Source organism: Oncorhynchus gorbuscha, linkage group LG04, assembly GCF_021184085.1.
Source record: "Oncorhynchus gorbuscha isolate QuinsamMale2020 ecotype Even-year linkage group LG04, OgorEven_v1.0, whole genome shotgun sequence".
Lineage (NCBI taxonomy): Eukaryota > Metazoa > Chordata > Actinopteri > Salmoniformes > Salmonidae > Oncorhynchus > Oncorhynchus gorbuscha.
The window spans coordinates 86,001,511-86,073,599 of NC_060176.1; the positions used below are offsets into that span (position 1 = coordinate 86,001,511).

The window sequence follows — 72,089 nt, forward strand, 5'->3', positions numbered from 1 at the left end:
AGAACAATGGGAGCGAGATCACACAGTCATCTGGGACAGACATGCCTTCTCTCTTGAGTAGCCCGAACAATGGAGTAGGGTTCAATGATCTGGGGGGAGCGAGATCACACAGTCATCTGGGACAGACATGCCTTCTCTCTTGAGTAGCCCGAACAATGGAGTAGGGTTCAATGATAGGGGAGCGAGATCACACAGTCATCTGGGACAGACATGCCTTCTCTCTTGAGTAGCCCGAACAATGGAGTAGGGTTCAATGATAGGGGAGCGAGATCACACAGTCATCTGGGACAGACATGCCTTCTCTCTTGAGTAGCCCGAACAATGGAGTAGGGTTCAATGATAGGGGAGCGAGATCACACAGTCATCTGGGACAGACATGCCTTCTCTCTTGAGTAGCCCGAACAATGGAGTAGGGTTCAATGATAGGGAGCGAGATCACACAGTCATCTGGGACAGACATGCCTTCTCTCTTGAGTAGCCCGAACAATGGAGTAGGGTTCAATGATAGGGGAGCGAGATCACACAGTCATCTGGGACAGACATGCCTTCTCTCTTGAGTAGCCCGAACAATGGAGTAGGGTTCAATGATAGGGGAGCGAGATCACACAGTCATCTGGGACAGACATGCCTTCTCTCTTGAGTAGCCCGAACAATGGAGTAGGGTTCAATGATAGGGGAGCGAGATCACACAGTCATCTGGGACAGACATGCCTTCTCTCTTGAGTAGCCCGAACAATGGAGTAGGGTTCAATGATAGGGGAGCGAGATCACACAGTCATCTGGGACAGACATGCCTTCTCTCTTGAGTAGCCCGAACAATGGAGTAGGGTTCAATGATAGGGGAGCGAGATCACACAGTCATCTGGGACAGACATGCCTTCTCTCTTGAGTAGCCCGAACAATGGAGTAGGGTTCAATGATAGGGGAGCGAGATCACACAGTCATCTGGGACAGACATGCCTTCTCTCTTGAGTAGCCCGAACAATGGAGTAGGGTTCAATGATAGGGGAGCGAGATCACACAGTCATCTGGGACAGACATGCCTTCTCTCTTGAGTAGCCCGAACAATGGAGTAGGGTTCAATGATAGGGGAGCGAGATCACACAGTCATCTGGGACAGACATGCCTTCTCTCTTGAGTAGCCCGAACAATGGAGTAGGGTTCAATGATAGGGGAGCGAGATCACACAGTCATCTGGGACAGACATGCCTTCTCTCTTGAGTAGCCCGAACAATGGAGTAGGGTTCAATGATAGGGGAGCGAGATCACACAGTCATCTGGGACAGACATGCCTTCTCTCTTGAGTAGCCCGAACAATGGAGTAGGGTTCAATGATAGGGGAGCGAGATCACACAGTCATCTGGGACAGACATGCCTTCTCTCTTGAGTAGCCCGAACAATGGAGTAGGGTTCAATGATAGGGGAGCGAGATCACACAGTCATCTGGGACAGACATGCCTTCTCTCTTGAGTAGCCCGAACAATGGAGTAGGGTTCAATGATAGGGGAGCGAGATCACACAGTCATCTGGGACAGACATGCCTTCTCTCTTGAGTAGCCCGAACAATGGAGTAGGGTTCAATGATAGGGGAGCGAGATCACACAGTCATCTGGGACAGACATGCCTTCTCTCTTGAGTAGCCCGAACAATGGAGTAGGGTTCAATGATAGGGGAGCGAGATCACACAGTCATCTGGGACAGACATGCCTTCTCTCTTGAGTAGCCCGAACAATGGAGTAGGGTTCAATGATAGGGGAGCGAGATCACACAGTCATCTGGGACAGACATGCCTTCTCTCTTGAGTAGCCCGAACAATGGAGTAGGGTTCAATGATAGGGGAGCGAGATCACACAGTCATCTGGGACAGACATGCCTTCTCTCTTGAGTAGCCCGAACAATGGAGTAGGGTTCAATGATAGGGGAGCGAGATCACACAGTCATCTGGGACAGACATGCCTTCTCTCTTGAGTAGCCCGAACAATGGAGTAGGGTTCAATGAGTCATCTGGGGGGAGCGAGATCACACAGTCATCTGGGACAGACATGCCTTCTCTCTTGAGTAGCCCGAACAATGGAGTAGGGTTCAATGATAGGGGAGCGAGATCACACAGTCATCTGGGACAGACATGCCTTCTCTCTTGAGTAGCCCGAACAATGGAGTAGGGTTCAATGATAGGGGAGCGAGATCACACAGTCATCTGGGACAGACATGCCTTCTCTCTTGAGTAGCCCGAACAATGGAGTAGGGTTCAATGATAGGGGAGCGAGATCACACAGTCATCTGGGACAGACATGCCTTCTCTCTTGAGTAGCCCGAACAATGGAGTAGGGTTCAATGATAGGGGAGCGAGATCACACAGTCATCTGGGACAGACATGCCTTCTCTCTTGAGTAGCCCGAACAATGGAGTAGGGTTCAATGATAGGGGAGCGAGATCACACAGTCATCTGGGACAGACATGCCTTCTCTCTTGAGTAGCCCGAACAATGGAGTAGGGTTCAATGATAGGGGAGCGAGATCACACAGTCATCTGGGACAGACATGCCTCTTGAGTAGCCCGAACAATGGAGTAGGGTTCAATGATAGGGGAGCGAGATCACACAGTCATCTGGGACAGACATGCCTTCTCTCTTGAGTAGCCCGAACAATGGAGTAGGGTTCAATGATAGGGGAGCGAGATCACACAGTCATCTGGGACAGACATGCCTTCTCTCTTGAGTAGCCCGAACAATGGAGTAGGGTTCAATGATAGGGGAGCGAGATCACACAGTCATCTGGGACAGACATGCCTTCTCTCTTGAGTAGCCCGAACAATGGAGTAGGGTTCAATGATAGGGAGCGAGATCACACAGTCATCTGGGACAGACATGCCTTCTCTCTTGAGTAGCCCGAACAATGGAGTAGGGTTCAATGATAGGGGAGCGAGATCACACAGTCATCTGGGACAGACATGCCTTCTCTCTTGAGTAGCCCGAACAATGGAGTAGGGTTCAATGATAGGGGAGCGAGATCACACAGTCATCTGGGACAGACATGCCTTCTCTCTTGAGTAGCCCGAACAATGGAGTAGGGTTCAATGATAGGGGAGCGAGATCACACAGTCATCTGGGACAGACATGCCTTCTCTCTTGAGTAGCCCGAACAATGGAGTAGGGTTCAATGATAGGGGAGCGAGATCACACAGTCATCTGGGACAGACATGCCTTCTCTCTTGAGTAGCCCGAACAATGGAGTAGGGTTCAATGATAGGGGAGCGAGATCACACAGTCATCTGGGACAGACATGCCTTCTCTCTTGAGTAGCCCGAACAATGGAGTAGGGTTCAATGATAGGGGAGCGAGATCACACAGTCATCTGGGACAGACATGCCTTCTCTCTTGAGTAGCCCGAACAATGGAGTAGGGTTCAATGATAGGGGAGCGAGATCACACAGTCATCTGGGACAGACATGCCTTCTCTCTTGAGTAGCCCGAACAATGGAGTAGGGTTCAATGATAGGGGAGCGAGATCACACAGTCATCTGGGACAGACATGCCTTCTCTCTTGAGTAGCCCGAACAATGGAGTAGGGTTCAATGATAGGGAGCGAGATCACACAGTCATCTGGGACAGACATGCCTTCTCTCTTGAGTAGCCCGAACAATGGAGTAGGGTTCAATGAGGGGAGCGAGATCACACAGTCATCTGGGACAGACATGCCTTCTCTCTTGAGTAGCCCGAACAATGGAGTAGGGTTCAATGATAGGGGAGCGAGATCACACAGTCATCTGGGACAGACATGCCTTCTCTCTTGAGTAGATCCCGAACAATGGAGTAGGGTTCAATGATAGGGGAGCGAGATCACACAGTCATCTGGGACAGACATGCCTTCTCTCTTGAGTAGCCCGAACAATGGAGTAGGGTTCAATGATAGGGGAGCGAGATCACACAGTCATCTGGGACAGACATGCCTTCTCTCTTGAGTAGCCCGAACAATGGAGTAGGGTTCAATGATAGGGGAGCGAGATCACACAGTCATCTGGGACAGACATGCCTTCTCTCTTGAGTAGCCCGAACAATGGAGTAGGGTTCAATGATAGGGGAGCGAGATCACACAGTCATCTGGGACAGACATGCCTTCTCTCTTGAGTAGCCCGAACAATGGAGTAGGGTTCAATGATAGGGGAGCGAGATCACACAGTCATCTGGGACAGACATGCCTTCTCTCTTGAGTAGCCCGAACAATGGAGTAGGGTTCAATGATAGGGGAGCGAGATCACACAGTCATCTGGGACAGACATGCCTTCTCTCTTGAGTAGCCCGAACAATGGAGTAGGGTTCAATGATAGGGGAGCGAGATCACACAGTCATCTGGGACAGACATGCCTTCTCTCTTGAGTAGCCCGAACAATGGAGTAGGGTTCAATGATAGGGAGCGAGATCACACAGTCATCTGGGACAGACATGCCTTCTCTCTTGAGTAGCCCGAACAATGGAGTAGGGTTCAATGATAGGGGAGCGAGATCACACAGTCATCTGGGACAGACATGCCTTCTCTCTTGAGTAGCCCGAACAATGGAGTAGGGTTCAATGATAGGGGAGCGAGATCACACAGTCATCTGGGACAGACATGCCTTCTCTCTTGAGTAGCCCGAACAATGGAGTAGGGTTCAATGATAGGGGAGCGAGATCACACAGTCATCTGGGACAGACATGCCTTCTCTCTTGAGTAGCCCGAACAATGGAGTAGGGTTCAATGATAGGGGAGCGAGATCACACAGTCATCTGGGACAGACATGCCTTCTCTCTTGAGTAGCCCGAACAATGGAGTAGGGTTCAATGATAGGGGAGCGAGATCACACAGTCATCTGGGACAGACATGCCTTCTCTCTTGAGTAGCCCGAACAATGGAGTAGGGTTCAATGATAGGGGAGCGAGATCACACAGTCATCTGGGACAGACATGCCTTCTCTCTTGAGTAGCCCGAACAATGGAGTAGGGTTCAATGATAGGGGAGCGAGATCACACAGTCATCTGGGACAGACATGCCTTCTCTCTTGAGTAGCCCGAACAATGGAGTAGGGTTCAATGATAGGGGAGCGAGATCACACAGTCATCTGGGACAGACATGCCTTCTCTCTTGAGTAGCCCGAACAATGGAGTAGGGTTCAATGATAGGGGAGCGAGATCACACAGTCATCTGGGACAGACATGCCTTCTCTCTTGAGTAGCCCGAACAATGGAGTAGGGTTCAATGATAGGGGAGCGAGATCACACAGTCATCTGGGACAGACATGCCTTCTCTCTTGAGTAGCCCGAACAATGGAGTAGGGTTCAATGATAGGGGAGCGAGATCACACAGTCATCTGGGACAGACATGCCTTCTCTCTTGAGTAGCCCGAACAATGGAGTAGGGTTCAATGATAGGGGAGCGAGATCACACAGTCATCTGGGACAGACATGCCTTCTCTCTTGAGTAGCCCGAACAATGGAGTAGGGTTCAATGATAGGGGAGCGAGATCACACAGTCATCTGGGACAGACATGCCTTCTCTCTTGAGTAGCCCGATGCCTTCTCTCTTGAGTAGCCCGAACAATGGAGTAGGGTTCAATGATAGGGGAGCGAGATCACACAGTCATCTGGGACAGACATGCCTTCTCTCTTGAGTAGCCCGAACAATGGAGTAGGGTTCAATGATAGGGGAGCGAGATCACACAGTCATCTGGGACAGACATGCCTTCTCTCTTGAGTAGCCCGAACAATGGAGTAGGGTTCAATGATAGGGGAGCGAGATCACACAGTCATCTGGGACAGACATGCCTTCTCTCTTGAGTAGCCCGAACAATGGAGTAGGGTTCAATGATAGGGAGCGAGATCACACAGTCATCTGGGACAGACATGCCTTCTCTCTTGAGTAGCCCGAACAATGGAGTAGGGTTCAATGATAGGGGAGCGAGATCACACAGTCATCTGGGACAGACATGCCTTCTCTCTTGAGTAGCCCGAACAATGGAGTAGGGTTCAATGATAGGGGAGCGAGATCACACAGTCATCTGGGACAGACATGCCTTCTCTCTTGAGTAGCCCATCTGGGACAGACATGCCTTCTCTCTTGAGCCCGAACAGAACAATGGAGTAGGGTTCAATGATAGGGGAGCGAGATCACACAGTCATCTGGGACAGACATGCCTTCTCTCTTGAGTAGCCCGAACAATGGAGTAGGGTTCAATGATAGGGGAGCGAGATCACACAGTCATCTGGGACAGACATGCCTTCTCTCTTGAGTAGCCCGAACAATGGAGTAGGGTTCAATGATAGGGGAGCGAGATCACACAGTCATCTGGGACAGACATGCCTTCTCTCTTGAGTAGCCCGAACAATGGAGTAGGGTTCAATGATAGGGGAGCGAGATCACACAGTCATCTGGGACAGACATGCCTTCTCTCTTGAGTAGCCCGAACAATGGAGTAGGGTTCAATGATAGGGGAGCGAGATCACACAGTCATCTGGGACAGACATGCCTTCTCTCTTGAGTAGCCCGAACAATGGAGTAGGGTTCAATGATAGGGGAGCGAGATCACACAGTCATCTGGGACAGACATGCCTTCTCTCTTGAGTAGCCCGAACAATGGAGTAGGGTTCAATGATAGGGGAGCGAGATCACACAGTCATCTGGGACAGACATGCCTTCTCTCTTGAGTAGCCTTCTCTCGAACAATGGAGTAGGGTTCAATGATAGGGGAGCGAGATCACACAGTCATCTGGGACAGACATGCCTTCTCTCTTGAGTAGCCCGAACAATGGAGTAGGGTTCAATGATAGGGGAGCGAGATCACACAGTCATCTGGGACAGACATGCCTTCTCTCTTGAGTAGCCCGAACAATGGAGTAGGGTTCAATGATAGGGGAGCGAGATCACACAGTCATCTGGGACAGACATGCCTTCTCTCTTGAGTAGCCCGAACAATGGAGTAGGGTTCAATGATAGGGGAGCGAGATCACACAGTCATCTGGGACAGACATGCCTTCTCTCTTGAGTAGCCCGAACAATGGAGTAGGGTTCAATGATAGGGGAGCGAGATCACACAGTCATCTGGGACAGACATGCCTTCTCTCTTGAGTAGCCCGAACAATGGAGTAGGGTTCAATGATAGGGGAGCGAGATCACACAGTCATCTGGGACAGACATGCCTTCTCTCTTGAGTAGCCCGAACAATGGAGTAGGGTTCAATGATAGGGGAGCGAGATCACACAGTCATCTGGGACAGACATGCCTTCTCTCTTGAGTAGCCCGAACAATGGAGTAGGGTTCAATGATAGGGGAGCGAGATCACACAGTCATCTGGGACAGACATGCCTTCTCTCTTGAGTAGCCCGAACAATGGAGTAGGGTTCAATGATAGGGGAGCGAGATCACACAGTCATCTGGGACAGACATGCCTTCTCTCTTGAGTAGCCCGAACAATGGAGTAGGGTTCAATGATAGGGGAGCGAGATCACACAGTCATCTGGGACAGACATGCCTTCTCTCTTGAGTAGCCCGAACAATGGAGTAGGGTTCAATGATAGGGGAGCGAGATCACACAGTCATCTGGGACAGACATGCCTTCTCTCTTGAGAACAATGGAGTAGGGTTCAATGATAGGGGAGCGAGATCACACAGTCATCTGGGACAGACATGCCTTCTCTCTTGAGTAGCCCGAACAATGGAGTAGGGTTCAATGATAGGGGAGCGAGATCACACAGTCATCTGGGACAGACATGCCTTCTCTCTTGAGTAGAACAATGGAGTAGGGTTCAATGATAGGGGAGCGAGATCACACAGTCATCTGGGACAGACATGCCTTCTCTCTTGAGTAGCCCGAACAATGGAGTAGGGTTCAATGATAGGGAGCGAGATCACACAGTCATCTGGGACAGACATGCCTTCTCTCTTGAGTAGCCCGAACAATGGAGTAGGGTTCAATGATAGGGAGCGAGATCACACAGTCATCTGGGACAGACATGCCTTCTCTCTTGAGTAGCCTGAACAATGGAGTAGGGTTCAATGATAGGGGAGCGAGATCACACAGTCATCTGGGACAGACATGCCTTCTCTCTTGAGTAGCCCGAACAATGGAGTAGGGTTCAATGATAGGGGAGCGAGATCACACAGTCATCTGGGACAGACATGCCTTCTCTCTTGAGTAGCCCGAACAATGGAGTAGGGTTCAATGACAGGGGAGCGAGATCACACAGTCATCTGGGACAGACATGCCTTCTCTCTTGAGTAGAGAACAATGGAGTAGGGTTCAATGATAGGGGAGCGAGATCACACAGTCATCTGGGACAGACATGCCTTCTCTCTTGAGTAGCCCGAACAATGGAGTAGGGTTCAATGATAGGGGAGCGAGATCACACAGTCATCTGGGACAGACATGCCTTCTCTCTTGAGAACAATGGAGTAGGGTTCAATGATAGGGGAGCGAGATCACACAGTCATCTGGGACAGACATGCCTTCTCTCTTGAGTAGCCCGAACAATGGAGTAGGGTTCAATGATAGGGGAGCGAGATCACACAGTCATCTGGGACAGACATGCCTTCTCTCTTGAGTAGCCCGAACAATGGAGTAGGGTTCAATGATAGGGGAGCGAGATCACACAGTCATCTGGGACAGACATGCCTTCTCTCTTGAGTAGCCCGAACAATGGAGTAGGGTTCAATGATAGGGAGCGAGATCACACAGTCATCTGGGACAGACATGCCTTCTCTCTTGAGTAGCCCGAACAATGGAGTAGGGTTCAATGATAGGGGAGCGAGATCACACAGTCATCTGGGACAGACATGCCTTCTCTCTTGAGTAGCCCGAACAATGGAGTAGGGTTCAATGATAGGGGAGCGAGATCACACAGTCATCTGGGACAGACATGCCTTCTCTCTTGAGAACAATGGAGTAGGGTTCAATGATAGGGGAGCGAGATCACACAGTCATCTGGGACAGACATGCCTTCTCTCTTGAGAGAACAATGGAGTAGGGTTCAATGATAGGGAGCGAGATCACACAGTCATCTGGGACAGACATGCCTTCTCTCTTGAGAACAATGGAGTAGGGTTCAATGATAGGGAGCGAGATCACACAGTCATCTGGGACAGACATGCCTTCTCTCTTGAGTAGCCCGAACAATGGAGTAGGGTTCAATGATAGGGGAGCGAGATCACACAGTCATCTGGGACAGACATGCCTTCTCTCTTGAGTAGCCCGAACAATGGAGTAGGGTTCAATGATAGGGGAGCGAGATCACACAGTCATCTGGGACAGACATGCCTTCTCTCTTGAGTAGCCCGAACAATGGAGTAGGGTTCAATGATAGGGGAGCGAGATCACACAGTCATCTGGGACAGACATGCCTTCTCTCTTGAGTAGCCCGAACAATGGAGTAGGGTTCAATGACAGGGGAGCGAGATCACACAGTCATCTGGGACAGACATGCCTTCTCTCTTGAGTAGCCCGAACAATGGAGTAGGGTTCAATGATAGGGAGCGAGATCACACAGTCATCTGGGACAGACATGCCTTCTCTCTTGAGTAGCCCGAACAATGGAGTAGGGTTCAATGATAGGGGAGCGAGATCACACAGTCATCTGGGACAGACATGCCTTCTCTCTTGAGTAGAACAATGGAGTAGGGTTCAATGATAGGGGAGCGAGATCACACAGTCATCTGGGACAGACATGCCTTCTCTCTTGAGAACAATGGAGTAGGGTTCAATGATAGGGGAGCGAGATCACACAGTCATCTGGGACAGACATGCCTTCTCTCTTGAGTAGCCCGAACAATGGAGTAGGGTTCAATGATAGGGGAGCGAGATCACACAGTCATCTGGGACAGACATGCCTTCTCTCTTGAGTAGCCCGAACAATGGAGTAGGGTTCAATGATAGGGGAGCGAGATCACACAGTCATCTGGGACAGACATGCCTTCTCTCTTGAGTAGCCCGAACAATGGAGTAGGGTTCAATGAGGGTTATGGGGAGCGAGATCACACAGTCATCTGGGACAGACATGCCTTCTCTCTTGAGTAGCCCGAACAATGGAGTAGGGTTCAATGACAGGGAGCGAGATCACACAGTCATCTGGGACAGACATGCCTTCTCTCTTGAGTAGCCCGAACAATGGAGTAGGGTTCAATGATAGGGGAGCGAGATCACACAGTCATCTGGGACAGACATGCCTTCTCTCTTGAGTAGCCCGAACAATGGAGTAGGGTTCAATGATAGGGGGAGCGAGATCACACAGTCATCTGGGACAGACATGCCTTCTCTCTTGAGTAGCCCGAACAATGGAGTAGGGTTCAATGACAGGGGAGCGAGATCACACAGTCATCTGGGACAGACATGCCTTCTCTCTTGAGAACAATGGAGTAGGGTTCAATGATAGGGAGCGAGATCACACAGTCATCTGGGACAGACATGCCTTCTCTCTTGAGTAGCCCGAACAATGGAGTAGGGTTCAATGATAGGGGAGCGAGATCACACAGTCATCTGGGACAGACATGCCTTCTCTCTTGAGAACAATGGAGTAGGGTTCAATGATAGGGGAGCGAGATCACACAGTCATCTGGGACAGACATGCCTTCTCTCTTGAGTAGCCCGAACAATGGAGTAGGGTTCAATGATAGGGAGCGAGATCACACAGTCATCTGGGACAGACATGCCTTCTCTCTTGAGTAGCCCGAACAATGGAGTAGGGTTCAATGATAGGGGAGCGAGATCACACAGTCATCTGGGACAGACATGCCTTCTCTCTTGAGTAGCCCGAACAATGGAGTAGGGTTCAATGATAGGGGAGCGAGATCACACAGTCATCTGGGACAGACATGCCTTCTCTCTTGAGTAGCCCGAACAATGGAGTAGGGTTCAATGACAGGGGAGCGAGATCACACAGTCATCTGGGACAGACATGCCTTCTCTCTTGAGTAGCCCGAACAATGGAGTAGGGTTCAATGATAGGGGAGCGAGATCACACAGTCATCTGGGACAGACATGCCTTCTCTCTTGAGAACAATGGAGTAGGGTTCAATGATAGGGGAGCGAGATCACACAGTCATCTGGGACAGACATGCCTGGGACAGACATGCCTTCTTGAGAACAATGGAGTAGGGTTCAATGATAGGGGAGCGAGATCACACAGTCATCTGGGACAGACATGCCTTCTCTCTTGAGAACAATGGAGTAGGGTTCAATGATAGGGGAGCGAGATCACACAGTCATCTGGGACAGACATGCCTTCTCTCTTGAGTAGCCCGAACAATGGAGTAGGGTTCAATGATAGGGGAGCGAGATCACACAGTCATCTGGGACAGACATGCCTTCTCTCTTGAGTAGCCCGAACAATGGAGTAGGGTTCAATGATAGGGGAGCGAGATCACACAGTCATCTGGGACAGACATGCCTTCTCTCTTGAGTAGCCCGAACAATGGAGTAGGGTTCAATGATAGGGGAGCGAGATCACACAGTCATCTGGGACAGACATGCCTTCTCTCTTGAGTAGCCCGAACAATGGAGTAGGGTTCAATGACAGGGGAGCGAGATCACACAGTCATCTGGGACAGACATGCCTTCTCTCTTGAGTAGCCCGAACAATGGAGTAGGGTTCAATGATAGGGGAGCGAGATCACACAGTCATCTGGGACAGACATGCCTTCTCTCTTGAGTAGCCCGAACAATGGAGTAGGGTTCAATGACAGGGGAGCGAGATCACACAGTCATCTGGGACAGACATGCCTTCTCTCTTGAGAACAATGGAGTAGGGTTCAATGATAGGGGAGCGAGATCACACAGTCATCTGGGACAGACATGCCTTCTCTCTTGAGAACAATGGAGTAGGGTTCAATGATAGGGGAGCGAGATCACACAGTCATCTGGGACAGACATGCCTTCTCTCTTGAGTAGCCCGAACAATGGAGTAGGGTTCAATGATAGGGGAGCGAGATCACACAGTCATCTGGGACAGACATGCCTTCTCTCTTGAGTAGCCCGAACAATGGAGTAGGGTTCAATGATAGGGGAGCGAGATCACACAGTCATCTGGGACAGACATGCCTTCTCTCTTGAGTAGCCCGAACAATGGATAGGGTTCAATGATAGGGGAGCGAGATCACACAGTCATCTGGGACAGACATGCCTTCTCTCTTGAGTAGCCCGAACAATGGAGTAGGGTTCAATGACAGGGGAGCGAGATCACACAGTCATCTGGGACAGACATGTCTTCTCTCTTGAGTAGCCCGAACAATGGAGTAGGGTTCAATGATAGGGGAGCGAGATCACACAGTCATCTGGGACAGACATGCCTTCTCTCTTGAGTAGCCCGAACAATGGAGTAGGGTTCAATGACAGGGGAGCGAGATCACACAGTCATCTGGGACAGACATGCCTTCTCTCTTGAGTAGCCCGAACAATGGAGTAGGGTTCAATGATAGGGAGCGAGATCACACAGTCATCTGGGACAGACATGCCTTCTCTCTTGAGAACAATGGAGTAGGGTTCAATGATAGGGGAGCGAGATCACACAGTCATCTGGGACAGACATGCCTTCTCTCTTGAGAACAATGGAGTAGGGTTCAATGATAGGGAGCGAGATCACACAGTCATCTGGGACAGACATGCCTTCTCTCTTGAGAACAATGGAGTAGGGTTCAATGATAGGGAGCGAGATCACACAGTCATCTGGGACAGACATGCCTTCTCTCTTGAGTAGCCCGAACAATGGAGTAGGGTTCAATGATAGGGGAGCGAGATCACACAGTCATCTGGGACAGACATGCCTTCTCTCTTGAGTAGCCCGAACAATGGAGTAGGGTTCAATGATAGGGGAGCGAGATCACACAGTCATCTGGGACAGACATGCCTTCTCTCTTGAGAACAATGGAGTAGGGTTCAATGATAGGGGAGCGAGATCACACAGTCATCTGGGACAGACATGCCTTCTCTCTTGAGAACAATGGAGTAGGGTTCAATGATAGGGAGCGAGATCACACAGTCATCTGGGACAGACATGCCTTCTCTCTTGAGAACAATGGAGTAGGGTTCAATGATAGGGGAGCGAGATCACACAGTCATCTGGGACAGACATGCCTTCTCTCTTGAGAACAATGGAGTAGGGTTCAATGATAGGGGAGCGAGATCACACAGTCATCTGGGACAGACATGCCTTCTCTCTTGAGAACAATGGAGTAGGGTTCAATGATAGGGGAGCGAGATCACACAGTCATCTGGGACAGACATGCCTTCTCTCTTGAGTAGCCCGAACAATGGAGTAGGGTTCAATGATAGGGGAGCGAGATCACACAGTCATCTGGGACAGACATGCCTTCTCTCTTGAGTAGCCCGAACAATGGAGTAGGGTTCAATGACAGGGGAGCGAGATCACACAGTCATCTGGGACAGACATGTCTTCTCTCTTGAGTAGCCCGAACAATGGAGTAGGGTTCAATGATAGGGGAGCGAGATCACACAGTCATCTGGGACAGACATGCCTTCTCTCTTGAGTAGCCCGAACAATGGAGTAGGGTTCAATGATAGGGGAGCGAGATCACACAGTCATCTGGGACAGACATGCCTTCTCTCTTGAGAACAATGGAGTAGGGTTCAATGATAGGGGAGCGAGATCACACAGTCATCTGGGACAGACATGCCTTCTCTCTTGAGAACAATGGAGTAGGGTTCAATGATAGGGGAGCGAGATCACACAGTCATCTGGGACAGACATGCCTTCTCTCTTGAGAACAATGGAGTAGGGTTCAATGATAGGGGAGCGAGATCACACAGTCATCTGGGACAGACATGCCTTCTCTCTTGAGTAGAACAATGGAGTAGGGTTCAATGATAGGGGAGCGAGATCACACAGTCATCTGGGACAGACATGCCTTCTCTCTTGAGAACAATGGAGTAGGGTTCAATGATAGGGAGCGAGATCACACAGTCATCTGGGACAGACATGTCTTCTCTCTTGAGAACAATGGAGTAGGGTTCAATGATAGGGGAGCGAGATCACACAGTCATCTGGGACAGACATGTCTTCTCTCTTGAGAACAATGAGTAGGGTTCAATGATAGGGAGAACAATGGAGTAGGGTTCAATGATAGGGGAGCGAGATCACACAGTCATCTGGGACAGACATGTCTTCTCTCTTGAGAACAATGGAGTAGGGTTCAATGATAGGGGAGCGAGATCACACAGTCATCTGGGACAGACATGCCTTCTCTCTTGAGAACAATGGAGTAGGGTTCAATGATAGGGGAGCGAGATCACACAGTCATCTGGGACAGACATGCCTTCTCTCTTGAGAACAATGGAGTAGGGTTCAATGATAGGGGAGCGAGATCACACAGTCATCTGGGACAGACATGCCTTCTCTCTTGAGAACAATGGAGTAGGGTTCAATGATAGGGAGCGAGATCACACAGTCATCTGGGACAGACATGTCTTCTCTCTTGAGAACAATGGAGTAGGGTTCAATGATAGGGGAGCGAGATCACACAGTCATCTGGGACAGACATGCCTTCTCTCTTGAGAACAATGGAGTAGGGTTCAATGATAGGGGAGCGAGATCACACAGTCATCTGGGACAGACATGCCTTCTCTCTTGAGAACAATGGAGTAGGGTTCAATGATAGGGAGCGAGATCACACAGTCATCTGGGACAGACATGTCTTCTCTCTTGAGAACAATGGAGTAGGGTTCAATGATAGGGGAGCGAGATCACACAGTCATCTGGGACAGACATGTCTTCTCTCTTGAGAACAATGGAGTAGGGTTCAATGATAGGGGAGCGAGATCACACAGTCATCTGGGACAGACATGTCTTCTCTCTTGAGAACAATGGAGTAGGGTTCAATGATAGGGGAGCGAGATCACACATGTCTTCTCATGGAGTAGGGTTCGACGTTAACAATGGAACAGCTGAGTCGGAGTTGAAGTTGGAGCCGCAATCGAGATTAGTAGCTGTCGATTCATAGTTCAAAAATACTTGGCGGTCATAGGTCATGGTGTGAGCTTTCTGGACGGAAAAATAATAAGGATAAACATTAAAAAAGTCACAAAATAGAAAAGTCGGGTTGGAGCACGTATGTTTCCTGAATAAGGTAAGACAGTTGTACTAATCCCAGCAAGCCATTTATAAGTTATATTCTTTAAAATCAAAGGATACATTTCATTATTTGAAATAACTGAACATTGCTGGAAAAATTTGACTGTGGCTTTTTAAAGTTACTATCCAGATCAAAAACCTGGATGAACCCCTAAATATGTTACTGTCCAAATGCTCTGCGTTATATTAACCAGGCAACCAACCTTTGGCAAACACATATACAAATGCTACATATATCTATTAAAATGTAAATATCTAATGTTGCACTCAAAGATGTCTAAACAATACTGTATATTTATTTTTGCTTTTATTTATTAAGGTTAGTCTAATTCTGATCCGTTCACATCAGGAGGCAAAACACAGACAACTGTAGTTTTTGTTAAACCACATCTACAAAGTATATACATTATAATGCATCAGTACAATTGTAATGATAAAATAAATCAAAGTAGGCTAATTATTTCAATATATATATATTTTAAATAACTGCCATTAAGCTATATATTTTTGGACTATAATATAATACAACAGATAAACAATAAGTATATAATATACGTGTTTTCAAAGTGGTGTAAGAGATGTAGCTACTATGTAATAATATATGTCCAACCCTTTTCCATCACAGAGGGAAGAAATGTCACAACAATGAACTCTGATCAACCCTGCTGTTTGAATTCAGGTTAAGCCTTAAAGCCCCCATTAAGTATGTTTTATGTTATTTTTAAATCATCACTGAATGTCTAATTAATCTCTGGGGGTGTTTATTTCATGAAAAAAACTCTAACTATATTTTGTAGCATTTATTTGCCTGAGCCTCCTTTTTCCATTGAAATGCTCATTCTGATTGTATGGGCGTGTTGATACAGATGTAAATATATTTACATACACAGCCCTGATTGGTGATTGAAATGCTCATTCTGATTGTATGGGCGTGTTGATACAAATGTAAATATATTTACATACACAGCCCTGATTGGTGATTGAAATGCTCATTCTGATTGTATGGGCGTGTTGATACAAATGTAAATATATTTACATACACAGCCCTGATTGGTGATTGAAATGCGTGTTGATACAAATGTAAATATATTTCTGATTGTATGGGCGTGTTGATACAAATGTAAATATATTTTACTGATTGGTGATTGAAATACACAGCCCTGATTGGTGATTGAAATGCTCATTCTGATTGTATGGGCGTGTTGATACAAATGTAAATATATTTACATACACAGCCCTGATTGGTGATTGAAATGCTCATTCTGATTGTATGGGCGTGTTGATACAAATGTAAATATATTTACATACACAGCCCTGATTGGTGATTGATATATATTTTTAAAGCTCTTACACTAAAAGGGCATTATCATAATTTTCACAACTTCAGAGTGTTATTTTGACCTCATAGTGTGGAAATATCATAAATAAAATCTGTCAATTATGTTTTTGCCTGCACTGCCCCTTTAATATAACAGACTGTAGAAGCCATAGTAAATTATAGCTGGTAATAATGATGGCTAGTTGACCATTGGCAGATCCTGTGAGGATCAGTTGGTGAAGCATGTTGCTTGCAATGCCAAGGGTTAGGAGTTAAAGTCTTGTTGGGGCCACACATAATAAGGGCTTTGGATGAAAATGTCTGCAAATGGCATTATTATATTATTCAATCTCTGTCCTATAGCACCACCTAGCTGTATAATTGAACCCTAACGGCCTATTCATTAATCTACACACATCTTCCAACATAGCTCTGACTGTGGATTGAAGTTGTTTATATTTTAGGTATTGAATAACAAGCATAGTTTATTCAATAGGCCTAGTAGTTTTGTCACAATCCTGAGTTAGTATTTCAGTCCAATGACACTTGGCTTGGTTAAGGGATGAGGCTGGAGAAATGTCACACCTCTCAAATTCCTAGACCGAGATTAGGTTGGTGTAAGCGGTGTGAAATGGCTAGTTAGCGGGGTGCGCACTAACAGCGCTTCAATCAGTGACGTCACTCGCGCTGAGATCTTGAAGTAGTTGTTCCCCTTACTCTGCAAGGACCATGGCTTCTGTGGAGCGATGGGTAACGATGCTTTGAGGGTGGCTGTTGTCTATGTGTGCAGAGGGTCCCTGGTTCGAGCCAGGAGAGAGACGGATACAATCATGTTACAGATGGAATGGCTGACAGTCCATGAGAACCCGAATTAGATGTTGTAACATATTTTGATCTAAAACCTGAGCTGTTGATTTTACAACTAATGGCAACAAAAATATAAACAATTGAGTAAAACTACCTTATTGCTGGTTATTATGGAATTAGATAAACTAATTCCTCAGTTCTATTCTTCAAGAATCAGTGAGTATAGAATTGGATGAAATTGACCACAGACCAACTACATCAGGAGATTGGTTGAGCCATAAAGGGCTTATGAAATTGGACTCTATTCTACCACCGTGTGGTCAGGAGAGGAAACACACTTCCATAATATCAGGGTTACGCAAGTGCATAAGGACTTTGGGTATTTTACATTTACGTCATTTAGCAGACGCTCTTATCCACAGCGACTTCAAACATCATACTTTTTTTAATCATACTGATCCCCCATTGGAATTGAACTTACCACCGTGGCATTGCAAGCTCCACCCACTGAGCAGGTTATTTTCTCAGAAGCCCCATCTATGTCAAACATCAAATATCATTATTGCGCAATCAATAATTCAATTCGCTAACAATTTAACAAAAAACAATCTAGTAACATTTTAGTTGCCCTAGGGTTATATAACCCTGCTACTAAAAAACATTTAAAATAGCCAATTTTTTATGCTGCTACAAAAACAGCCTTATTCTAAAATGTATTGTTTTTGTACTAAAACACCACATTTATAATATGCCTTATTTAGCCATTGTACTAAAACACATTTATAATAGCCTATATTTAAACCTGCTACTAAAATAATACATTTATAATAGGCTCTCTTTAGCCCCACTACTAAACACATTTATAGTAGGCAATATTTAGACAAGCACAAGGACAGGTGAAACAGATCAGGGTGTGACAAAAACATTTCTAATAGGCTATATTTAACCCTGCTACTAAAACACAGTTATAATAGAATGTAGTTAACCCTGCTACTAAAACACCACATTTATAATAGCCTACACTGCCGTTCAAAAGTTGGGTCACTTAGAAATTCCTTTTTTAAAAAGAAAAGCACATTTTTTGTTCATTAAAATAACATCAAATTTATCAGAAATACAGTGTAGACATTGTTAATGTTGTAAATGACTATTGTAGCTGGAAACGGCAGATTTTTTATGGCATATCTACATAGGCGTACAGAGGCCCATTATCAGCCAGCATCACTCCTGTGTTCCAATGGACATTGTGTTAGCTAATCCATTTTCATTTTATCGCATGGATTAGCTTTCCTTTCTCAGAACAAGAATAGACTGAAGAGTTTCAGAAGAAAGGTCTTTGCTTCTAGCCTTTTTGAGGCTGTAATCGAACCCACAAATGCTGATGCTCCAGATACTCAACTAATCTAAAGAAGACCAGTTTTATTACTTCTTTAAATCAGAACAACAGTTTTCGGCTGTGCTAACATAATTGCAAAAGGGTTTTCTAATGATCAATTAGGCTTTTAAAATGATCAACTTGGAATAGCTAACACAACGTGCCATTGTAACACAGGAGTGATGGTTGCTGATAATGGGCCTCTGTACGCCTATGTAGATATTCCATTGTAACACAGGAGTGATGGTTGCTGATAATGGGCCTCTGTACGCCTATGTAGATATTCCATAACACAAAAAATCTGCCATTTCCAGCTACAATAGTCATTTACAACATTAACAATGTTACACTGTATTTCTGATACATTTGATGTTATTTTAATGGACAGAAAATGTGCTTTTCTTTAAAAAACAAGGAAATGTCTAAGTGTCCACAAACTTTTGAACGGTAGTGTATATTTAACCCTGCTACTCAGCCTTATTCTAAAATGTTTAATAATGTTTTCCCCCCTCAATCAACACACAATACCCATAATCTACAAAGCAAAAACTTGTTTTTAGAAATTGTGCAAATGTATACTTTTTTAAAATGAAATATTTACATACGTTTTTAGAACCTTTACTCGGTACTTTGTTGAAGAACCATTGGCAGCGATTACAGCCTCAAGTCTTCTTGGGTATTACACTACAAGCTTGGCTCACCTGTATTTGGGGAGTTTCTCCCATTCTTCTCTGCAGATCCTCTCAAGCTCTGTCAGGTTCGATGGGAAGCGCCACTGCACAGCTGTTTTCAGGTCTCTTCAGAGATGTTCAATCGGGTTCAAGTCCGGCTCTGGTTGGGACACTCAAGGACATTCAGAGACTTGTCCCAAAGCCAATCCTGTATTGTCTTGGCTGTGTGCCTTGGGTTATTGTCCTGCTGGAAGGAGAATCTTCACCCCAGTCTGAGGTAGTGAGCACTCTGGAGCAGGTTTTCATAAAGTATGTCTCTGTACTTTGCTCAAATCATCTTTCCCTCGATCCTGACTAGTCTCCCAGTCACTGCCGCTGAAAAACATCCCCTCAGCATGATGTTGCCACCACCATGCTTCACCGTAGGGATGGTGCCAGGTTTTCTTCAGATGTGACACTTGGCATTCAGGCCAAAGAGTTCAAACTTGGTTTCATCAGACCAGAGAATCTTGTTTCTCATGGTCTGAGAGTCCTTTAGGTGCATTTTGGAAAACTCCAAGCGGGCTGTCATGTACCTTTTACTGAGGAGTGGCTTCCGTCTGGCCACTCTACCATAAAGGCCTGATTGGAGTGCTGCAGAGATGGCTGTCCTTCTGGAAAGTTCGCTCATGTCCACAGAGGAACTCTGGAACTCTGTCAGAGTGACCATCGGCTTCTTGGTCACCTCCTTGACCAAGCCATTCTCCCCTGATTGCTCAGTTTGGCTGAATGGCCAGGTCTAGGAGGAGGTTCAAAACTTCTACCATTTAAGAATGATGGAGGCCACTGTGTTCTTGGGGACCATCAATGCTGTAGAAATGTGTTGGTACCCTTCCCCAGAGCTGTGGCTCAACACAATCCTGTCTTTGTGCTCTACGGACAATTCCTTTGACCTCATGCCTTGGTTTATGCTCTGACATGCACTGTCAACTGTGGGACCTTGTGTAGACAGGTGTGTGCCTTTCCAAATCATGTCCAATCAATTGGATTTACCACAGGTGGACTCCAATCAAGTTGCAAAAACATCTCAAGGATGATCAATGGAAACAGGATGCAACTGAGCTCAATTTCAAGTCTCATACTAAAGGGTCTGAATACTTGCTAAATTAATATTTTAATTGGGCTATGTGAGAGAGAGAGAGAGAGAGAGAGAGAGAGAGAGAGAGAGAGAGAGAGAGAGAGAGAGAGAGAGAGAGAGAGAGTTGTGCCAATTCCCTTCAACTGGTTTCATGATTTTGGGTCGCAGACAATTTTACATGACATTTTAGTCATTTATCAGACACTCTTATCCAGAGTGACTTACGGTTAGTTCACTCATCTCGTGAGACAACCACATCACAGTCGTAGCAATATAATTTTCCCTCAATACAGAAGTTATCAGCTGAGTGCTGGTAGATGGTTGAGAGCTTGAGAACGGAATCTAATTAATTTAATTGTCATATTGTATTGTTGATCAATAAGGCCTAACAATGAATGTAAAACATATCCTAATTGCCTATATTTGCATCCCCAATTTCTTGGAACAGAGCAATATAGGACTCTGACCATAGACCAGAACCATATAGGACTCTGACTTAGACTAGAACCATATAGGACTCTGACTTAGACCAGAACCATATAGGACTCTGACTTAGACCAGAGCAACATAGGACTCTGACTTAGACTAGAACCATATTGGACTCTGACTTAGACCAGAACCACATAGGACTCTGACTTAGACCAGAGCAACATAGGACTCTGACTTAGACCAGAACCATATAGGACTCTGATTTAGACTAGAACCACATAGGACTCTGACTTAGACCAGAGCAACATAGGACTCTGACTTAGACCAGAGCAACATAGGACTCTGACTTAGACTAGAGCAACATAGGACTCTGACTTAGACCAGAACCATATAGGACTCTGACTTAGACCAGAGCAACATAGGACTCTGACTTAGACCAGAGCAACATAGGACTCTGACTTAGACTAGAGCAACATAGGACTCTGACTTAGACCAGAGCAACATAGGACTCTGACTTAGACCAGAGCAACATAGGACTCTGACTTAGACCAGAGCAACATAGGACTCTGACTTAGACCAGAACCATATTGGACTCTGACTTAGACCAGAACCACATAGGACTCTGACTTAGACCAGAACCATATTGGACTCTGACTTAGACCAGAACCACATAGGACTCTGACTTAGACCAGAACCACATAGGACTCTGACTTAGACTAGAACCATATTGGACTCTGACTTAGACTAGAGCAACATAGGACTCTGACTTAGACTAGAGCAACATAGGACTCTGACTTAGACTAGAGCAACATAGGACTCTGACTTAGACTAGAGCAACATAGGACTCTGACTTAGACCAGAGCAACATAGGACTCTGACTTAGACTAGAGCAACATAGGACTCTGACTTAGACCAGAGCAACATAGGACTCTGACTTAGACTAGAGCAACATAGGACTCTGACTTAGACCAGAACCACATAGGACTCTGACCATAGACCAGAACCATATAGGCCACCCTGTAAATAGGACTCTGGTTCTGACTTGGTCCGCAAAACATTTGATTGCCCTCCACTAAGTCAACAAGCCTTTGGTGTGAGTGTGTGAACGGTGTGTGTGTCTGTGTGCACGGTGTGTGTATGTGTGCATGAGAGTTTAGGGCCCACGTCATATGGAGACAATTGATGTCTGGTTAGTGATCAACCTTTAGCAGAGCTAATTAACATAACATGGCTATGTCTATACCATGATCATGTTACTGTTTACTGCGTGAGCCCTAAAATGTAAATCTATCTCGGACAAGGTGACTTTCATCAATATATTAGGCTCCCTGTGCAAGGCAGGTAATCCACTGGTCCCCGGGGACCGATGATGTGGATGTCCATTAAGGCAGCCCTCAGCAACGTTCTGATTCAGAAGGGTTGAATGGGGAAGACACATTTCAGATGAATACATTCAGTTAGGTATTCTCTAGGTATCCCCCTTTCCCTTTATTAGTGTTACAGCTGTGGTAATACCATTACAGCTGTAGTAATACCATTACAGCTGTAGTAGTACCATTACAGCTGTAGTAATACCATTACAGCTGTAGTAATACCATTACAGCTGTGGTAATACCATTACAGCTGTAGTAATACCATTACAGCTGTGGTAATACCATTACAGCTGTAGTAATACCATTACAGCATTACAGTGGTAATACCATTACAGCTGTGGTAACCATTACAGCTGTAGTAATACCATTACAGCTGTGGTAATACCATTACAGCTGTAGTAATACCATTACAGCTGTAGTAATACCATTACAGCTGTGGTAATACCATTACAGCAGTAATACCATTACAGCTGTGGTAATACCATTACAGCTGTAGTAATACCATTACAGCTGTAGTAATACCATTACAGCAGTGTAGTAATACCATTACAGCTGTGGTAATACCATTACAGCTGTAGTAATACCATTACAGCTGTAGTAATACAGCTGTAGTAATACCATTACAGCTGTAGTAATACCATTACAGCTGTAGTAATACCATTACAGCTGTAGTAATACCATTACAGCTGTGGTAATACCATTACAGCTGTAGTAATACCATTACAGCTGTGGTAATACCATTACAGCTGTGGTAATACCATTACAGCTGTAGTAATACCATTACAGCTGTAGTAATACCATTACAGCTGTGGTAATACCATTAATACCATTACAGCTGTGGTAATACCATTACAGCTGTGGTAATACCATTACAGCTGTGGTAATACCATTACAGCTGTGGTAATACCATTACAGCTGTGGTAATACCATTACAGCTGTAGTAATACCATTACAGCTGTAGTAATACCATTACAGCTGTAGTAATACCATTACAGCTGTGGTAATACCATTACAGCTGCAGTAATACAGCTGTGGTTACCATTACAGCTGCAGTAATACCATTACAGCTGTAGTAATACCATTACAGCTGTGGTAATACCATTACAGCTGTAGTAATACCATTACAGCTGTAGTAATACCATTACAGCTGTGGTAATACCATTACAGCTGTGGTAATACCATTACAGCTGTGGTAATACCATTACAGCTGGTAATACATTACATTACCATTACAGCTGTAGTAATACCATTACAGCTGTAGTAATACCATTACAGCTGTGGTAATACCATTACAGCTGTGGTAATACCATTACAGCTGTGGTAATACCATTAGCAGCTGTGTAGTAATACCATTACAGCTGTAGTAATACCATTACAGCTGTGGTAATACCATTACAGCTGTGGTAATAATTACAGCCATTACAGCTGTAATACCATTACAGCTGTGGTAATACCATTACAGTAATATCATTACAGCTGTAGTGCATTCACCATTACAGCTGTGGAACAGCCACTTTACAATACCATTACAGCTGTAGTAATACCATTACAGCTGTAGTAATACCATTACAGCTGTGGTAATACCATTACAGCTGTAGTAATACCATTACAGCTGTGGTAATACCATTACAGCTGTAGTAATACCATTACAGCTGTAGTAATACCATTACAGCTGTGGTAATACCATTACAGCTGTAGTAATACCATTACAGCTGTAGTAATACCATTACAGCTGTGGTAATACCATTACAGCTGTAGTAATACCATTACAGCTGTAGTAATACCATTACAGCTGTAGAAATATCATTATAGCTGTGGTAATACCATTACAGCTGTGGTAATACCGTTACATCTGACTATCTATTAAAACCTTTCGTTAACCCTTTCAATTTACTCTCAGATTCAAAAATGCTAATTACCATCAAAGCAGATGTGATGCAACACTTCAAATCCCCTGCCAGCTCCTACACATCCATCTCTGGCTGACCCCTTGGCTAACAGGTAGTGTCCATTTAAAGATTCACACCATTATTAAGCCTACACAAAACACAGCCCTTATTCTAAGTGTTTCTAAAGTCCCCTATGGGGAGAAATGAATGGTGGAAAAACTATTTGAACTATTTCCCTGTTTGTCCGCTAGGTTTTATGGGCATTATGACTCATACTGTGGTACTCTATTGATGGCTACAAGAACCATTTGTCAGTAGTTATCTTGGCCAAAAGGTTCTGCAACCAAATACTAGCTCCGGGGTGACGATCATTTTGTCCATGCCATTTGTCTTCATTTTCTGAATTAAAATGGTAAACTTAGTTTTCAAAAATAAAAGATCTGTCCAGATCTGTAAACACTTGTAAGATATTCAGACACAACATGTGTCTGACTACCTATGGAGGAGGGCAGGAAGATCTGATCACAATCAAATCACAATGTGTCTGACTACCTATGGAGGAGGGCAGGAAGATCTGATCACAATCAAATCACAATGTGTCTTTTAATCATCTACACCTGTCTGAAAATGTGGACACAATCAGAATGTGGTCAAGATCAGGACAAAGGATGCAAGTTAGAACCAGGTATAAACTGGGACATAGTCAGGCTCTTACTGGAACCCTGATTTCATTCATTCCATAGAAATAGAATTAGCAGAATTTTATGAAACATTTTGAATTTTACGAGGCCTAACAACACACATGATGTTGAATGTCTGTTTGATTTCCCAATGCACATCTCTGATCTGAAAAATGAACTCACCACATCAACAGTCGGAACCAAGGCCATGAATAAAATGTGTCTTATTTGGTCTAATAGAGAAAACCCAAAGAGAGTATATTTCCTTTTGGGAGCGAAGAGGTTACATAGATCGGACCTCTGTTAAGACACCCGGCGCTCATATTGGGTCATCTAATCTGTTTGGAAGACACTGTGACCGGCTACATCAAAGCATTCCTGCCGGGGAAATGGCACCCTGGGCAGTGCTAAGGTAGAGGCGGTCATAACCCTGATAATAAATTAGAAAATAGGAGAGAGTGGCAAGCTGCACCTGCATAGCCCCAATGACGGATTCACCACATGTTGGGAGGGAGGCCTGTGTGAATGCTCAGGGAATGGCAGGTCTCAACAATGGAAAAACTGGACAACAAGTTAAGTTACAAACTGCAGTCAAAACACTCTCTGGCAGCCAAAAGGTTCCACTGAAATGAGTAGGCTAGGCATGGTCGCTTCATATCCAATTCTTCTTCTCTGTTTTCATGTAGGCCAAATGTTACCCATTTCCCAAAACACACTCTTAATTTGGAATATATCATATGAAAATACATTTTGTATTTTTTGTTTTTCTCATTAAAAAAAAGTCTAGCCAATATTTCCCGTCTGCACTTTCAGAGAAATGATTTAAGCCTAATCCTCCCATTTAGTATTAATCAGATCACGTATTATACCTTATGTGCAGCCTATAACCTATATAGGACTAGCCAAGGAAAACTGATAGAACTAAAGAAAATGTTCATCTATAATAAAAAATGGACTGTCTTCCAGCTGCCACAGATGATTTCATCATCATGTTTATGTTCTTTCATTATTTTTGCAACATTTTAGGCAACGCAAAAAAGGAACATCCTTTTGAAATCCAATTCCTTGTTGGTTCTGATCTAGACCTTTATGTACAAAAGCCTCATCTTTTTCCAAGGCCCCTCATTGTGGGGATGATTGATAAAAAGGTGTCTCTCATATGGCCGTATAGGCTTCTGTGGACCCCAAAACAGGCCTAGGCCTTCAGTATGTAGCACATTCCTGCAGTCAAATGACCAAATTGGCCTCTCTGGCCTCATGGGTGGAATGTTCACATTTTTCAGAATGAATAAACATTTAAAATCTGGTTTCTATGTCAAACGGTTTTGTTCAATTTCAGTCTTACGAAGTTTAATATTGGGATGCAAACTCAAAATGTAATACATTTCAACTCTATATCTGACATGGTACAGGTGCCTTATTTTTGAAGGCCAATAACCATGTGTGTGAGGTTTATATTTTTGTTTAAAAGTTGATATGTTAAAGACGTCCAAGAAACACTGTGTGACCCTGATTTAGCCCACTGCAGTAAAACACTTAAACGTTGTCCAATCTATTTTAATGACCAATTCAACACGTTTGTTTCCTTGAATTGTTCTATTCATGGAGGCACCATATTGAAGGAAACAGCTTCAACAACTTTTTATATGGCCCTAAAAATAAAATCCCAATTAGTCAGATGTATTGATCTACAACAGAAGCGTCTGAAACACGCGTCTAATCGATCTCCGAATGAGGCCCCTCTCCCCTGGTATCTCCCGCAGTCAACTATGTTCCTATTGTTCGGTGTCACATTACAGCATCCTCAACAGATCCCTAACCGACTGGTTCTCATGGAGCTAACCCGCTAGGTCATCAGACTGGTAAACAGCCATTACTAACAGAGAGGCTGCTGCCAACATACAGACTCAAATCTCTGGCCACTTTAATAAATTGACTTAATAAAGGTATCTCTAGTCACCTTAAATAACGCCACTTTAATGTTTACATATTCTACATTACTCATCTCATATGTATATACTGTATTCTATACTATCTACTGCATCTTGCCTATTCCGTTCGGCCATCGCTCATTCATATATTTATTTGTTAGATTACTTGTTAGATATTACTGCAAAGTCGGAAGTAGAAGCACAAGCATTTCGCTACATTCGCATTCACATATGCTAACCATATTTGTGACCAATAAAATTTGATTTGAATGGATTTATATATTCCTATAGGATGTCACATTTAAGTTGCAATTTATATTGAAACACCAGCCATGAATCTGTAGGGTGACATCGTGAAGATTTCTTCTCACGTCGCCGCCTGTGTATCATACTACAACTCCAAGGTCTGTAGGGCTGGACAGGCAGGCAGTGAGAGTGTTCTCTAGTCCCGCATACCGACCGACACGGTGTTTTCACAGACTCGTTTGTTGTGTCAACTTTATAATCAGGCCAATCTGTACTCTGTCACTTTGTCTCACTAACTCCAGCGGCTCACATTGACAGGGTTGAAACGGTAGGGAGGTAAGTGATAGGTAATGTAACTGCGTAGCAGGTCGTTTGGATAATATCTAAAGGCCTATATTATGATGAAATACATCCTATAAAATCAAATGTAGTCAATGGTGCAACATCAGGTAAAAAATATGCCAGTTTGTAAGCACTTATTATTCCAGTGGTAATGTATTTGTACATGAAAACATCAATAACAAAGGCAATGAAGGCATTGGTAAAGTCTGGAAGAATTTGGATCATTTTGACAGATGTATTTCATTTTGTAGCCTACATTTGTCATACATGCCTAGCCCGAATGTTGTTTCCTTGTACAACATGTAATCTGCGGTTATTTTAGGCATATTTAGCATCTGATTGTAATAGGACTATTATTTAGAATTATTCGGAGTATTATTTTAAAACTAAAGACTAGATGAAAAGTCTGTCGATGTGCCCTTGAGCAAGGGACTTCATCTTAATTGCTCATGTAAATCGCTCCGTATAAGAGTGTCTGCTGAATGGTCTAACGTCATTGTAACAAAGCGTAAATGCTGTTGAATCATTTAGAATTTAATTGTCCCTAATTGGGATCATTCCAACCGACAGTAAGACCATTCAAAAAATCAAATGCAAAGAACATCTATGAAGTTTGTATTTTAAATAACCAGGTTTCCATCCAACCGTTTTATGAAAGTTATTTGTAAGTCGCTCTGGATAAGAGCGTCTGCTAAATGACTTAAATGTAATGTAAATGTAAAGTTAAGTACATGACACAACAGGCCTGATGGAAACAGCAAATCTGTCGGGAAGTGTACCAAATGTAGACAAAACAAAATATGCTCGGCAAGGTGGGCTCTTTTTGTGTCAGTAAAATTAACTATGCAAGAAATGGCGTGGAAACGCTTTTATGGGCAAACATTGATATAATAACCTTGATTTTGAAATAAACTTGGAGTCACGTGGTGATAGTATTTCGTGTCGTACTCCCACTACGACTCGGGAAAGCATGCGGTTTCAGCTAATATGCTACATATGAAATACATTATGATGAACTTCACAGGGTGGTGAAAATGCCCGGTGATGAGGTTGACAAATAAAAATAATTTTGCCCTTTTGTCCATAATAACCCGAACCCACACTTTATCTGCGAGCTGTTGGCTAGAGCACATTTGCTATATAACGCAACGTTTTTGGTGACAAAACCATTTGTAGAGTTGAAAATGCGATGGAAACCCATTTAACGTTTATTTTTTATTCGGTACATGGGAATGTAACCACAAAAGTAATTTGTATGTGCACTACCTTATCCCGCACATCATGTTTTCAGCAGCAAGTCAATTTGATGGATATTTTTACGCAAATTTTTGAATATTCGCATGAAAATCTGGCACCAATTAGATGGAATCCTATTTTATGTCAGACAACGTTGTTACACTTCATGAATTGATAAGAGCTTCAAGTTCTTACCATTGTATATGAGGCCTATGCTACAGGCTGTCATTACGCATGAGGCCACTATCAAGCCCTCTATATAGCCTCATAGCCTCTCTCTCTTGCTTTCTGCTCTCCAATATGTTGATGAATCATTTCCTCGTTTTGTTTAGATTGTAACTCCACGCCATTACAACAATTCCATCAACAAAGATAAAGTCGTGAACAGCCAATAGGGTCGAGGGGTTGAAAACGAGCCAATCACGATGGAATCCACACGCACCCAAATTCTTCATAGGGATGGTGATCTGGCTCAAGCCTGGAAGAAAACCGTGGAGCGGACCGAGGTGACAGACCACGTCAGAACAACGTCTGTATTTATCGTTGGGATATCTCTCTCTGTTCCGCGGTACATTGAGCAACAATTAAACAGATTGTCAGCGGTGTTTGACAGTGCTGTTTTACAGACAAGTTCATCAGTTCAGAGCGCACTGACTAGAGACAAACTGCAATAAGGAGTAGATGTTGGAAGGAATCTTTTCTGGAGTTGCCTGCCTGCATTGAAGTAAGTCTAACTGGTTTACCCATTTATCTTACTCGTTTTTCACACTTCATAGATTGGAGGAAACATATGCTGTTATTATTTCTCTGTTTATTACTAATTGATATGTTTATTGGACTGTCATCCATAGGGCGCACAATGTGGAACATCATTCCATAGGGATTTTAATGACAGATATATTATTTTATTTCAGACTTTATTGACTGTAGTGAACTAACCGCCGCGTGAGCCAGAAACTTGGAGATAGGACGGTAGGCACGAGGCACCGGGAGACAGGCAACAGACATGATGACGGATATCACCGGTGCAGAGTTTGAGATCGACGTGGAGAGTCTGGAGACCGAAAGTGACGACCAGGACCAGCCGGACTACAGCTCCTCTCTGTCCTGCGCAGGAGACAACGAGGCGCGGGCCAAGGGAGATGACAATCCGGGCACCACCAGCCAGGGGTCCGGTGAACAGCGGAAGCTAAGCCGGACGCCGAAGTGTGCCCGCTGCAGAAACCACGGAGTGGTGTCTTGTCTGAAGGGGCATAAGCGGTTCTGCCGCTGGAGGGACTGCCAGTGTGCCAACTGTCTTCTGGTGGTGGAGAGACAGCGGGTCATGGCGGCTCAGGTGGCACTACGGAGACAACAAGCTACAGAGGTGTGTGTTTGGATTCTAATAAATTATAATGTTATTACATAAAAGTGCGTGTGTGTTTTTTCAGTCATTGGAGAGGGTGTAAAACTCGGTGGTTTCACCATTCAACTTTATTGCAAGCAATGTTGCCAAAACTGTATTTTAAAATCATTTTTATTTCAAATGTATTCCAACTGTCTTCATTGACTAGAAACACATGTCATTTTGACATTGTAAAAAACATTGTAAAAAGGGCCTAAATTGAAATCATGTCCCGTTTCGGTCTTATGCATCGAAATGATCAGGACAGAGGAAGTAGCAGCAAAGTCTAACACAGAAAATATTTTTAAATGTTTAGTTTTAGTTTAGTAGAGTTATATTATTTATTTCCTCACCGAACACATGCTAGGGTGATGAACTCAGAATGGGCCGATGAAAGCGTAATATGAATGATACATTAATCATTTATTTATATTATAAGTAGCTTCTTGTTATCACTTATCTAATATTTTCAAAACCACCTTGGGACTGGTATCAAACGAATAAGGCCTCTGAAATCACGATTCAAATAGTTTTATTTCTGTAATTTTATCAGGATAAAAAGGGAATTTGTGGGAAGCAGATTCCAGCAGAGAGAAGAGCTATTTACCAGAGACACATCAGACCATCAACGATGCTGGCTAAGAGCATTCTGGAAGGTAACACAGTTGTAGTCTATTCTAGTCTTGTCTAGTCGATCCTATCCTAAACTATTGAATACTTTTCTGTTTTGTTCTATCCTATTCTATTCTATCATATACTATTCTATTCTATCCAATAATATTAAATTCTATACTATTCTATCCTATACTATTGTATTCTATACTATTGTATTCTATCCTATACTATTCTATTTTGTCCTATACTATTCTATCCTATACTATTCTATGTTGTCCTATCCTATTGTATTCTATACTATTCTATCCTATAATATTATATTCTATACTTTTCTATCCTTTACTATTGTATTCTATACTATTATATTCTATCATATTCTATTCTATTTTGTCCCATACAATTCTATCCTATCCTATACTCTTCTATTATATTATATCCTATAGTATTCTACTCTATCCTATTCTATCCTATAATATTATATACCTTTCTATCCTATACTATTGTATTCTATACTATTGTATTCTATACTATTCTATTCTATCCTATTCTATTTTGTCCTATACTATTCTATCCTATACACTTCTATTCTATCCTATACTATTCTATTCTACCCTATAATATTATATTCTATAATTTCTATCCTGTACTATTGTATTATATACTATTATATTCTATACTTTTCTATCCTATACTATTGTATTCTATTCTATTCTATCATATTCCAATTTGTCTTATACTATTCTATTCTATTTTGTCCTATGCCATTCTATCATATTCTATTCTATTTTGTCCTATACCATTCTATTATATTCTATTTAGTCCTATACCATTCTATCATATTCTATTCTATTCTATATTGTCCTATACCATTCTATTATATTCTATTTTGTCCTATACCATTCTATCATATTCTATTATATTCTATTTTGTCCTATACCATTCTATCATATTCTATTCTATTCTATTTTGTTCTATACCATTCTATCATATTCTATTATATTCTATTTTGTCCTATACCATTCTATTCTATTTTGTTCGATACTAGTCTATCCTTTCCTATTCTGTTTATCCTGTTTATTCTGCCCCTGAACAGGCAGTTAACCCACTGTTCCTAGGCCGCCATTGAAAATAAGAATTTGTTCTTTAACTGACTTGCCTGGTTAAATAAAGGTTAAAAAAATATTTAAAAATAAAATAAAAATATCTTGTCCTATCCTTTCCTATTCTATTTTATCTTTACCTCTCTGATCCTCTCCTCTTCTGTTTATCCTGTCCTATCCTCTCCTCTCCTATCCTAGCCTTTCCTCTTCTGTTTATCCTGTCCTAACCAAGCCTTTTCTATTCTATTTTATCTTGTCCTATGCTATCCTTTCCTCTCCTAGTTTATCCTGTCCTAACCTAGCCTTTCCTATTCTATTTTATCCTGTCCTAACCTATCCTTTCCTCTTCTATTGTATCCTGTCCTAACCTATCCTTTCCTCTTCTATTTTATCCTGTCCTAACCTAGCCTTTTCTATTCTATTTTATCCTGTCCTAACCTTTCCTATTCTCTTTTATCCTGTCCTAACCTATCCTTTCCTATTCTATTTTATCTTGTCCTAAACTATCCTTTCCTATTCTGTTTATCCTGTCCTCTCCTCTCCTATCCCTTCCTCTTCTATTTTATCCTGTCCTATCCTATCCTTTCCTATTCTATTTTATCCTATGCAATGCAATTATATTCTCAGATAAAGCAGGAAACACCTTTACCCCGTTCACAAGTGATGGTTTTACTGAATGAATTGGTGTTGGATACTTGTTGATCTCCTTGATATTCTCTCTCTCTCAGACTTGTTACAATGTCTTTATTTTATAGGTATCAGATAGAACTAAGCAGGCACAATACAATTTGAGATGTTTGGTAAAATGCTTTAAAGTTCAATACTTTCTATGTTATATCAAGACTTATTTAACCTAATCTGATTGATATCTAACCTGTTTATTTAACCTAATCTGTCTGATATCTAACCTGTTTATTTAACCTAATCTGTCTGATATCTAACCTGTTTTATTTAACCTAATCTGTCTGATATTTAACCTGCTTTATTGAACATAATCTGTCTGATATCTAACCTGCTTTATTTAACCTAATCTGTCTGATATCTAACCTGCTTTATTTAACCTAATCTGTCTGATATCTAACCTGCTTTATTTAACCTAATCTGTCTGATATCTAACCTGCTTTATTTAACCTAATCTGTCTGATATCTAACCTGCTTTATTTAACCTAATCTGTCTGATATCTAACCTGCTTTATTTAACCTAATCTGTCTGATATCTAACCTGCTTTATTTAACCTAATCTGTCTGATATCTAACCTGCTTTATTTAACCTAATCTGTCTGATATCTAACCTGCTTTATTTAACCTAATCTGTCTGATATTTATCCTGCTTTATTTAACCTAATCTGTCTGATATCTAACCTGCTTTATTTAACCTAATCTGTCTGATATCTAACCTGCTTTATTTAACCTAATCTGTCTGATATCTAACCTGCTTTATTTAACCTAATCTGCTTGATATCTAACCTGCTGTATTGAACCTAATCTGATGGATATATAACCTGCTTTATTTAACCTAATATCATTGATATTTAACCTGCTCTATTGAACCTAATCTGACTGATATCTAACCTGCTTTATTTAACCTAATCTGTTTGATATCAAATCAAATCAAATCAAATTTATTTATTTATATAGCCCTTCGTACATCAGCTGATATCTCAAAGTGCTGTACAGAAACCCAGCCTAAAACCCCAAACAGCAAACAATGCAGGTGTAAAAGCACGGTGGCTAGGAAAAACTCCCTAGAAAGGCCAAAACCTAGGAAGAAACCTAGAGAGGAACCGGGCTATGTGGGGTGGCCAGTCCTCTTCTGGCTGTGCCGGGTAGAGATTATAACAGAACATGACCAAGATGTTCAAATGTTCATAAATGACCAGCATGGTCAAATAATAATAAGGCAGAACAGTTGAAACTGGAGCAGCAGCACAGTCAGGTGGACTGGGGACAACAAGGAGCCATCATGTCAGGTAGTCCTGGGGCACGGTCCTAGGACATAATGATATCTAATTGGCTTTATTTAATCTAATCTGACTGATATCTAACCTGCTTTATTTAACCTAATCTGATTGATACCTAACCTAATTTATTTAACCGAATCTGTCTGACACCGAACCTGCTTTATTTGACCTAATCTGACTGATATCTAACCTGTTTATTTAACCTAATCTGACGGATATCTAACCTGCTTTATTTAACCTAATCTGCCTGATATCTAACCTGCTGTATTTAACCTAATCTGACGGATATCTAACCTGCTTTATTTAACTTAATCTGACTGAAATCTGACCTGCTTTATTTAACCTAATCTGTCTGATATCTAACCTGCTTATTTAACCTAATCTGTCTGATATCTAACCTGCTTTATTTAACCTAATCTGACTGATATCTAACCTGCTTTATTTAACCTAATCTATCTGATATTTATCCTGCTCTATTTAACCTAATCTGACTGATATCTAACCTGCTTTATTTAACCTAATCTGACTGATATTTATCCTGCTTTATTTAACCTAATCTGACTGATATCTAACCTGCTTTGTTTAACCTAATCTGACTGATATTTATCCTGCTTTATTTAACCTAATCTGATTGATATCTAACCTGCTTTGTTTAACCTAATCTGTCTGATATCTAACCTGCTTTATTTAACCTAATCTGCCTGATATCTAACCTGTTTTATTTAACCTAATATCATTTATATCTAATTGGCTTTATTTAACTTAATATCATTGAAAAATATTTGGCTTTATTTAACCGAATTTGACTGATATCTAACCTGCTTTATTTAACCTAATCTGCTTGATATCTAACATGCTTTATTGAACCTAGTCTGATGGATATCTAACCTGCTTTATTTAACCTAATATCATTGATATTTAACCTGCTCTATTGAACCTAATCTGCCTGATATCTAACCTGCTTTATTTAACCTAATCTGTTTGATATCTAATTGGCTTTATTTAATCTAATCTGACTGATATCTAACCTGCTTTATTTAACCGAATCTGTCTGACACCGAACCTGCTCTATTTAACCTAATCTGACTGATATCTAACCTGTTTATTCAACCTAATCTGCCTGATATCTAACCTGCTGTATTTAACCTAATCTGACGGATATCTAACCTGCTTTATTTAACTTAATCTGACTGAAATCTGACCTGATTTATTTAACCCAATCTGTCTGATATCTAACCTCCTTTATTTAACCTAATATCATTGATATCTAACCTGCTTATTTAACCAAATCTGTCGGATATCTACCCTGCTTTATTTAACCTAATCTGTCGGATATCCAACCTGCTTTATTTAACCTGATCTGTCTGATATCTAACCTGCTTTATTTAATTTAACCTGACTGACACCTAACCTAATTTATTTAACCGAATCTGTCTGACATCTAACCTGCTCTATTTAACCTAATCGGACTGATATCTAACCTGCTTATTTAACCTAATCTGCTTGATATCTAACCTGCTTTATTGAACCTAATCTGATGGATATCTAACCTGCTTTATTTTACCATATCTGACTGAAATGTAACCTGCTTTATTTAACCTAATCTGTCTGATATTTATCCTGCTCTATTTAACCTAATCTGACTGATATCTAACCTGCTTTATTTAACCTAATCTGACTGATATTTATCCTGCTTTATTTAACCTAATCTGACTGATATCTATCCTGCTCTATTTAACCTAATCTGACTGATATCCAACCTGCTTTGTTTAACCTAATCTGACTGATATCTAACCTGCTTTATTTAACCTAATCTGACTGATATCTAACCTGCTCTATTTAACCTAATATCATTGATATCTAACCTGCTTATTTAACCAAAACTGTCTGATATCTAACCTGCTTTATTTAACCTAATCTGTTTGATATCTAACCTGTTTTATTTAACCTAATCTGTCTGATATCTAACCTGCTTTATTTAACCTAATCTGCCTGATATCTAACCTGTTTTATTTAACCTAATATCATTTATATCTAACCTGCTTTATTTAACCTAATATAATTGAAAAATATTTGGTTTATTTAACCTAATCTGTCTGATATCTAACCTGCTTTATTTAACCTAATCTGTCTGATATCTAACCTGCTTATTTAACCAAATCTGTCTGATATCTAACCTGCTTTATTTAACCTAATCTGTTTGATATCTAACCTGCTTTATTTAACCTAATCTGCCTGATATCTAACCTGCTTTATTTAACCTAATATTGTTTATATCTAACCTGCTTTATTTAACCTAATATAATTGAAAAATATTTGGTTTATTTAACCTAATCTGTCTGATATCTAACCTGCTTTATTTAACCTAATCTGTCTGATATCTAACCTGCTTATTTAACCAAATCTGTCTGATATCTAACCTGCTTTATTTAACCTAATCTGTTTGATATCTAACCTGCTTTATTTAACCTAATATGACTGATATCTAACCTGTTTTATTTAACCTAATCTGTCTGATATCTAACCTGCTTTATTTAACCTAATCTGTCTGATATCTAACCTGTTTTATTTAACCTAATCTGTTTGATATCTAACCTGCTTTATTTAACCTAATATGACTGATATCTAACCTGTTTTATTTAACCTAATCTGTCTGATATCTAACCTGCTTTATTTAACCTAATCTGTCTGATATCTAACCTGTTTATTTAACCTAATCTGTCTGATATATAACATGTTTATTTAACCTAATCTGTCTGATATCTAACCTGTTTTATTTAACCAAATCTGTCTGATATCTAACCTGCTTTATTTAACCTAATCTGTCTGATATCTAACCTGCTTTATTTAACCTAATCTGTCTGATATCTAACCTGCTTCATTTAACCTAATCTGTTTGATATCTAACCTGTTTTATTTAACCTAATCTGTCTGATATCTAACCTGCTTTATTTAACCTAATCTGACTGATATCTAACCTGCTTTATTTAACCTAATATGACTGATATCTAACCTGTTTTATTTAACCTAATCTGTCTGATATCTATCCTGCTTTATTTAACCTAATATCATTGATATCTAACCCACTTATTTAACCTAATCTGACTGATATCTAACCTGCTTTATTTAACCTAATCTGACTGATATCTAACCTGCTTTATTTAACCTAATCTGCTTGATATCTAACCTGCTTTATTGAACCTAATCTGATGGATATCTAACCTGCTTTATTTAACCTAATATCATTGATATTTAACCTGCTCTATTGAACCTAATCTGACTGATATCTAACCTGCTTTATTTAACCTAATCTGTTTGATATCTAATTGGCTTTATTTAATCTAATCTGACTGATATCTAACCTGCTTTATTTAACCTAATCTGACTGATACCTAACCTAATTTATTTAACCGAATCTGTCTGACACCGAACCTGCTCTATTTAACCTAATCTGACTGATATCTAACCTGTTTATTCAACCTAATCTGTCTGATATCTAACCTGCTTATTTAACCTAATCTGTCTGATATCTAACCTGCTTTATTTAACCTAATCTGACTGATATCTAACCTGCTTTATTTCAGCTAATATCATTGATATCTAATCTGCTTTATTTTACCATATCTGACTGAAATCGAACCTGCTTTATTTAACCTAATATGTCTGATATTTATCCTGCTCTATTTAACCTAATCGGACTGATATCTAACCTGCTTTATTTAACCTAATCTGACTGATATCTAACCTGCTTTGTTTAACCTAATCTGACTGATATCTATCCTGCTTTATTTAACCTAATATCATTGATATCTAACCTGCTTATTTCACCTAATCTGTCTGATATCTAACCTGCTTTATTTAACCTAATCTGTCTGATATCTAACCTGCTTTATTTAACCTAATATCATTGATATCTAACCTGCTTATTAACCTAATCTGTCTGATATCTAACCTGCTTTATTTAACCTAATATCATTGATATCTAACCTGCTTTATTTAACCTAATCTGTCTGATATCTAACCTGCTTTATTTAACCTAATATCATTGATATCAAACCTGCTTATTAACCTAATCTGTCTGATATCTAACCTGCTTTATTTAACCTAATATCATTGATATCTAACCTGCTTTATTTAACCTAATCTGTCTGATATCTAACCTGCTTTATTTAACCTAATCTGTTTCATATCTAACCTGTTTTATTTAACCTAATCTGTCTGATATCTAACCTGCTTTATTTAACCTAATCTGCCTGATATCTAACCTGCTTTATTTAACCTAATATGACTGATATCTAACCTGTTTTATTTAACCTAATCTGTCTGATATCTATCCTGCTTTATTTAACCTAATATCATTGATATCTAACCCACTTATTTAACCTAATCTGACTGATATCTAACCTGCTTTATTTAACCTAATCTGCTTGATATCTAACCTGCTTTATTGAACCTAATCTGATGGATATCTAACCTGCTTTATTTAACCTAATATCATTGATATTTAACCTGCTCTATTGAACCTAATCTGACTGATATCTAACCTGCTTTATTTAACCTAATCTGACTGATACCTAACCTAATTTATTTAACCGAATCTGTCTGACACCGAACCTGCTCTATTTAACCTAATCTGACTGATATCTAACCTGTTTATTCAACCTAATCTGCCTGATATCTAACCTGCTGTATTTAACCTAATCTGACGGATATCTAACCTGCTTTATTTAACTTAATCTGACTGAAATCTGACCTGCTTTATTTAACCTAATCTGTCTGATATCTAACCTGCTTATTTAACCTAATCTGTCTGATATCTAACCTGCTTTATTTAACCTAATCTGACTGATATCTAACCTGCTTTATTTCAGCTAATATCATTGATATCTAACCTGCTTTATTTTACCATATCTGACTGAAATCTAACCTGCTTTATTTAACCAAATCTGTCTGATATTTATCCTGCTCTATTTAACCTAATCTGACTGATATCTAACCTGCTTTATTTAACCTAATCTGACTGATATTTATCCTGCTTTATTTAACCTAATATCATTGATATCTAACCTGCTTATTTAACCTAATCTGTCTGATATCTAACCTGCTTTATTTAACCTAATCTGTCTGATATCTAACGTGCTTTATTTAACCTAATATCATTGATATCTAACCTGCTTATTAACCTAATCTGTCTGATATCTATCCTGCTTTATTTAACCTAATATCATTGATATCTAACCTGCTTATTTAACCTAATCTGACTGATATTTATCCTGCTTCATTTAACCTAATCTGACTGATATTTAACCTGCTTTATTTAACCTAATATCATAGATATCTAACCTGCTTTATGTAACCTAATCTGTCTGATATCTAACCTGCTTTATTTAACCTAATCTGATGGATATCTAACCTGCTTTATTTAACCGAATATCATTGATATCTAACCTGCTTTATTTAACCTAATCTGTCTGATATCTAACCTGCTTATTTAACCTAATATGATTGATATCTAACCTGTTTTATTTAATCAAATCTGTCTGATATCTAACCTGCTTTATTTAACCTAATATCATTGATATCTAACCTGCTTTATTTAACCTAATCTGTCTGATATCTAACCTGCTTATTTAACCTAATATCATTGATATCTAACCTGTTTTATTTAATCAAATCTGTCTGATATCTAACCTGCTTATTTAACCTAATATCATTGATATCTAACCTGCTTATTTAATCAAATCTGTCTGATATCTAACCTGCTTTATTTAACCTAATCTGACTGATATTTATCCTGCTTTATTTAACCTAATATCATTGATATCTAACCTGCTCTATTTAACCTAACCTGACTGATATTTAACCTGCTTACTTAACCTAATCTGCAAGATCTCTAACCTGCTTTATTTAATGTAATCTGACGGATATCTAACCTGCTTTATTTAACCTAATATCATTGATATCTAACCTGCTCTATTTAACCTAATCCGTCTGAAATCTAACCTGCTTTATTTAAAAGAATCTGTCTGATATCTAACCTGCTTTATTTAACCTGATCTGTCTGATATCTAACCTGCTTTATTTAACTTAACCTGACTGATACCTAACCTAATTTATTTAACCAAATCTGTCTGACATCTAACCTGCTCTATTTAACCTAATCGGACTTATATCTAACCTGCTTATTTAACCTAATCTGCTTGATATCTAACCTGCTTTATTGAACCTAATTTGATGGATATCTAACCTGCTTTATTTAACCTAATATAATTGAAAAATATTTTGCTTTATTTAACCTAATCTGTCTGATATCTAACCTGCTTTATTTAACCTAATCTGTCTGATATCTAACCTGCTTTATTTAACCTAATCTGACTGATACCTAACCTAATTTATTTAACCGAATCTGTCTGACACCGAACCTGCTCTATTTAACCTAATCTGACTGATATCTAACCTGTTTATTTAACCTAATCTGATTGATATCTAACCTGTTTATTTAACCTAATCTGACTGATATCCAACCTGCTTTATTTAACCTAATGTGACGGATATCTAACCTGCTTTATTTAACCTAATATCATTGAGATTTATCCTGCTTTATTTAACCTAATCTGTTTGATATCTAACCTGCTTTATTTAACCTAATATCATTGAGATTTATCCTGCTTTATTTAACCTAATCTGTTTGATATCTAACCTGCTTTATTTAACCTAATCTGTCTGATATCCAACCTGCTTTATTTAACCTAATCTGTCTGATATCTAACCTGCTTTATTTAACCTAATCTGACTGATATCTAACCTGCTTTATTTAACCTAATCAGACTGATATCTAACCTGCTTTATTTAACCTAATATCATTGATATCTAACCTGTTTATTTAACCTAATCTGTCTGATATCTAACCTGCTTATTTAACCTAATCTGTTTTATATCTAACCTGCTTTATTTAACCAAATCTGACTGAAATCTAACCTGCTTTACTTAACCTAATCTGTCTGATATCTATCCTGCTTTATTTAACCTAATCTGACTGATATCTAACCTGCTCTATTTAACCTAATCTGATTGATATCTAACCTGTTTATTTAACCTAATCTGCTTGATATCTAACCTGCTTTATTTAACATAATATCATTGATATCTGACCTGCTTTATTTAACCTAATATCATTTATATCTAATTGGCTTTATTTAAGCTAATATAATTGAAAAATATTTGGCTTTATTTAACCTAATCTGTCTGATATCTAACCTGCTTTATTTAACCTAATCTGTCTGATATCTAACCTGCTTTATTTAACCTAATCTGACTGATACCTAACCTAATTTATTTAACCGAACCTGCTCTATTTAACCTAATCTGACTGATATCTAACCTGTTTATTTAACCTAATCTGACTGATATCTAACCTGTTTATTTAACCTAATCTGACTGATATCTAACCTGCTTTATTTAACCTAATCTGACGGATATCTAACCTGCTTTATTTAACCTAATCTGACGGATATCTAACCTGCTTTATTTAACCTAATCTGTTTGATATCTAACCTGCTTTATTTAACCTAATCTGTCTGATATCCAACCTGCTTTATTTAACCTAATCTGTCTGATATCTAAACTGCTTTATTTAACCTAATATCATTGATATCTAACATGCTTTATTTAACCTAATCTGTCTGATATCTACCCTGCTTTATTTAACCTAATCTGTCTGATATCTAACCTGCTTTATTTAACCTAATCTGACTGATATCTAACCTGCTTTATTTCACCTAATATCATTGATATCTAATCTGTTTATTTAACCTAATCTGTCTGATATCTAACCTGCTTTATTTAACCTAATCTGACAGATATCTAACCTGCTTTATTTAACCTAATATCATTGATATCTAACCTGCTTATTTAACCAAATCTGTCGGATATCCAACCTGCTTTATTTGACCTAATCTGTCTGATATCTAACCTGTTTTAGTTAACCTATATCATTTATATCTAATTTGCTTTATTTAACCTAAAATAATTGATATCTAACCTGCTTTATTTAACCTAATCTGACTGATATTTATCCTGCTTTATTTAACCTAATATCATTGATATCTAACCTGCTTATTTAACCTAATCTGTCTGATATCTAACCTGCTTTATTTAACCTAATCTGACGGATATCTAACCTGCTTTATTTAACCTAATATCATTGATATTTATCCTGCTTTATTTAACCTAACCTGACTGATATTTATCCTGCTTTTTTTAACCTCATCTTTCTGATATCTAACCTGTTTTATTTCAACTAATCTGTCTGATATCTAACCTGTTTTATTTAACCTAATATCATTCATATCTAATTGGCTTTATTTAACCTAATGTCATTGATATCTAACCTGCTTTATTTAACCTAATCTGTCTGAAATCTAACCTGCTTTATTTAAAAGAATCTGTCTGATATCTAACCAGCTTTATTTAACCTAATATCATTGATATCTAAACTGCTTATTTAACCTAATCTGTCTGATATCTGTCCTGCTTTATTTAACCTAATCTGACTGATATCTAACCTGCTTTTTTAAAACCTCATCTGACTGATATCTAACCTGCTTTATTTAACCTAATCTGACTGATATCTAACCTGCTTTATTTAACCTAATCTGTCTGATATCCAACCTGCTTTATTTGACGTAATCTGTCTGATATCTAACCTGTTGTATTTAACCTAATCTGTCTGATATCCAACCTGCTTTATTTGACGTAATCTGTCTGATATCTAACCTGTTTTATTTAACCTAATCTGACTGATATCTAACCTGCTTTATTTAACCTAATCTGTCTGATATCCAACCTGCTTTATTTGACGTAATCTGTCTGATATCTAACCTGTTTTATTTAACCTAATCTGTCTGATATCTAACCTGCTTTATTTAACCTAATCTGTCTGATATCTAACCTCCTTTATTTAACCTAATATCATTTATATCTAATTGGCTTTATTTAACCTAATCTGTCTGATATCCAACCTGCTTTATTTGACGTAATCTGTCTGATATCTAACCTGCTTATTTAACCTAATATCATTGATATCTAACCTGCTCTATTTAACCTAATCTGTCTGAAATCTAACCTGCTTTATTTAACCTAATATCATTGATATCTAAACTGCTTATTTAACCTAATCTGTCTGATATCTGTCCTGCTTTATTTAACATAATCTGACTCATATTTATCCTGCTTTATTTAACATAATCTGAATGATATCTAACCTGCTTTTTTTTAACCTCATCTGTCTGATATCTAACCTGCTTTATTTAAGCTAATCTGACTGAAATCTAACCTGCTTTATTTAACCTAATCTGTCTGATATCTAACCTGCTTTATTTAAGATAATCTGACTGAAATCCAACCAGCTTTATTTAACCTAATCTGTCTGATATCTAACCTGTTTTTTTTAACCTCATCTGTTTGATATATAACCTGTTTATTTAACCTAATCTGCCTGATATCTAACCTGCTTTATTTAACCTAATCTGACGGATATCTAACCTGCTTTATTTAACCTAATATCATTGATATTTATCCTGCTTTATTTAACCTAATCTGTCTGATATCTAACCTGCTTATTTAACCTAATCTGTTTGATATCTAACCTGCTTTATTTAACCTAATATCATTGATATCTGACATGCTTTATGTAACCTAATCTGACTGAAATCTAACCTGCTTTATTTAACCTAATCTGTCTGATATCCAACCTGCTTTAGTTAAGCTAATCTGTCTGATATCTAACCTGCGTTATTTAAAAGAATCTGTCTGATATCTAACCTGCTTTATTTAACCTAATATCATTGATATCTAGCCTGCTTATTTAACCTAATCTGACGGATATCTAACCTGCTTTATTTAACCTAATATCATTGATATTTATCCTGCTTTATTTAACCTAATCTGACTGATATCTATCCTGCGTTATTTAACCTAATCTGACTGATATCTAACATGCTCTATTTAACCTAATCTGCTTGATATCTAACCTGCTTTATTTAACCTAATCTGACGGATATCTAACCTGCTTTATTTAACCTAATATCATTGATATCTAACCTGCTTTATTTAACCTAATCTGTCTGATATCTAACCTGCTTATTTAACCTAATCTGTCGCTTATCCAACCTGCTTTATTTGACCTCATCTGTCTGATATCTAACCTGTTTTATTTCACCTAATATCATTCATATCTAATTGGCTTTATTTAACCTAATATCATTGATATCTAACCGGCTTTATTTAACCTAATCTGTCTGAAATCTAACCTGATTTATTTAAAAGAATCTGTCTGATATCTAACCTGCTTTATTTAACCTAATCTGACTGATATTTATCCTGCTTTATTTAACCTGATATCATTGATATCTAACCTGCTTATTTAACCTAATCTGTCTGATATCTAACCTGCTTTATTTAACCTAATCTGACTGATATCTAACCTGCTTTATTTAACCTAATCTGACTGATATTTATCCTGCTTTATTTAACCTAATATCATTGATATCTAACCTGCTTATTTAACCTAATCTGTCTGATATCTAACCTGCTTTATTTAACCTAATCTGACGGATATCTAACCTGCTTTATTTAACCTAATCTGACTGATATTTATCCTGCTTTATTTAACCTAATATCATTGATATCTAACCTGCTCTATTTAACCTAACCTGACTGATATTTAACCTGCTTACTTAACCTAATCTGCAAGATCTCTAACCTGCTTTATTTAATGTAATCTGACGGATATCTAACCTGCTTTATTTAACCTAATATCATTGATATCTAACCTGCTCTATTTAACCTAATCCGTCTGAAATCTAACCTGCTTTATTTAAAAGAATCTGTCTGATATCTAACCTGCTTTATTTAACCTAATATCATTGATATCTAAACTGCTTATTTAACCTAATCTGTCTGATATCTAACGTGCTTTTTTTTAAACCTCATCTGTCTGATATCTAACCTGCTTTATTTAAGATAATCTGACTGAAATCTAACCTGCTTTAATTAACCTAATCTGTCTGATATCCAACCTGCTTTATTTAACCTAATCTGTCTGATATCTAACCTGTTTTATTTAACCTAATATCATTTATATCCATTTGGCTTTATTTAACCTAATCTGACTTATATTTATCCTGCTTTTTTAACCTCATCTGTTTGATATATAACCTGTTTATTTAACCTAATCTGCCTGATATCTAACCTGCTTTATTTAACCTAATCTGACGGATATCTAACCTGCTTTATTTAACCTAATATCATTGATATTTATCCTGCTTTATTTAACCTAATCTGTCTGATATCTAACCTGCTTATTTAACCTAATCTGTCTGATATCTAACCTGCTTTATTTAACCTAATATCATTGATATCTGACATGCTTTATGTAACCTAATCTGACTGAAATCTAACCTGCTTTATTTAACCTAATCTGTCTGATATCCAACCTGCTTTATTTAAGCTAATCTGACTGATATCTATCCTGCATTATTTAACCTAATCTGACGGATATCTAACCTGCTTTATTTAACCTAATATCATTGATATTTATCCTGCTTTATTTAACCTAATCTGTCTGATATCTAACATGCTCTATTTAACCTAATCTGCTTGATATCTAACCTGCTTTATTTAACCTAATCTGACGGATATCTAACCTGCTTTATTTAACCTAATATCATTGATATCTAACCTGCTTTATTTAATCTAATCTGTCTGATATCTAACCTGCTTATTTAACCTAATCTGTCGCTTATCCAACCTGCTTTATTTGACCTCATCTGTCTGATATCTAACCTGTTTTATTTCACCTAATATCATTCATATCTAATTGGCTTTATTTAACCTAATATCATTGATATCTAACCGGCTTTATTTAACCTAATCTGTCTGAAATCTAACCTGATTTATTTAAAAGAATCTGTCTGATATCTAACCTGCTTTATTTAACCTAATATCATTGATATCTAAACTGCTTTATTTAACCTAATCTGACTGATATCTATCCTGCGTTATTTAACCTAATCTGACTGATATCTAACCTGCTCTATTTAACCTAATCTGCTTGATATCTAACCTGCTTTATTTAACCTAATCTGTCTGATATCTAACCTGCTTTATTTAACCTAATCTGTCTGATATCTAACCTGCTTTATTTAACCTAATCTGCTTGATATCTAACCTGCTTTATTTAACCTAATCTGTCTGATATCTAACCTGCTTTATTTAACCTAATCTGCTTGATATCTAACCTGCTTTATTTAACCTAATCTGTCTGATATCTAACCTGCTTTATTTAACCTAATCTGCTTGATATCTAACCTGCTTTATTTAACCTAATCTGTCTGATATCTAACCTGCTTTATTTAACCTAATCTGTCTGATATCTAACCTGCTTTATTTAACCTAATATCATTGATATCTAAACTGCTTTATTTAACCTAATCTGACTGATATCTAACCTGCTCTATTTAACCTAATCTGCTTGATATCTAACCTGCTTTATTTAACCTAATCTGACGGATATCTAACCTGCTTTATTTAACCTAATATCATTGATATCTAACCTGCTTTATTTAACCTAATCTGTCTGATATCTAACCTGCTTATTTAACCTAATCTGTCGCTTATCCAACCTGCTTTATTTGACCTCATCTGTCTGATTTCTAACCTGTTTTATTTCACCTAATATCATTCATATCTAATTGGCTTTATTTAACCTAATATCATTGATATCTAACCTGCTTTATTTAACCTAATCTGTCTGAAATCTAACCTGATTTATTTAAAAGAATCTGTCTGATATCTAACCTGCTTTATTTAACCTAATATCATTGATATCTAAACTGCTTATTTAACCTAATCTGTCTGATATCTGTCCTGCTTTATTTAACATAATCTGACTGATATTTATCCTGCTTTATTTAACCTAATCTGACTGATATCTAACCTGCTTTATTTAACCTAATCTGACTGATATTTATCCTGCTTTATTTAACCTAATCTGACTGATATTTATCCTGCTTTATTTAACCTAATATCATTGATATCTAACCTGCTTATTTAACCTAATCTGTCTGATATCTAACCTGCTTTATTTAACCTAATCTGACGGATATCTAACCTGCTTTATTTAACCTAATATCATTGATATCTAACCTGCTTTATTTAACCTAATCTGTCTGATATCTAACCTGCTTATTTAACCTAATCTGTCGCTTATCCAACCTGCTTTATTTGGCCTCATCTGTCTGATATCTAACCTGTTTTATTTCACCTAATATCATTCATATCTAATTGGCTTTATTTAACCTAATATCATTGATATCTAACCTGCTTTATTTAACCTAATCTGTCTGAAATCTAACCTGATTTATTTAAAAGAATCTGTCTGATATCTAACCTGCTTTATTTAACCTAATATCATTGATATCTAAACTGCTTATTTAACCTAATCTGTCTGATATCTGTCCTGCTTTATTTAACATAATCTGACTGATATTTATCCTGCTTTATTTAACCTAATCTGACTGATATCTAACCTGCTTTATTTAACCTAATCTGACTGATATTTATCCTGCTTTATTTAACCTAATCTGACTGATATTTATCCTGCTTTATTTAACCTAATATCATTGATATCTAACCTGCTTATTTAACCTAATCTGTCTGATATCTAACCTGCTTTATTTAACCTAATCTGACGGATATCTAACCTGCTTTATTTAACCTAATATCATTGATATCTAACCTGCTTTATTTAACCTAATCTGTCTGATATCTAACCTGCTTATTTAACCTAATCTGTCGCTTATCCAACCTGCTTTATTTGACCTCATCTGTCTGATATCTAACCTGTTTTATTTCACCTAATATCATTCATATCTAATTGGCTTTATTTAACCTAATATCATTGATATCTAACCTGCTTTATTTAACCTAATCTGTCTGAAATCTAACCTGATTTATTTAAAAGAATCTGTCTGATATCTAACCTGCTTTATTTTAATATCATTGATATCTAAACTGCTTATTTAATATTTATCCTGCTTTATTTTAACCTGATATTTATCTGCTTTATTTAACCTAACTGATATCTAACCTGCTTTATTTAACCTAATCTGACTGATATTTATCCTGCTTTATTTAACCTAATCTGACTGATATTTATCCTGCTTTATTTAACCTAATATCATTGATATCTAACCTGCTTATTTAACCTAATCTGTCTGATATCTAACCTGCTTTATTTAACCTAATCTGACGGATATCTAACCTGCTTTATTTAACCTAATCTGACTGATATTTATCCTGCTTTATTTAACCTAATATCATTGATATCTAACCTGCTCTATTTAACCTAACCTGACTGATATTTAACCTGCTTACTTAACCTAATCTGCAAGATCTCTAACCTGCTTTATTTAATGTAATCTGACGGATATCTAACCTGCTTTATTTAACCTAATATCATTGATATCTAACCTGCTCTATTTAACCTAATCCGTCTCAAATCTAACCTGCTTTATTTAAAAGAATCTGTCTGATATCTAACCTGCTTTATTTAACCTAATATCATTGATATCTAAACTGCTTATTTAACCTAATCTGTCTGATATCTGTCCTGCTTTATTTAACATAATCTGACTGAAATTTATCCTGCTTTATTTAACCTAATCTGACTGATATCTAACGTGCTTTTTTTTAACCTCATCTGTCTGATATCTAAACTGCTTTATTTAAGATAATCTGACTGAAATCTAACCTGCTTTAATGAACCTAATCTGTCTGATATCCAACCTGCTTTATTTAACCTAATCTGTCTGATATCTAACCTGTTTTATTTCACCTAATATCATTCATATCTAATTGGCTTTATTTAACCTAATATCATTGATATCTAACCGGCTTTATTTAACCTAATCTGTCTGAAATCTAACCTGATTTATTTAAAAGAATCTGTCTGATATCTAACCTGCTTTATTTAACCTAATATCATTGATATCTAAACTGCTTATTTAACCTAATCTGTCTGATATCTGTCCTGCTTTATTTAACCTAATCTGTCTGATATTTATCCTGCTTTATTTAACCTAATCTGACTGATATTTATCCTGCTTTATTTAACCTAATCTGACTGATATCTAACCTGCTTATTTAACCTAATATGCTTTATATCTAACCTGCTTTATTTAACCTAATATCATTGATATCTAACCTGTTTTATTTAACCTAATATCATTGATATCTAACCTGCTTTATTTAACCTAATCTGTTGGATATCTAACCTGCTTTATTGAACCTAATCTGATGGATATCTAACCTGCTTTATTTAACATAATATCATTGATATCTAACCTGCTTTATTTAACCTAATCTGTCTGATATCTAACCTGCTTTATTTAACCTAATCTGCTTGATATCTAACCTGCTTTATTTAACCTAATCTGCTTGATATCTAACCTGCTTTATTTAACCTAATCTGCTTGATATCTAACCTGCTTTATTTAACCTAATCTGCTTGATATCTAACCTGCTTTATTTAACCTAATCTGATTGATATCTAACCTGCTTTATTTAACCTAATCTGCTTGATATCTAACCTGCTTTATTTAACATAATATCATTGATATCTAACCTGCTTTATTTAACCTAATCTGATTGATATCTAACCTGCTTTATTTAACCTAATCTGATTGATATCTAACCTGCTTTATTTAACCTAATCTGATTGATATCTAACCTGCTTTATTTAACCTAATCTGATTGATATCTAACCTGCTTTATTTAACCTAATCTGATTGATATCTAACCTGCTTTATTTAACCTAATCTGATTGATATCTAACCTGCTTTATTTAACCTAATCTGATTGATATCTAACCTGCTTTATTTAACATAATATCATTGATATCTAACCTGCTTTATTTAACCTAATCTGCTTGATATCTAACCTGCTTTATTTAACCTAATCTGATTGATATCTAACCTGCTTTATTTAACCTAATCTGATTGATATCTAACCTGCTTTATTTAACCTAATCTGATTGATATCTAACCTTTATTTAACCTAATCTGATTGATTTAATTTAACCTAATCTGATTGATATCTAACCTGCTTTATTTAACCTAATCTGATTGATATCTAACCTGCTTTATTGAACCTAATCTGATTGATATCTAACCTGCTTTATTTAACCTAATCTGATTGATATCTAACCTGCTTTATTTAACCTAATCTGATTGATATCTAACCTGCTTTATTTAACCTAATCTGATTGATATCTAACCGGCTTTATTTAACCTAATCTGTCTGAAATCTAACCTGATTTATTTAAAAGAATCTGTCTGATATCTAACCTGCTTTATTTAACCTAATATCATTGATATCTAACCTGCTTTATTTAACCTAATCTGATGGATATCTAACCTGCTTTATTTAACATAATATCATTGATATCTAACCTGCTTTATTTAACCTAATCTGTCTGATATCTAACCTGCTTTATTTAACCTAATCTGCTTGATATCTAACCTGCTTTATTTAACCTAATCTGCTTGATATCTAACCTGCTTTATTTAACCTAATCTGCTTGATATCTAACCTGCTTTATTTAACCTAATCTGATTGATATCTAACCTGCTTTATTTAACCTAATCTGATTGATATCTAACCTGCTTTATTTAACCTAATCTGATTGATATCTAACCTGCTTTATTTAACCTAATCTGATTGATATCTAACCTGCTTTATTTAACCTAATCTGATTGATATCTAACCTGCTTTATTTAACATAATATCATTGATATCTAACCTGCTTTATTTAACCTAATCTGCTTGATATCTAACCTGCTTTATTTAACCTAATCTGATTGATATCTAACCTGCTTTATTTAACCTAATCTGATTGATATCTAACCTGCTTTATTTAACCTAATCTGATTGATATCTAACCTGCTTTATTTAACCTAATCTGATTGATATCTAACCTGCTTTATTTAACCTAATCTGATTGATATCTAACCTGCTTTATTTAACCTAATCTGATTGATATCTAACCTGCTTTATTTAACCTAATCTGATTGGTATCTAACCTGCTTTATTGAACCTAATCTGATTGATATCTAACCTGCTTTATTTAACCTAATCTGATTGATATCTAACCTGCTTTATTTAACCTAATCTGATTGATATCTAACCTGCTTTATTTAACCTAATCTGATTGATATCTAACCGGCTTTATTTAACCTAATCTGTCTGAAATCTAACCTGATTTATTTAAAAGAATCTGTCTGATATCTAACCTGCTTTATTTAACCTAATATCATTGATATCTAAACTGCTTATTTAACCTAATCTGTCTGATATCTGTCCTGCTTTATTTAACCTAATCTGTCTGATATTTATCCTGCTTTATTTAACCTAATCTGACTGATATTTATCCTGCTTTATTTAACCTAATCTGATTGATATCTAACCTGCTTTATTTAACATAATATCATTGATATCTAACCTGCTTTATTTAACCTAATCTGCTTGATATCTAACCTGCTTTATTTAACCTAATCTGCTTGATATCTAACCTGCTTTATTTAACCTAATCTGATTGATATCTAACCTGATTTATTTAACATAATATCATTGATATCTAACCTGCTTTATTTAACCTAATCTGCTTGATATCTAACCTGCTTTATTTAACCTAATCTGCTTGATATCTATCCTGCTTTATTTAACCTAATCTGTCTGATATCTAACCTGCTTATTTAACCTAATCTGTCTGACATCTAACCTGCTTTATTTAACCTTATCTGACTGATATTTATCCTGCTTTATTTAACCTAATATAATTGATATCTAACCTGCTTTATTTAACCTAATATCATTGATATTTATCCTGCTTTATTTAACCTAATATCATTGATATCTAACCTGCTTTATTTAACCTAATCTGACTGATATCTAACCTGCTTTATTTAACCTAATATCATTGATATTTATCCTGCTTTATTTAACCTAATATCATTGATATCTAACCTGCTTTATTTAACCTAATCTGACTGATATCTAACCTGCTTATTTAACCTAATCTGAATCATACATCAATAAAAAATATATATCCAATAGGCTTAACTCCACACCGTCAACCTGTAATCATTTGCAAGCAGTTACTTTTCTTTTGAACAAAGAGTTTTAACATCAATAAAGTGAACAGTTATACGAAACAGATCATGTATACTTTTAGCAGTTTACTATAACATTAAATCTAACCCAGAATGAAATCGAATATTGTATTATTATTAGTATGACTATAATATGGTATCATATTGTATTATATTGTTATTATATAGTATCAATTAATATTAAATAGTATCATATAGTATTATATTATTATTATATAGTATAGTATTATATTGTTATCATGTAGTATCACATTGTTATATAGTTATGTTGCTGCATTGCTCTACTGTCAGAACTAGAAGCACAAGCATTTCGCTACATTTGCAATAACATCTGCTAACCATGTGTATGTGACCAATACAATTTGATTTGATTTGATTTATATGCCATCTCACCTCTGCCCCTGTTCTGTCTCCTCTCAGGATACCGTCCGGTGCAGGGTGACCCGTATCTGGGGGCCAGCCCGTCCCTCCCGCCCCCCCTCAGCGACAGGATGAGGAAGAGGAGAGCATTTGCTGACAAAGAGCTGGAGAGGATCATGCTGGAGAGAGAGTACAAGGAGAGAGAGCTGCTAGGACCCTCACAGGCTGCTACAGCCTCTCTGCTCTTCCCCAACAGTCTGGTCCGGCATGCTGCAGAGTACAAATCCTACAAGACAGCCCCTGAGGAGCCTCAGCACAACAACAAGGAACTCTGTCGCTTCCTGTCACCCAGCTGTGTGGACCTCTCCCTGAAATATGCCACCAGCCCCAGCAACATGGAGCTCATCTCCTCCAATGTCTCCGTGGCGACCACCTACCGCCAGTACCCTTTGACCTCACAGATGACCTCTCAGCGAGGGTTCATGGTGTGGCCACGTGGCCCCTCCCTCCTGTACCAGCAGTGCCTGCGCAATGCCACGGCCATCCAGAACATGAAGCCAGATGCAGTCTGGGATCCCAGGACGATGGCCATTGCCGCAGAAAGCCTCCCACCCGACCACGACGCCACGGCAACCACTGCCGTCACTGCCGCCAAGCTCGAGGGGTCGAGGGTCGCTATGGGCCTCCCCGAAGGTTTTGACCCCCAGCAGCAGGACGGCCACGCCCAGTCCCAGGCCCCTCTCACCCAGGGGGGACACCGCAAACAATCAGCCTTCTCTCCCCCGAAGAGAGGCTTCGGCCAGGCCTTCCCTCCAAGTACATCTCACCCCCAGCCTCACCCTCACCACCCCAGCCACGAACATGTCCTGAACAAGCTGAGCAAGGACAGCGCCAAACACACGCTATCCATGAAGCTCAACTCTTTTCACTCACTCATCCAGCAGACACTGAGTGAGAAGGCTAGGGCTGGGACTGGAGAGAGAGAGAGGGCTGGGGTAGAGGTAGGAGCTGGGGCTGGGGAGAGAGCTGGGACCGGGGTCGAGCTCCGGGGCCCCTACTGTAACGAACTGCTGGAGGATGCAGCCAGAAAGTACCGTGAAGGACCTTCTAAGGACTTCTACAGTTTCAAAGGCTCTAATAGATACAGCAAGGAGTTCCTGTCTAAGTCAGCCGGGACGAAGGTCGTGTCCAGCCAGTCTCTATCCTTCTCTGTGGAGGCCATTTTGAATAGGCCATCACCGGCTATAAACAGAGCATCACACTAACTGTATGAACAGAGCTTAACAGTAATAACAGTCATGTTTACCAGGAACGGACTGGGACCAAAAATCAACCCCAAATTTTGTTTTTCCTTGAGACCTCCAGTATCGGCTAAATAATGATGATTCTGTACCCCCCAGTTAAGTCTGGTCCACTGGCTTGAAATGGACCAAACCATTCTGACAATGGACCAACTGCCCTATGACATATCCGTTTCTGTCTGCTCTGAACTATGTAGTGCTCTCTCAGACCATCTACTGTCCAAGGATTTGATCAGGCAATTGTTCTAACTGGTCTTCCATTGCACAGACACACACACACACACACACACACACACACACACACACACACACACACACACACACACACACACACACACACACACACACACACACACACACACACACACACACACACACACACACACACACACACACACACACACACACACACACACACACACACACACACACACACACACACACACTCCATTAGATGCAGAAGTCTGTCACTGTACTTGTTGCTGTAGTTGGTCTATTTTGTTATTCTTTTTAAATAAGCACTGCCTCTCAGTACCGATATACTTCAAGCAGTAATGTAAATGTTTATATGTATATTATATTTTAAATGAGCATGTTGTAAATCTCTTTATGGTGTAGATTATTTAAATGTATCACTAATGTGTCAATAAACTTTATAAATGATCAAGCTCTTGTATCAGGTTTGGTGTTTCATTCTTTGGATACATTTGTTTTCATGATAATGATAATGATTTAATGATAATGATTTAATGATAATGATTTAATGATAATTATTTAACCATAAGGATTTAATGATGTTTGATGTGATGGGCTGTGGGTCAACCTTGCCATGACTATTGGTTATATATTAGACATTAAGAATTCTATAAAATCAGCATTTTTTCCCAAGCATTTCTAAGGGCTGGATTCAATCAATAGCGCTGAAGTTTGGCGTTACAGCATGATTGACATTTAAAGGCAATGTTCCCGCATTCACGGTAAACGCTGCATATGTTGCCATAAATGGAAATGAGCTTTAAATTTAGATTCTACACTACAGAATAGAGCCCAAGTACAAGTGATTAGAGAGTAATAAAAGCCGAAATAAAAAAGAGGAATGTGTTTTATAGAATACACTGTTACAATTCATCTTGATGGTTGTCTTGCCATTTCAAATAAAACTGAAGGACCCCTGATCTCTCTTTTGACATCAAGAATATTTCAAGGGCAGCTTTTTTCCATCTTCGTAACATCGCAAAAATCGGAAACTTTTTGTCAAATAACGATGCAGAGATGCTAATCCATGCTTTTGTCACTTCTAGATTAGACTACTGCAATGATCTACTCTCCGGCTACCCGGCTAAGGCACTAAATAAACTTCAGATAGTGCTAAACAAGGATGCTAAATTCAAGACTAGAAAATTATCATATTACTCCTGTGCTAGTCTCTCTACACTGGCTTCCTGTTTAGGCAAGGGCTGATTTCAAGGTTTTACTGATAACCTACCAAGCATTACATGGGCTTGCTCCTACCTACAGTATATTTCTGATTTGGTCCTGCCGTACATACCTACACGTACACTGCGGTCACAAGACGCAGGCCTCCTAACTGTCCCTAGAATTTCTAAGCAAATAGCTGGAGGCAGGGCTTTCTCCTATAGAGCTCAATTTTTATCGAATGATCTGCCTATTGACCTTTAAGTCTTTACTGAAGACTCATCTCTTCAGTAGGTCCTATGATTGAGTGTTGTCTGGCCCAGGGGTGCGAAGGAGAATGGGAAGGCACTGGAATGATGAACCGCCCTTGCTGTCTCTGCCTGGTCGGCTCCCCTATCTCCACTGGGATTCTCTGCCTCTAACCCTATTATAGGGGCTGAGTCACTGGCTTACTGGTGCTCTTCGATGCCATCCCTAGGAGGGGTGCGTCACTGAGTGGGTTGAGTCACTGACGTGATCATCCTGTCCGGTCAAGCGGCCAATCGGGCTCGTTTGTTGAGGAGATCTTCGTGATCTATACCCAGCCTTGTCTCAAGGTAGTAAATAAGGTAGTAAATTGGCGGTCTGTTGATATCCCTCTAGTGGTGTAGCGGCCGTTAAAGGGTCAGTCGGTTATATATGGTGTAGTTGTAATTGTAATTCTTATCTGGTCACCGGTGTGATCTTCGATATGATCCCTCAAATTCTCTGTCTCTTTCACCCTCTCTCCCTCCCCTCCTGGAGGACCTGAGCCCTAGGACGATGGCTCAGGACAACCTGGCCTGATGACTCCTGGCTGTCCCCAGTCCACCTGGTCGTGCTGCTGCTCCAGTTTCAACTGTTCTGCCTGTGGCTATGGAACACTGACCTGTTTCACTGGACTACCTTGTCCTGGACCTGGTGTTTTTGACTCTCCCATCTCCCTCTCCCCCTCTCCCCCTCTGTCTACTGCACATGCTGTCTCAACCCCTGAGTGCTCGGCTATGAAAAGCCCATTGACATTTACTGCTAAGGTACTGACATCAAATCAAATCAAATTGTTGGTCACATACACATGGTCACCTGTTGGGGATAGGGCTGTCTACTATACTCAAATCAAATCAAATTTTATTTGTCACATACACATGGTTAGCAGATGTTAATGTGAGTGTAGCGAAATGCTTGTGCTTCTAGTTCCAACAGCGCAGTAATATCTAACAAGTAATCTAACAATTTCACAACAACTACCTTATACACACAAGTGTATAGGAATTAATAAGAATATGTACATATAAATATATGGATGAGCGATGGCCGAACGGCATAGGCATGATGCAGTAGATGGTATGGAGTATAGTATATACATATGAGATGAGTAATGTAGGGTATGTAAACATTATATAAAGTGGCATTATTTAAAGTGACTAGTGATACATTTACTACATCCAATTTTTAATTATTAAAGTGGCTGGAGATTTGAGTAAGTATGTTGGCAGCAGCCACTCAATGTTAGTGGTGGCTGTTTAACAGTCTGATGGCCTTGAGATAGAAGCTGTTTTTCAGTCTCTTGGTCCCAGCTTTGATTTTACCTGTACTGATCTCGCCTTCTGGATGATAGCGGGGTGAACAGGCAGTGGCTCGGGTGGTTGTTGTCCTTGATGATCTTTTTGGCCTTCCTGTGACATCGGGTGCTGTAGGTGTCCTGGAGGGCAGGTAGTTTGCCCCCAGTGATGCGTTGTGCAGACTTCACTACCTTTGGAGAGCCTTACGGTTACGGAGCAGTTGCCTTACGGTTACGGAGCAGTTGCCGTACCAGTAATCTCAACAAGGCATATTGATATTTTTTTTAATTTTTTTTTATTTCACCTTTATTTAACCAGGTAGGCAAGTTGAGAACAAGTTCTCATTTACAATTGCGATCTGGCCAAGATAAAGCAAAGCAGTTCGACAGATACAACGACACAGAGTTACACATGGAGTAAAACAAACATACAGTCAATAATACAGTATAAACAAGTCTATATACAATGTGAGCAAATGAGGTGAGAAGGGAGGTAAAGGCAAAAAAGGCCAAAGTAAATACAATATAGCAAGTAAAACACTGGAATGGTAGTTTTGCAATGGAAGAATGTGCAAAGTAGAAATAATGGGGTGCAAAGGAGCAAAATAAATAAATTAATTAAATACAGTTGGGAAAGAGGTAGTTGTTTGGGCTAAATTATAGGTGGGCTATGTACAGGTGCAGTAATCTGTGAGATGCTCTGACAGTTGGTGCTTAAAGCTAGAGAGGGAGATAAGTGTTTCCAGTTTCAGAGATTTTTGTAGTTCGTTCCAGTCATTGGCAGCAGAGAACTGGAAGGAGAGGCGGCCAAAGAAAGAATTGGTTTTGGGGTGACTAGAGAAATATACCTGCTGGAACGTGTGCTACAGGTGGGAGATGCTATGGTGACCAGCGAGCTGAGATAAGGGAGGACTTTACCTAGCAGGGTCTTGTAGATGACATGGAGCCAGTGGGTTTGGCGACGAGTATGAAGCGAGGGCCAGCCAACGAGAGCATACAGGTCGCAATGGTGGGTAGTATATGTGGCTTTGGTGACAAAACGGATTGCACTGTGATAGGCTGCATCCAATTTGTTGAGTAGGGTATTGGAGGCTATTTTGTAAATGACATCGCCAAAGTCGAGGATTGGTAGGATGGTCAGTTTTACAAGGGTATGTTTGGCAGCATGAGTGAAGGATGCTTTGTTGCGAAATAGGAAGCCAATTCTAGATTTAACTTTGGATTGGAGATGTTTGATATGGGTCTGGAAGGAGAGTTTACAGTCTGACCAGACACCTAAGTATTTGTAGTTGTCCACGTATTCTAAGTCAGAGCCGTCCAGAGTAGTGATGTTGGACAGGCGGGTAGGTGCAGGTAGCAATCGGTTGAAGAGCATGCATTTAGTTTTACTTGTATTTAAGAGCAATTGGAGGCCACGGAAGGAGAGTTGTATGGCATGGAAGCTTGCCTGGAGGGTTGTTAACACAGTGTCCAAAGAAGGGCCAGAAGTACACAGAATGGTGTCGTCTGCGTAGAGGTGGATCAGAGACTGACCAGCAGCAAGAGCGGCCTCATTTATGTATACAGAGAAGAGAGTCGGTCCAAGAATTGAACCCTGTGGCACCCCCATAGAGACTGCCGGAGGTCCGGACAGCAGACCCTCCGATTTGACACACTGAACTCTATCAGAGAAGTAGTTGGTGAACCAGGCGAGGCAATCATTTGAGAAACCAAGGCTGTCGAGTCTGCCGATGAGGATGTGGTGATTGACAGAGTCGAAAGCCTTGGCCAGATCAATGAATATGGCTGCACAGTAATGTTTCTTATCGATGGTGGTTAAGATATTACATTTACATTTAAGTCATTTAGCAGAAGATATCATTTAGGACCTTGAGCGTCGCTGAGGTACACCCATGACCAGCTCTGAAACCAGATTGCATAGCAGAGAAGGTATGGTGAGATTCGAAATGGTCGGTAATCTGTTTGTTGACTTGGCTTTCGAAGACCTTAGAAAGGCATGGTAGTATAGATATAGGTCTGTAGCAGTTTGGGTCAAGAGTGTCCCCCCCTTTGAAGAGGGGGATGATCGCAGCTGCTTTCCAATCTTTGGGAATCTCAGACGACACGAAAGAGAGATTGAACAGGCTAGTAATAGGGGTGGCAACAATTTCGGCAGATCATTTTAGAAAGAAAGGGTCCAGATTGTCTAGCCCGGCTGATTTGTAGGGGTCCAGATTTTGCAGCTCTTTCAGAACATCAGCTGAACGGATTTGGGAGAAGGAGAAATGGGGAAGGCTTGAGCGAGTTGCTGTTGGGGGTGCAGTGCTGTTGACCGGGGTAGGAGTAGCCAGGTGGAAAGCATGGCCAGCCGTAGAAAAATGCTTATTGAAATTCTCAATTATGGTGGATTTATCAGTGGTGACAGTCTTTCCTATCTTCAGTGCAGTGGGCAGCTGGGAGGAGGTGTTCTTATTCTCCATGGACTTTACAGTGTCCCAGAACTTTTTTGAGTTAGTGTTGCAGGAAGCAAATTTCTGCTTGAAAAAGCTGGCCTTGACTTTTCTAACTGCCCGTGTATAATGGTTTCTAGCTTCCCTGAACAGCTGCATATCACGGGGGCTGTTCGATGCTAATGCAGAACACCATAGAATGTTTTTGTGTTGGTTAAGGGCAGTCAGGTCTGGGGAGAACCAAGGGCTATATCTGTTCCTGGTTCTAAATTTCTTGAATGGGGCATGTTTATTTAAGATGGTTAGGAAGACATTTAAAAAAAATATCCAGGCATCCTCTACTGACGGGATGAGATCAATATCCTTCCAGGATACCCCGGCCAGGTTGATTAGAAAGGCCTGCTCGCTGAAGTGTTTCAGGGAGCGTTTTACAGTGATGAGTGGAGGTCGTTTGACCGCTGACCCATTACGGATGCAGGCAATAAGGCAGTGACCACTGAGATCTTGGTTGAAGACAGCAGAGGTGTATTTAGAGGGCAAGTTGGTTAGGATGATATCTATGAGGGTGCCCGTGTTTAAGGCTTTGGGGAGGTACCTGGTAGGTTCATTGATAATTTGTGTGAGATTGAGGGCATCAAGTTTAGATTGTAGGATGGCTGGGGTGATCAGCATGTTCCAGTTTAGGTCGCCTAGCAGCACGAGCTCTGAAGATAGATGGGGGGCAATCAGTTCACATATGGTGTCCAGAGCACAGCTGGGGGCAGAGGGTGGTCTATAGCAGGCGGCAACGGTGAGAGACTTGTTTTTAGAGAGGTGGATTTTTAAAAGTAGAAGTTCAAATTGTTTGGGTACAGACCTGGATAGTAGGACAGAACTCTGCAGGCTATCTTTTCAGTAGATTGCAACACCGCCCCCTTTGGCAGTTCTATCTTGTTTGAAAATGTTGTCGTTTGGAATTAAAATTTCAGGATTTTTGGTGGTCTTCCTAAGCCAGGATTCAGACACAGCTAGAACATCCGGGTTGGCAGAGTGTGCAAAAGCAGTGAATAGAACACACTTAGGGAGGAGGCTTCTAATGTTAACATGCATGAAACCAAGGCTATTACGGTTACAGAAGTCGTCCAAAGAGAGTGCCTGGGGAATAGGAGTGGAGCTAGGCACTGCAGGGCCTGGATTCACCTCTACAACGCCAGAGGAACATAGGAGGAGAAGAATAAGGGTGCGGCTAAAAGCAATAAGAATTGGTCGTCTAGAACGTCTGGAACAGAGAGTAAAAGGAGGTTTCTGGGGGCGATAAAATAGCATCAAGGTATAATGTACAGACAAAGGTATGGTAGGATGTGAATACAGTGGAGGTAAACCTAGGTATTGAGTGATGAAGAGATAGATATTGTCTCTAGAAACATCATTGAAACCAGGAGACTTCCGGCGCCGACTGAGATGGCCGCCTCGCTTCGCGTTCCTAGGAAACTATGCAGTTTTTTGCAGTTTTTTGTTTTTTTACGTGTTATTTCTTACATTAGTACCCCAGGTCATCTTAGGTTTCATTACATACAGTCGAGAAGAACTACTGAATATAAGATCAGCGTCAACTCACCATCAGTACGACCAAGAATATGTTTTCCGCGACGCGGATCCTGTGTTCTGCCTTACAAACAGGACAACGGAATGGATCGCATGCAGCGACCCAAGGAAACGACTCCGAAAAAGAGGGAAACGCGGCGGTGTTCTGGTCAGACTCCGAAAAAGGGCACATCGCGCACCACTTCCCAGTATTCTTCTTGCCAATGTCCAGTCTCTCGACAACAAGGTTGATGAAATCCGAGCAAGGGTGGCATTCCAGAGGGACATCAGAGACTGCAACGTTCTCTGCTTTACGGAGACATGGCTTACTGGGAAAACGCTATCCAGGGCGGTACAGCCAACGGGTTTCTCCACGCATCGCGCCGACAGAAACAAACATCTATCTGGTAAGAAGAGTGGAGGGGGCGTATGCCTCATGACTAACGGGACATGGTGTGATGAAGGAAACATACAGGAACTCAAATCCTTCTGTTCACCTGATTTAGAATTCCTCACAATCAAATGTAGACCGCATTATCTTCCAAGAGAATTCTCTTCGATTATAATCACAGCCGTATATATCCCCCCCCAAGCAGACACATCGATGGCTCTGAACGAACTTTATTTAACTCTTTGCAAACTGGAAAACATTTATCCGGAGGCTGCATTCATTGTAGCTGGGGATTTTAACAAAGCCAATCTGAAAACAAGACTCCCTAAATTTTATCAGCATATCGATTGCGCAAGCAGGGGTGGAAAAACCTTGGATCATTGTTACTCTAACTTCCGCGACGCATATAAGGCCCTGCCCCGCCCCCCCTTTCGGAAAAGCTGACCACGACTCCATTTTGCTGATCCCTGCCTACAGACAGAAATTAAAACAAGAGGCTCCCACGCTGAGGTCTGTCCAACGCTGGTCAGACCAAGCTGATTCCACACTCCAAGACTGCTTCCATCACGTGGACTGGGACATGTTTCGTATTGCGTCAGATGGGAATATTGACGAATACGCTGATTCGGTGTGCGAGTTCATTAGAACGTGCGTCGAAGATGTCATTCCCATAGCAACGATAAAAACATTCCCTAACCAGAAACCGTGGATTGATGGCAGCATTCGCGTGAAACTGAAAGCGCGAACCACTGCTTTTAATCAGGGCAAGGTGTCTGGCAACATGACTGAATACAAACAGTGCAGCTATTCCCTCCGTAAGGCTATCAAACAAGCTAAGCGTCAGTACAGAGACAAAGTGGAATCTCAATTCAATGGCTCAGACACAAGAGGCATGTGGCAGGGTCTACAGTCAATCACGGACTACAAGATGAAATCCAGCCCAGTCACGGACCAGGATGTCTTGCTCCCAGGCAGACTAAATAACTTTTTGCCCGCTTTGAGGACAATACAGTGCCACTGACACGGCCTGCAACGGAAACATGCAGTCTCTCCTTCACTGCAGCCGAGGTGAGTAAGACATTTAAACGTGTTAACCCTCGCAAGGCTGCAGGCCCAGACGGCATCCCCAGCCGCGCCCTCCGAGCATGCGCAGACCAGCTGGCCGGTGTGTTTACGGACATATTCAATCAATCCCTATACCGGTCTGCTGTTCCCACATGCTTCAAGAGGGCCACCATTGTTCCTGTTCCCAAGAAAGCTAAGGTAACTGAGCTAAACGACTACCGCCCCGTAGCACTCACTTCCGTCATCATGAAGTGCTTTGAGAGACTAGTCAAGGACCATATCACCTCCACCCTACCTGACACCCTAGACCCACTCCAATTTGCTTACCGCCCAAATAGGTCCACAGACGATGCAATCTCAACCACACTGCACACTGCCCTAACCCACCTGGACAAGAGGAATACCTATGTGAGAATGCTGTTCATCGACTACAGCTCGGCATTCAACACCATAGTACCCTCCAAGCTCGTCATCAAGCTCGAGACCCTGGGTCTCGACCCCGCCCTGTGCAACTGGGTACTGGACTTCCTGACGGGCCGCCCCCAGGTGGTGAGGGTAGGCAACAACATCTCCTCCCCGCTGATCCTCAACACGGGGGCCCCACAAGGGTGCGTTCTGAGCCCTCTCCTGTACTCCCTGTTCACCCACGACTGCGTGGCCACGCACGCCTCCAACTCAATCATCAAGTTTGCGGACGACACAACAGTGGTAGGCTTGATTACCAACAACGACGAGACGGCCTACAGGGAGGAGGTGAGGGCCCTTGGAGTGTGGTGTCAGGAAAATAACCTCACACTCAACGTCAACAAAACTAAGGAGATGATTGTGGACTTCAGGAAACAGCAGAGGGAACACCCCCTATCCACATCGATGGAACAGTAGTGGAGAGGGTAGCTAGTTTTAAGTTCCTCGGCATACACATCACAGACAAACTGAATTGGTCCACTCACACTGACAGCGTCGTGAAGAAGGCGCAGCAGCGCCTATTCAACCTCAGGAGGCTGAAGAAATTCGGCTTGTCACCAAAAGCACTCACAAACTTCTACAGATGCACAATCGAGAGCATCCTGGCGGGCTGTATCACCGCCTGGTACGGCAACTGCTCCGCCCTCAACCGTAAGGCTCTCCAGAGGGTAGTGAGGACTGCACAACGCATCACCGGGGGCAAACTACCTGCCCTCCAGGACACCTACACCACCCGTTGTTACAGGAAGGCCATAAAGATCATCAAGGACATCAACCACCCGAACCACTGCCTGTTCACCCCGCTATCATCCAGAAGGCGAGGTCAGTACAGGTGCATCAAAGCTGGGACCGAGAGACTGAAAAACAGCTTCTATCTCAAGGCCATCAGACTGTTAAATAGCCACCACTAACATTGAGTGGCTGCTGCCAACACACTGTCATTGACACTGACCCAACTCCAGCCATTTTAATAATGGGAATTGATGGGAAATGATGTAAATATATCACTAGCCACTTTAAACAATGCTACCTTATATAATGTTACTTACCCTACATTATTCATCTCATATGCATATGTATATACTGTACTCTACAACATCGACTGCATCCTTATGTAACACATGTATCACTAGCCACTTTAACTATGCCACTTTGTTTACTTTGTCTACACACTCATCTCATATGTATATACTGTACTCGATACCATCTACTGTATGCTGCTCTGTACCATCACTCATTCATATATCCTTATGTACATGTTCCTTATCCCCTTACACTGTGTATAAGACAGTAGTTTTGGAATTGTTAGTTAGATTACTTGTTGGTTATCACTGCATTGTCGGAACTAGAAGCACAAGCATTTCGCTACACTCGCATTAACATCTGCTAACCATGTGTATGTGACAAATAAAATTTGATTTGATTTTGATTTGATTTGAGATGTCATTGCATGTGTGGGTGGTGGAACTAATAGGTTGGATAAGGTATAGTGAGCAGGACTAGAGGCTCTACAGTGAAATAAGCCAATAAACACTAACCAGAACAGCAATGGACAAGACATATTGACATTAAGGAGAGGCATGCTTAGTCGAGTGATCCAAAGGGTCCGGTGAGTGGAGAGGTTGGTTGGGGGTCACGGCGATTTAGACAGCTAGCCAGGCCATCGGTAGCAAGCTAGCATAGGATGGAGGTCTGTTATTAGCCACCTCTTGTGTTCCGTCAGTAGATTAGTGGGGTTCCGTTTGGTAGAGGGGATTAATCCAAATCACACAACAACAACAAAAATAAAAACAATAGATATAGTTATAGAGGCCCAAGAAGAAAACATAATAATAATAAAGAAATAAAGAAATAAATAGTCCGATTGTCTATTCAGATAGCAGCCGATAAGACATATTAGGGAGAGGCATGCGTAGCCGGGTGATCAACAGTGGTCCAGTGAGTGGTTGGGCTGGCTGGAGAGACGGCGATTCAGACAGCTGGCAGACCGGGGCTGGCAAGCTAGCAGACCGGACCTGGCAAGCTAGCAGACCGGAGCTGGCAAGCTAGCAGACCGGGGCTGGCAAGCTAGCAGACCGGGGCTGGCCAGCTAGCAGACCGGGGCTGGCCAGCTAGCAGACCGAGGCTGGCCAGCTTGCAGACCGGGGCTGACAAGCTTGCAGACCGGGGCTGGCAGGCTAGCAGACCGGGGCTGGCATGCTAGCAGACCGGGGCTGGCATGCTAGCAGACCGGGGCTGGCATGCTAGCAGACCGGGGCCTCTGCGTGCGGTGACGTTGATAGACCAGTCATGATGGATTAGTAGGGTTACGAGTAGCCGAGGGTTCCAAGTCCAACTGGCAAAATAGGTATAGTTGCCCAAGATATTGTCCGATGGATCTATACAGCTAACAGTCCAATATGCTCTAGCCAGCTAGCAGCTAGCGGGCCGCAGCTAGCGGATGGGCATTCAGAGGCCCGTTGAGTACCCCCTCGAGCAGATTACGTCATAGTCCAGTCATGAAGGATCGGCGGGGTTCCGTGCCCCGTACTGGCAGTAGAAGGGGTCCTGGTATTGTAGCCCATGAGTGGCTGATGGGCCTCTTTAGCTATCCGGGAGAAAGGGCCTAGTATGGGCTAGCTCCAGGCTAATTTGTGCTTGCTCCGGGACCAACGTTAGCCTGTACTCAGATAGCAGCTAGCTAGCTGCGAAGATCCAGGTGAAAATGTCCAGAGCTTGTGGTAGGAAACTGGGGATATGAAGAGAAAATAGGTCAGGTATGCTCTGATTTGAGTCGCGTTGTCCAAACTGGCGAGAGCTTTCCGAGCTAAAGGTTAGCTGATGACCGCTAGCAGTGGTTAGCTGACTACTAGCTAGTAGCTAGTGAGCTGGCGAGCTTCTGTTTGGGGATTCCGGATTCGAGGTGAATGGAGACACCCTGGACCCAAACTGTTACAGACCTATATCCATCCTGCCCTGCCTATCTAAGGTCTTGAAAGCCAAGTCAACAAACAGGTCACTGACCATCTCGAATCCCACCGTACCTTCTCCGCTGTGCAATCTGGTTTCCGAGCCGGTCACGGGTGCACCTCAGCCACGCTCAAGGCACTAAACGATATCATAACCGCCATCGATAAAAGACAGTATTGTGCAGCCGTCTTCATCGACCTGGCCAAGGCTTTCGACTCTGTCAATCACCATATTCTTATCGGCAGACTCAGTAGCCTCGGTTTTTCTAATGACTGCCATGCCTGGTTCACCAACTACTTTGCAGACAGAGTTCAGTTTATCAAATCGGAGGGCATGCTGTCCGGTCCTCTGGCAGTCTCTATGGGTGTGCCACAGGGTTCAATTCTCGGGCCGACTCTTTTCTCTGTATATATCAATGATGTTGCTCTTGCTGCGGGCGATTCCCTGATCCACCTCTACGCAGACGACACCATTGTATACACTTTCGGCCCGTCATTGGACACTGTGCTATCTAACCTCCAAACGAGCTTCAATGCCCTACAACACTCCTTCCGTGGCCTCCACATGCCCTTAAACGCTAGTACCAAAATGCATGCTTTTCAACCATTCGCTGCCTGCACCCGCACGCCCGACTAGCATCACCACCCTGGATGGTTCCGACCTAGAATATGTGGACATCCATAAGTACCTAGGTGTCTGGCTAGACTGTAAACTCTCCTTCCAGACTCATATCAAACATCTCCAATCCAAAATCAAATCTAGAGTCGGCTTTCTATTCCGCAACAAAGCCTCCTTCACTCACGCCACCAAACTTACCCTAGTAAAACTGACTATCCTACCGATCCTCGACTTCGGCGATGTCATCTACAAAATAGCTTCCAATACTCTACTCAGCAAACTGGATGCAGTTTATCAAAGTGCCATCCGTTTTGTTACTAAAGCACCTTATACCACCCACTACTGTGACCTGTATGCAATGTATGCTCTAGAGGAACTGGCTATGTGGTGCCAGGACCTCTCCCTCAACGTGATCAAGACAAATGAGATGATTGTGGACTACAGGAAAAGGAGCACCAAGCATGCCCCCATTCTCATCGATGGGGCAGTAGTGGAGCAGGTTGAAAGCTTCAGGTTTCTTGGTGTCCACATCAACAACAAACTAGAATGGTCCAAACACACCAAGGCAGTTGTGAAGAGGGCACGACAAAGCCTATTCCCCCTCAGGAAACTAAAAAGATTTGTCATGGCTCCTGAGATCCTTAAAAGGTTCTACAACGTCGAGAGCATCCTGACTGGTTGCATCACTGCCTGGTACAGCAATTGCTCGGCCTCCGACCACAAGGCACTTCTGTGGGTAGTGTGTACGGCCCAGCACATCCCTGGGGCAAAGCTGCCTGCCATCCAGGACCTCTACACCAGGTGTTGCCAGAGGAAGGCCCTAAAAATGGTCAAAGACCCTAGCCACCCCAGTCATAGACTGTTCTCTCTACTACCGCATGGCATGCGGTACCAGAGTGCCAAATCTAGGACAAAAACAGGTAATCAAATGGTTACCCGGACTATTTGTATTGTGTGTACTATTTGTACCCCTCTTTTACACTGCTGCTTCTCTCCTTTTATCTTATATGCATAGTCACTTTAACTATACATTCTACCTCAATTGGGCCAACCAACCAGTGCTCCCGCACATTGGCTAACCGGGCTATCTGCATTGTGTCCCACCACCCGCCAACCCCTCTTTTTACGCTACTGCTACTCTCTGTTCATCATATATGCATAGTCACTTTAACCATAGTTACATGTACATACTACCCCAATCAGCCTGACTAACCGGCATCTGTATAAACCCTTGCTACTCTTATTTTCAAATGTCTTTTTACGGTTGTTTTATTTCTTTACTTACACACATACACACACACACACACACACACACACACACACACACACACAGTCATGTGTGCATACATTCTACGTATGGGTGGTCCCGGGGATCGAACCCACTACCCTGGTGTTACAAGCGCCATGCTCTACCAACTGAGCTACACAGGACCACAGTCCCTCTTTGACATGCAAATTAACTGAATCCCCCAAAAACATTTCCACTGCATTTCAGCCTTGCCACATAAGGACCAGCTGACATCATGTCAGTGATTCTCTCGTTGACACAGGTGTGAGTGTTGACGAGGACAAGGCTGGAGATCACTCTGTCATGCTGATTGAGTTCGAATAACAGACTGTAAGCTTCAAAAGGAGGGTGGTGCTTGGAATTATTGTTCTTCCTCTGTCAACCATGGTTACCTGCAAGGAAACACGTGCCATCATCATTGCTATGCACAAAAAGGGCCCCACAGGCAAGGATATTGCTTCCAGTAAGATTGCACCTAAATCAACCATTTATCGGATAATCAAGAACTTTAAGGACAGCGGTTCAATTGTTGTGAAGAAGGCTTCAGGGTGCCCAAGAAAGTCCAGCAAGCGCCAGGGCCATCTCCCAATGTTGATTCAGCCGTGGGATCGGTCACCACCAGTACAGAGCTTGCTCAGGAATGGCAGCAGGCAGGTGTGTGTGCATCTGCAAGAAGGGCAGCAAAGAAGTCACTTATCTCCAGGAAAAACATCAGAGACAGACTGATATTCTGCAAAAGGTACAGGGATTGGACTGCTGAGGACTGGGGCAAAGTCATATTCTCTGATGAATCCCCTTTCCGATTGTTTGGGGCATCCGGAAAAAAGCTTGTCCGGAGAAGACAAGGTGAGCGCTACCATCAGTCCTGTGTCATGCCAACCGTAAAGCATCCTGAGACCATTCATGTGTGGGGTTGCTTCTCAGCAAAGGGAATGGGCTCACTCACAATTTTGCCTGGGAACACAGCCATGAATAAAGAATTGTACCAACACATCCTCTCAGAGCAACTTCTCCCAACCATCCAGGAACAGTTTGGTGATGAACAATGCCTTTTCCAGCATGATGGAGCACCTTGCCATAAGGCAAAAGTGATAACTAAGAGGCTTGGGAACAAAACATCGATATTTTGGGTCCATGGCCAGGAAACTCCCCAGACCAGAACTTCCCATTGAGAACTTGTAGTCAATCCTCAAGAGACGGGTGGACAAACAAAAACCCACAAATTCTGACAATCTCCAAGCATGATTATGAAAGAATGGGCTGCCATCAGTCAGGATGTGGCCCAGAAGTTAATTGACAGCATGCCAGGCAGGATTGCAGAGGTCTTGAAAAAGAAGGATCAACACTGCAAATATTGACTCTTTGCATCAACTTCATATAATTGTCAATAAAAGCCTTTGCCTCTAATGAAATGCTTTGTCATGTTTGTCATTTATTGTCATGTCTTGTCCCTGTGCTCCCCATGCTATTCGTTTCCCTCTGCTGGTCTTGTTTGGTTCTATCCCTCTCTCTCCCCCTCCCTCTCTCACTCTCTCGCTCTCTCTTCTCTCTGTCGTTCCGTTCCTGCTCCCAGCTGTTCCTATTCCCCTAATCATCATTTAGTCTTCCCACACCTGTTCCCGATCCTTTCCCCTGATTAGAGTCCCTATTTATTCCTTTGTGATCCGTTCCTGTTCCGTCGGTTCCTTGTATTGTATTCACCATGCTGTGATTGCGTTTCGCCCTGTCCTGTCGTGTTTTTGCCGTGATTGTGTATCACCCTGTCCTGTCGTGTTTTGTGCCTTCATCAGACGCTGCGTGTGAGCAGGTGTCTCAGTCGACTACGGCCTGCGCCTACCCGAAGCGACCTGCAGTCTGTGGCCGCTTCTCCAGTTGTTTTCCCTCTCTACAAATCTAGAGGATTTCTGTTATTCCGTTTTGGACTTTAATAAACTCTGTTTCTGTTAAGTCGCGTTTGGGTCCTCTTTCACCTGCATGACAGAAGGAACCGACCAAGGAATGGACCAGCGACTTCAGACGCTCGTTACACTGCCGTCGAGATCCAAGGAGCCATGCTCGGCAGACACGAGCAGGAATTGTCTGCTGCTCGCCAGGCCGTGGAAAACCTGGCTGCTCAGGTTTCCGACCTCTCTGGACAGTTCCAGAGTCTACGTCTCGTGCCACCTGTTACTTCCTGGCCTGCCGAGCCTCCAGAACCTAGGGTTAATAACCCACCTTGCTACTCCGGGCAGCCCACTGAGTGCCGCTCCTTTCTCACGCAGTGTGAGATTGTGTTCTCTCTCCAACCCAACACATACTCTAGAGAGAGAGCTCGGGTTGCTTACGTCATTTCACTCCTTACTGGCCGGGCTCGAGAATGGGGCACAGCTATCTGGGAGGCAAGGGCTGTTTGCTCTAACGATTTCCAGAACTTTAAAGAGGAGATGATTCGGGTTTTTGACCGTTCAGTTTTTGGTGGGGAGGCTTCTAGGGCCCTGGCTTCCTTATGCCAAGGTGAACGGTCCATAACGGATTATTCCATTGAGTTTCGCACTCTTGCTGCCTCTAGTGAGTGGAACGAGCCGGCGCTGCTCGCTCGTTTTCTGGAGGGACTCCACGCTGTGGTTAAGGATGAGATCTCTCCCGGGAGGTTCCTTCAGATGTGGACTCTTTGATTGCTCTCGCCATCCGCATAGAACGACGGGTAGATCTTCGTCACCGGGCTCGTGGAAGAGAGCTCGCATCAACGGTGTTTCCTGCTCCGCATCGCAACCATCTCCCCCTCTGGCTTTGAGACTGAGCCCATGCAGCTGGGAGGGATTCGCATCTCGAATAAGGAGAGGGAACGGAGGATCACCAACCGCCTGTGCCTCTATTGTGGAGTTGCTGGACATTTTGTTAATTCATGTCCAGTAAAAGCCAGAGCTCATCTGTAAGCGGAGGGCTACAGGTGAGCGCAACTACTCAAGTCTCTCCATCAAAGTCCTGTACTACTTTGTCGGTCCACCTACGCTGGACCGGTTCGGGTGCTACATGTAGTGCCTTGATAGACTCTGGGGCTGAGGGTTGTTTCATGGACGAAGCATGGGTTCGGAAACATGACATTCCTTTCAGAGAGTTAGATAAGCCTACGCCCATGTTCGCCTTAGATGGTAGTCATCTTCCCAGTATCAGATTTGAGACACTACCTTTAACCCTCACAGTATCTGGTAACCACAGTGAGACTATTTCTTTTTGATTTTCCGTTCACCGTTTACACCTGTTGTTTTGGGTCATCCCTGGCTAGTATGTCATAATCCTTCTATTAATTGGTCTAGTAATTCTATCCTATCCTGGAACGTTTCTTGTCATGTGAAGTGTTTAATGTCTGCCATCCCTCCCGTTTCTTCTGTCCCTACTTCTCTCAGGAGGAACCTGGCGATTTGACAGGAGTGCCGGAGGAATATCATGATCTGCGCACGGTCTTCAGTCGGTCCCGAGCCAACTCCCTTCCTCCTCACCGGTCGTATGATTGTAGTATTGATCTCCTTCCGGGGACCACTCCTCCTCGAGGTAGACTATACTCTCTGTCGGCTCCCGAACGTAAGGCTCTCGAGGATTATTTGTCTGTGTCTCTTGACGCCGGTACCATAGTGCCTTCTTCCTCTCCGGCCGGGGCGGGGTTCTTTTTGTTAAGAAGAAGGACGGTACTCTGCGCCCCTGCGTGGATTATCGAGGGCTGAATGACATAACGGTTAAGAATCGTTATCCGCTTCCCCTTATGTCATCAGCCTTCGAGATTCTGCAGGGAGCCAGGTGCTTTACTAAGTTGGACCTTCGTAACGCTTACCATCTCGTGCGCATCAGAGAGGGGGGGGACGAGTGGAAAACGGCGTTTAATACTCCGTTAGGGCATTTTGAGTACCGGGTTCTGCCGTTCGGTCTCGCCAATGCGCCAGCTGTTTTTCAGGCATTAGTTAATGATGTTCTGAGAGACATGCTGAACATTTTAGTTTTTGTCTATCTTGACGATATCCTGATTTTTTCTCCGTCACTCGAGATTCATGTTCAGCACGTTCGACGTGTTCTACAGCGCCTTTTAGAGAATTGTCTCTACGTAAAGGCTGAGAAGTGCTCTTTTCATGTCTCCTCCGTTACTTTTCTCGGTTCCGTTATTTCCGCTGAAGGCATTCAGATGGATTCCGCTAAGGTCCAAGCTGTCAGTGATTGGCCCGTTCCAAGGTCACGTGTCGAGTTGCAGCGCTTTTAGGTTTCGCTAATTTCTATCGGCGTTTCATTCGTAATTTCGGTCAAGTTGCTGCCCCTCTCACAGCTCTTACTTCTGTCAAGACGTGTTTTAAGTGGTCCGGTTCCGCCCAGGGAGCTTTTGATCTTCTAAAAGAACGTTTTACGTCCGCTCCTATCCTCGTTACTCCTGACGTCACTAGACAATTCATTGTCGAGGTTGACGCTTCAGAGGTAGGCGTGGGAGCCATTCTATCCCAGCTTCCAGTCTGACGATAAGGTTCATCCTTGCGCTTATTTTTCTCATCGCCTGTCGCCATCTGAGCGCAACTATGATGTGGGTAACCGTGAACTGCTCGCCATCCGCTTAGCCCTAGGCGAATGGCGACAGTGGTTGGAGGGCGACCGTTCCTTTTGTCGTTTGGACAGACCATAAGAACCTTGAGTACATCCGTTCTGCCAAACGACTTAATGCCCGTCAAGCCCGTTGGGCGTTGTTTTTCGCTCGTTTCGAGTTTGTGATTTCTTACCGTCCGGGTAGCAAGAACACCAAGCCTGATGCCTTATCCCGTCGGTTTAGTTCTTCTGTGGCTTCTACTGATCCCGAGGGGATTCTTCCTTATGGGCGTGTAGTCGGGTTAACAGTCTGGGAATT

At 41.2% G+C, this 72,089-nt stretch overlaps 1 protein-coding gene across 1 annotated transcript; it reads left to right on the top strand.

The window, feature by feature from the left end:
* Nucleotides 1-28,965: 28,965 nt before the first annotated feature.
* Nucleotides 28,966-54,131, top strand: LOC124033441 (doublesex- and mab-3-related transcription factor 2-like). Its single transcript, XM_046345476.1, has 4 exons — nucleotides 28,966-29,241; nucleotides 29,432-29,883; nucleotides 30,455-30,557; nucleotides 52,228-54,131. The coding sequence occupies exons 2-4, from the start codon at nucleotides 29,524-29,526 to the stop codon at nucleotides 53,430-53,432; spliced, it is 1,668 nt and encodes a 555-aa protein (XP_046201432.1). The 5' UTR covers nucleotides 28,966-29,241; nucleotides 29,432-29,523; the 3' UTR covers nucleotides 53,433-54,131.
* The last annotated feature ends 17,958 nt before the right edge of the window (nucleotides 54,132-72,089 follow it).

Excerpts from the sequence above, each read along its gene's own strand:
- LOC124033441 (XM_046345476.1), top strand. The coding sequence starts at position 29,524 with ATGATGACGGATATCACCGGTGCAGAGTTTGAGATCGACGTGGAGAGT. Across the intron at positions 29,884-30,454 it reads GGAGACAACAAGCTACAGAG|GATAAAAAGGGAATTTGTGG; the intron begins GTGTGTGTTTGG and ends TAATTTTATCAG. Across the intron at positions 30,558-52,227 it reads GGCTAAGAGCATTCTGGAAG|GATACCGTCCGGTGCAGGGT; the intron begins GTAACACAGTTG and ends GTCTCCTCTCAG.